Raw genomic sequence first — 72,089 nt, forward strand, 5'->3', positions numbered from 1 at the left:
CTTGACACTGTCACTCGCCCATCCACTCGGACAATAACACGGGTCACGGCACCAGAGCTGGGGACTGCGGAAACACGACAACTGGCTCTCAGCACCGCCATTCATCCAAGTGTTACTGGCCGGAGTGACATATCCTTAAGACATGGAATGAAAAACAAACTTAAAATATATTTTTGCAGGCATTACTTCCTACAATGTTTGGATCCATTAATCATAGCTACGCCTGCGATCCAGTACACGTCAATGCAAAAATGATTAGAGGCAATAGCCAAAACGCATTACTGTCAAATAGATCGTGACAGTGATGAATTGAGGGTAAACAGTACAATATGTCAGAAACTAAACATTTAAACATTAAAAGACCCTGATGACATTCACAAATTCATGAAGAACGTCGTTTGTGCTGTAACATCTTCGGAACACAAATGAAGATCTTTTTAATGAAGTCTGTGTGCTTTCTTTTCCTCCATTGACAGCCTACGCAAATACCACTTTCAAACCCGAGAAAGGTAGTAAAGACATCATTGAAGTAATCCATGTGACTCCAGTGGTTTAACCTCAATTTTATGAAGTGACACACAATTTAGCACTTTATTTATAAAATATTAATTTCCAAAGCGTTTTCACGCAACGTCTGCTCTCGCGTCAACACGTGTCGGAGATTAATATTTTGTAAATAAAGTGTTAAATAGTTTTTTGTGCTAACAAAGCACTCACATCCCTTCATAAAATTGAGGTTAAACCACTGGAGTCACACGTATTACTTCAATGATGTCTTCTGGGGCTTGACAGTGGTAGTTGCATAGACTGTCAATGGTAGGACAGAAAGCTCAGAGATTTCATTAAAAATCTCTTCATTTGTGTTCTGAAGATGAACAAAAGCCCTACGGGTTTGGAATGACATGAGGGTGAGTAATTAATGACAGATTTTTAACTTTTGGGTGAACTAACCCTTTAAGAACCACTGCCGGATTATTTTGACTCCCTGTAAAATATGCAGTTTTAACAGAAAAAGCAGATAGATTAATAGATAAATGCAATTTCACTGTAACATATCGTTAGCCTCATAGCATAATTGCCTAAGTCATTTTTTGGCCAAATTGTGATATCTGCCTAACTTTACTGTCCTACCACTGTCTTGTTTTCCAAAAACATTGAAATATGACTTTTTGCTATGAGGCTAACGATATTTAAAAATGTGATGAAAGTAAAAAGTATGAATTAATATAGCTGACAGGCCTACTTTACAGTGCAAATCTATATCTAACAAGATAATACATGCATATTTAGAGTAGGCTAATATTAAAATGTATTTTTCAGAAACATACAAGATTTACAGTGAAACACGGTGAAAAGCGTATCAATTAAAAAAGGCATTCCCATGAGTCCCTATACATTACATTCGGTTTATCTAAATACTTAAATTTACTTTTTGAAATCAGTTATGCACATTAGGGTGTAACACGTTTGTTGTTTAGTTAATGCTTTTACTGTCATGTGTGTTACCCTGGATGGTATTTTGTGTAACACTGTGCTAACTGTCCATACATTTAATAGTAGCCTCATTGTTCATCACGTGGCATGAGACAGTGCTGTTTGTAAAATTATGGTGGTTATATTTTAAGGTACAAAGCAGATTTTAGTAATCCAAGTCAGCCAGGAATATTAACATTATACCGCAGTAGTAGATGATATAGCTGTATGAAATTGCAAATTAAAAGCTACAGCACAAAACTTCTTCCGTCATGACCGAAACGTCGTCAGGTGAATTTCTGGCGTCAAGAGCTGTCCGTTTCACAGCAGATTTAACAGGATTTTTATGGGGTTTACTTCGATTCATGCACATCCATCTAATGAAAAGTCTACATTCATCTAATGAAAAATGCAATATTTTCAATATAGCTACAGGCTAAAGATCAATGCTCTGTTCCATGACCGTCGAAATGCTACACACTCGCGTCCTCTGAAAGAACCTGTTCTCCCCTCCTCTTGTAAAACAAGCAGAGGGGGAAACATTCAAGGCGTTTCACGTTCTCGGCGCAGTTAAGCTGGAAACTTGAGGGGCGCAGCGCAGAGTTTAGTGCTCTCCACAGCTGGGCAACTGGACAGAGAGAGAGAGAGAGAGAACGAAAGAGAGAGAGAGATAGAGATAGAGAGAGAGACAGGAGACAACGCGAATCTCTTTGATAGTCTGGGGCAGTAGAATGGCGGAGTGGCAGAATGCTTCCCTTTCGAGACGGCAAATGTGAGCTCATTATCGTAACCGGCGTAAAACACTTAATTTGTGCTGTGAAACCAGGAAAAACTTGTAAACAACAGAGGTAACGGAGCTGAGGCAAACGTGAGGTGTCCTGTGCCCTCTCATCTCGAAATGAACTGTCACTCGGGACTACGATGGTTGGTAACTTTATGCGCTTTCTTTCAAGTGGGCTCAACCCGGGACACGCACGAGAGCACGCGGCAATGTGACAAGCCCGTATCGGTGAGTTTGTCTCAAACGCGCTTTCTGCAGTTGCTTCGCGCGCAATGCACGCACCTTTGGAGATCCTCGTAAATGACATGTTAAGATCTATCTTGAATGATATTATAAACAGATTGATTCGCTGTTTGATCTTCTCCGCTGCTGATGTGGGCTATTTTAAAGAGGTGCTTTTATTATCAACAATTGATTTTTTTTCTTTCTTTTTTTCTCCAGATTGTCAAGACACTAGGCTAAATCAAAATTATTAGAATGCGTGTAGGCCTATGTTTAATAGAAGTTCAGTTTGCGTTTTTTTAGTTGAATAAAATGAAAGACAATTGAATGATTTAAAAATAGATGCATTTGTTTTATCTGTACGATCTTTTTCTCAAACTAAAATTATATCTGGGCACTAAAATATGATTTTTTAATTTTATTTATTTTAACATAAAACTTTTGCTACTAGATTAAAGTGATCTTCGTTTCTTATTATTTAATTATTCTGCACGATATTGTTCCTCTTCGTATTATTAACAACATCAAATATAGCATATGCCTATATAATATTTAAAAATAAAATAGTTATCATATAAATCGCAATAGAAACAATTATTTGTATATTATTATTATTATATTTATTGCATTCCAGTTAATAATTGAGCCATAGGAATTTATTGTTTTAAAACAATTATTTTAGTGGCGTCCAGCCAACCGCGTGTCACTTCTTGTCATATACTCGTAGAAATCTGGGCCTGAAAAATGAAATTTTGTGCCAAGTGAAATACCGTTAAACTCTTGCCAGTGCAATGCCAGTTTATGTGTCAAAGGAAAAAGGGGAAGCCCACGGGTGAATAGACTTCAAATGCATTTATATGGGAAAAAATCACTGACCCCCATAAACTGATCAAGTTTCAGTGCGTGAGACGAGAACTGTTAAAGTAGTTATCGAGCATATTTACTTCATTATGATTTGGCAAGTGCGCGAGTCTGTTTAACGCAATTAATGTCTCGCTTTCATCTGAGCCATGCAGTGTGTCGAGGAGAGAATTCCTCATCGGTCGAGATGGAAATCATAAGGAAAGATGATGCATTATATTCCTTTAAACATATTGACTATCCCAAATCTTAATAGATATTCGCACATTCAATAGAGTTTGAGTAGCCTATATTTAGGCTAAAGTGCAACAGACTTTGTTAAATATAGGCTACTAATCCGAAAATGAATGCATTATGCACGCAAACGTTCTGCCAATTTACCTCTCTATTTGTTTTGACAATTAATGTTTATCTTTTCCTGGAGATTTATATCATTAATGGCCCCATTGTCCAGGACATGACCTGTGCATTCTTTATGTAATTCATAATGCGCGAGTACTGCGAGGCCTGTTTTTGGTTAAGAAATTACTCTATAAAACAGAGCAGAGGGTCTGCAAATGTGACCGGCTAATACACAATATATTACTTTAGTATAAGCTTCTCTCCAGTAAAGCTGGTCAGTGTTCGAGTCATTTTCACAGGTGTCCATTAGGCTAATACAAAGACGAGCCGTCGCACGTGGCCATTTACGAACAAGGACTTCAGGCGTGAAGACCTAGAAAAGAAGGAATAAAGGAATAGCTAAATAAATGCTGACAACCAAGGCACATTAGCAACACTAACAACAATAAGGATATCAGATTAAATTTTTTAAAAGATAAGATTAAAACATGAAAGTTCTTAGAAATGCATTCGCATTTATATTGGTTTCATACATTTTTGAAAAAACATTTAGACCATTTTTTTTATATATGTTGATTTCATGACCCTAAAATATCACGTCACCAAGTAAACAGTACTGAAATATTTTATGTAGGCTACACATAGCTTAATCATAATAAAAAATATATAAAAAAATCATTATATATCATATTTTTTCAGCATGGAGAGTTGCTTACATTTACTCTATTTGATTTGATCAATTTTTATAAAAAGGTAAAACAAATGTTATGACATGGGGGTCTTAAGGTGTTTTTGTCACATGACACCAAAATGGCTTTCAGCATAACACCCTCATAAAAATATTAAAATGTCTAATTCAGAAATAATAGAAGAGGTGTATCCAAGTCATTTCTGTATGAATTGCATTTCGTAATGTAGGCCTACTTAATAGATCCAGTCAAAAAGAAAAAAAGAGTTATGTGCAAGTATAAGATACCTGGGGAAGGGGGACCTTCAAAAAATATAGTCAAACATCACTTGCAGTTCTTTCTGCTCTCATTACCATCAGCTCTGACTAGTGGTTAATAAACTCTAAACTGCTCTCTCCTGATCTGAGGTGGATGAACAATTCATTCAAATTAAAGATTGACCGTTTAAGCGTGAGTTGTTCATTGAAGGTTACATTTTACGAGGGCACTGCTATTGACAGCCTCAGAAACTAGTAAATACTTGAGAGTTTCAGAGGGTGCAGAACAGAAGAGGTTTGCAGCTCTGCGGAGTGTAAAGGCCCTTTTTACGAGGAGAGGCACACTGTAAACTAAGAACCCCAGTTAAACATTTCCACCCCAGATTTAATACGCCAGCTCTATCAGTGCACTGGCATGAACCAACTCCTGTGATACAGCTACTATACGGTGCTTTTTTTCTCTCAGTTTGACTGTGAATAAGGAAAAAGTTAATGCATGTTAATGTCTTACTCTGTGGAATCCAGTTAAGATCAGTGTCCAATACTTCATCAGTGTGGTTTACTTTGATTCATGCAGTTAAAAAATGTATTAAGATTTTTAAAAATTATAATCAAATTAAAATATATAGGCTACTTTTCTAAATATATAGCTATTCGAGTTAAAGGAAATAACCTTGATGTGTTTGTGTCAGTCCAATGTTTTAATTACCCTAAAATCTCTTCTCTATTCCTTTTCTCTTTATAAAGCAGAAAGACATGAACTCCTTCCTGTGGACTGTGAAACGGCCTCCTCCTTACCCTCCGTCCTATTTGTTCGGGACAATCCACGTCCCCTACACTCGAGTCTGGGACTACATCCCTGAGAATTCGAAACAGGCCTTCCAGACCAGCACCAATGTATTCTTTGAACTGGACCTCACAAATCCTCTAACCATCTCAAAACTCACCAGCTGCCAGCTTCTGCCCAACGGAGAAAACCTCCAGACGTTACTGCCGCGCGACCTCTACCGTCGCCTCAAGCGCCACCTGGACTACGTCAAACACATGATGCCCTTCTGGATGACGGCAGATCAGCGTGGCCGTGGACTTTATGCTGACTACCTCTTCAATGCCATTGCGGGGAACTGGGAACGCAAGAGGCCTGTATGGGTGATGCTGATGGTGAACTCTCTGACTGAAGCAGATGTGCGGTCGAGGGGAACTCCGGTGCTCGATTTGTTCATGGCGCAGGAGGCAGAGCGTCTCGGGAAGCAGACAGGTGCTGTGGAGAGGGTGGAGGAACAGTGTCATCCCCTGAATGGACTGAACTTCTCACAGGTCAGTGAGCAGGCAACCAGACAGAGAGGCCTGTGTGTGTGTTTTGGCAAGTGTGCATGGGAGATCCGGTGGTAAAAAAAAAAAAAAGGTGTTGTTATGGATTAAGTGATTATGAATGTCCACCGACAGACCAGAGCAGGGAGGAAATGAGATAAAAGTCTGACAAAAAAAAGTCTGAAGCCACTGAAGTTAAATCAGAGGGGGAGGGAGAGCAGCTGTCAGGTTGATAGATTGGTGTGGAAATCAATGCTGAATAATATTTATGAGGTATAGAGGGAGGAAAGAGAATGACTCTGGCTGCCTGTGGGGTCGCGCTGTCATCTGACACGTCTTGATTATCCTATTGCTGCATGTCGAATGTAACATTAGAGTGAAAGATGGAGAAACTTACCTAATTGCTTGATGATATGCAGGTGGAGGGTATCCAGCTTTTATTTCTGCACTGAAGAAGTGGGTCAGAAATATGTATAGAGCGTAGGAGTTATATTAAACAGGCAGACAGTTTTTGCTTGCCACACACACACACACACATTCTTGTACATCTATCTTTATGAGGACATTCATTGACACAATGCAATCTCTAGCCGCTTACCCTAACCTTACCCATCACAACTAAGTGCCTATAACCCGAACCCTTACCCTAAACCTACCCTTAACCTAATTTTAACTTTATCCCTAAAACCAAGTCTTGACCCTCAAACAGGCCTTTAAAGGGGTCTCAGAAAGTGAGGACCGGCCAAAATGTCCTCACTTTACTCTCTTTGTCCTCACTCCAATGGTCTAAAACTCAATCTGGTCCTCACAAAGATAGTTGTACAAGTACACACACACACGCACATAAAAAAATAAAAAAATAAAATATATATATAAAAAATTCACATCCACAAATTCAACACGGCAGAGAGAGTTTTTGTTCCTTGTGTGACACATATATACATAAAAAATATATACATCCGCAACCTCAGCACCACAAAACCTGCATCAGTGGCAGCAACACAGTCATAAACGCTCACACTGCAACTGAATCTGTGAGTCGGGGCCCCCGTGTGACAGGCAACAGGGCTCCTGTGCTAATTTGAGAGGGTACAGGGGCAACGTAGCCTCTCCACTTTCATCAGCACCTCCTAACTATGCTGTCAAAAAAGAACATGCCTTCAGGGCCCGCCATACAGCGCACCCCTGTAAGGAATCGTGGGAAATGTAGACCCAGCTAAGGGTGACGGCACTCTCGTCTTTAATCTGGGAGAGGTCAAAATACCACTCTCATTCCCAGGCTGAGCAAGTCGAAAAATCGTATTTAATGTAGCAGCAAAATAATGCTTTCAGGCTGAACGGCTTTTGGGTTTGGATATTTATTGCATCAAATATTTCTTTGAGTATGAGTTTACTTTTCAGCGAATTGTGTTCGTACACTAAATGTGATCAGAATGGGCAGAGCAGATGGAGTTAGGCACTGCAATGTGAACTGTTACAAAGTGCTCTTAATGACTGTAGAAGTCTCTGCTTTAGATTCTGGCGAAGGCTCAGCCAGCGATCCATTTTAATCACAGGGCTAATCAGCAAGCTTTTGAACATCTGAATTTCCTACAGCTTTCCACCCAAAAATAGTCCCAGAAGAAGTAAAGAGCATGAAATGAAAATGACAGGCAAATGATTATGCTGTATTAGAATCTGAGGGATAATTTGAGCGCTGTGCTCGCCTGGAACGCTCAAGCAGGAGTGAGGTCAGACGGCAAGATCATGCGTGGAGGCAAGAAGGAAGGGGTTGGATGATGTGTAGGCTGTGGTGTCGCTGCGAGGCTTAATCTGAAACATGAGCCACGGGATTGTGGGAGATCAGAGTTGGGAATGCTTCCAAATGCCGCTAGCCGGCGTATTAATCGCTCCCAATAAAAGTAACTGCCTACGATATCCTCAATCTTGCAGTGCGCTCTTTCTTGGGGCTTTGTGGTGTGAGTCATCAGTTGTCACTGACATTAACCTCCTTGGCCTTTACCTTAGGTTAAAGCAGTTAGCCTGACCTTTTACCTCTCTGTTCCCGACGCTGGGAATCGTCGCCAAGAGCTCAGGAAGTGCTTTGAGCTTGAAAGGTGCTACAGAAAAACAGGTCCCATCTCAGTGCTGATGTGGTTCCTTGGGGGATAATGGGGTGTGATGCCTGGAGGATAGAGCGGTTTGCCTGGCCTGGCACAGATCCATGTCTGGCTCTCGGATGGAGTGCAGGGGGGAGTTGAAGAGCATTGGGGAGGGTTTGGCTTTCTCCTTGAAGCAGGAGTGGTGAGTTTCAAAAGCCGCATGGAGCGCATGGTTCATCTCTAGCTTCGCAAACATGGATGAACACAGACAGCTGGGCATGACAGGAAGCAACACACACTTACTTAAAGCTTAAAGCATGCAGAATACACCAGGCAATAGCAGAACAGGGTGTCCATAGGGGTGGAGGACAAGCTGTTTATCTCTGGTTTCGTGAGAAAAGCTCCCATAATGCATCACTGGACTGAATGCCTCATGCCTATGCTAAAGCAATGTATGCATGTGCTTATTTATTCATTTTGAGGTCACTTCTTAGCTAGCATTTGACAATTGTGGTGAAGACAAAAAATGTACAAGAAACGTCATATATATGCCAATCTCGTCAGGGCTGAGGTCAAAAGTCACTGCCTTGCTGACGATGCAGACAACCCCATGTATACTAGAGTCTCTGTGTGATTCTGACCAGCAGAAAGGGAAAGTCACAAGGCTATTTCAGGCTCTGCGTAAGGAGTGAAAACCCCACTGCAAACTTAGACTAACAGTATAAAGTTGTTGGATCTCACACTTTAGCAGAAGCCACATCTGTTTTCAGCTGTGAAGAAGTGCTAAAGTGTTGATGGACCGTGGAGGGATATAGTCTGTTAAAATGGGATTAACAGAAATATATAGGTTGAATACAGCAGAAATGTTTGTACACTCACTGTGAAATTGTCATGATCTTTTCAGCATATTATTATACAGCAATTAATTCCAGTCCACTAATTTGTTTGTATCACTGCTTCTCTGTGTTTGCTACAGAGAATTCCAACTGTATAAGCTAAAGTATTTTTGTTGGCGGCGCAAAAATAAACATGGCCAGCCATATTGTGAATGAAATGTCAGTTACCTTGTATTAATTTGTTCAAAAACTTGTTCTTGTTCAAACGTTTGGTGTTATAGTAAGATTTTTATAAAAAATAATTTAATACTTTTATTCAGCAAGGCGGCATTCTAAAGGATCGTGTGATACTGAAGATTGGAGTAATGGCTGCTGAAAATATATGTTTAATATCATTATTTTATAATACTGTATATATATATTTTTTAAATATATTCAAATAAATATATTCAAATAGCTATTTTAAATTGTAATATTCACAATATCATGTTTTCCCTGCATTTTAATCAAAGAAATACAGCCTTGAATAGACTTCTTTGAAACTAGCAACTTAAAAATGAAGAACATCATAAGCAAGCACCCGAATCACAGCCATTCAGTGTTCAGTGTTCAGCTTGTATTCTTACTGCTTAATTAGAAATGTTATTAGGAATGACACCATGATGGAAAATGTGTGTAAAATTTCCATCATAAATTTTGCAAATGGTCAACTGGCCATTCAAAAGAGTTTATAATCAGCATTGTGCTACAAATATTTACTCAATACTCCATGCTGTCATCATCTGATGGACTTCGGATAAATAATGCATATTTAAATGATAGAATTAAGGAGAATCTGACTTTTGCTGCATTTAAATATTTACATTCCAGGTCTCATGTGTAAGAACTGGGCGCTATGATCTGCTGGCATGAGCAACGGCGTGATGGAAAAAGCAGCCACCTCTCTGCTCCTGCTGGATAACCTCCTAGCCCAAAATATTCTCATTGCCTCTCTCTTTTTTTCCCTCGTCCTCTTCGTGGAGGCATTTTGCACACCTCTGTGACACTCTACCTGCAAAGAGTGGAATTTTAATGTCAGCATAATGGAATTAGAATAAATGGAGAATTAGAATATCAGAATATGGGAATGTGAACACATGAGCTTCAGTCTGGTGGAAGCAAAGATGTTATCATCAAATTCTTTCCTCATTGTTTCAAGATGGTATTGGAGCTTGGTGTTTTCGTGTGGCTGATTGGCTGATGTTTAAGCATGTCTTTAAATATTACCCAAGATTCTGGCACTCTCTATTTCATAAATACTTTTGACTCAGGAATGACCTCTGTTTGTATATCCACGACTTAATTTTCTCAATTACCCATCATGCTCTTAAAGAAATGCAATTTCCATTTGGAGAATGTCCACTAGGGGACTTAAGCTTTCAATGATATCAAGAGCAAATGTGCATAGAAGTGGCACCGAAGCCAAATCAGGCAATCTGCGGGGCCTGTAAGCGTACACGCGGCAGTCAAACCGCTGGCCTAATTACTTAATTGGCCTTTCTAATGACTAAATTGTCCCCTGCTGTCCAGGACCACTTAAACAATTATGTATTGGCCTGAAAAGGAGGCTTGCTGTGGAAATCACTGAAGTGGAAAAGCCAAGCCATGGATACCGTGAATGTTTACTTTCATCAAATAGGAGGTAGTTACCTACATCAAAGTGCCATCTTTCCCCAAAGTGTGACACACACACAGCGAGGAAGCAGTGGTCAGCAAGGCCAACTCTGTGTCTGTGCTGAGGGTGCGCCCTTCCTCGCAGAGGTAATTATCCATGAAGTACACACTGGAGTTTGTGTCCCACAAACATCCTGTCCTGTGGCTTTTTCTGCTTTCTGTCAAGTTGAAAATAGAAGTGGATAATGTTAATGCGTAAAATGAATTTGGACTCAATAGCAAAAGATGTGTGTCTGCGAGTGTATACTACAGTTCATACGTTTCGTTTTGGTAAGATTGCTATTATGTGCTTGATAGAAGTCTATTAAAGTGGTCATGAATTGAGAAATCAAATTTCCTTTCCTCGACATATACGGTCATTGTGCTCTAAAAACATCCTGTAAGTTTTAGAACTCAAAACCTAGTCCAAAAACAGCTTTTATTGAATCCAAGCTTAGAAAATGACTTGTTTGGAATTTTGTCACATTGTGACGTAATAGTGTGACGAAAGACTGCCTCAGCAGAATAAAAACAATGCCTACTTCTACATCATCGTATCTTTTGCCCGGCCCACTGGCGCGTTAGTGAGAAAGAGAGAGAAAAGAGGTACAAAGTGGTTTTATATTTTCAACTATGTGAATGTCTCAGTAGAGCTTTGTTTATTTGTTTAGTACATTTCACTGTGAGGCTTAGGTAAATCAGTTGCAATTTCGGCGCAAACTTTGCAAACAGACTTTCACTGTAAGAAATGGACCTGACAGTAATGTCACAACATATAAGTAACCATGTTCATTCCATTGCCTGATCTGTGATCAGTGATTTCTGATATTTAATGATTCATGCAGTCAGACGTTCTTTGTATCAATGCTGTTAATGCATCAGTAAATCAGTCTATTGTTAGTGATCCATGAAACATCTCAATGACTGAATGAATGGCCTGAATGAAAGTCTGTTGTGCTACAGTATTCCAGCGCTAATGAATTCTGCACATTGGGGATAGATCGTGCTATGAGCTCCCAACAGCTGGGAATGCACAAGACAGAGTGCTATTCCACACAGCTGTGATCCCAGTGCCAAGATCCACCTTTCTTTTCCTTTCTCTTCATCATCTTCACTGCATTCCTCCTTGAGAATGGAACAGTCATTTCATCTTTGCTTTAATGACCTAACGTCACGCAAAAGGTCTCCCACCGGCTGTCTTACCTATCAGTGAGAACAAGGTCTATTTTACAAAAAAAAAAGAAAAACACACACACAAATACAACCAATGGGCGTAACAGAGTTAAATCAGATAACACACTACAAACACCCTTCAAACGGTCAACAGGTTTGGAGAGTGTTCCCTCTTCATAGGAAAGATTTCTGAGGCGACTGACCACAAACATGGCACCCTTTCAGAAATATGAGGAAACTTTCCAGCAGTGCTTTTGTTAGTGGAACAAAGAAGATTGAAATGAGACTGAAACATTTTTGTCATGTACACACACAGACACAAAACTAGAGGAAATCCACTTGTGTGGTCGACTTCATCACATTTGAAAGTACATGAACTGAAAGACACTAAATGAGAAATTGAACATTACTTTATACAAAATTCAGCTCTGCCATCACAAGTATATATTACATTTGAAAATATATTCACATAGAAAACAGCTACTTTTTCTATGCAAATGTTCATCAGGATTGGTGAGCATAGGAGACTTCTTTAAAAAAATTACACTACATTAAATGGTAGTGTGTATGTGTGTGTTATATATATATATATTGTCACATTTCAACCTCATCCAATAAATCTTAATAGATAAAATACATTATTTGAATTTAATATATAATAATTATTGAATATAATAATGTTAAGTTCAGAATATTCAGTTTCAGGAATCTGTCATCACAGAAGGTAAATGTATTTTGAAAACTCTTTAATCCAGAGACCCTCCATGTTTGGTTCTATGGTCTTTTTCTGAATCTTATCAGGTTCACAGCACACATGAGCAGCCTCTTGTTGACCTCTGCTCTAACACGATCCGTACTCTCCCTAAAACACTCCTCTGGGTCCTGCCCGTACATGTCAGCACAAACCCCACGAGATGAGTAAAGATGGGAATAGGGCCACTTCTGTGACCCCTGGACAAGCAGGCACGTGCATGCAGAGTAAGAATCATTGCCCTAATCCAGTGGTTCTCAATTCCAGTCCTCGGGACCCGCTGCTCTGCACATTTTGTATGTCTCCCTTATTTAACACACCTGAACCAGATCATCAGCTCATTAGGAGAAACTCCATGAACTGAACTGAGTGTGTCAGATAAGAGAGACGTACAAAATGTGCAGAGCAAGTGGTCCCGAGGACTGGAATTGAGAACCACTGCCCTAATCACAATATTCATTTTCCTTATGGACAGTTTTGAACCATACAGCTTCTGTCAGGCTGCTATTGTTTGAACAGATGCTGCTAGCCACTGACTAAAACATCTCTCTTCTTCTTTTATCATTTCCACCTCCGCCTCAGACAAAGTTTTCATAGCTCGCCCCCACCGGGTCGGGACTGTTGTGAATAGTGCCCGCTGGATCGCTAGAAATGCGGCTCCTCTCGTAAAGTTTTACAGGCGTGCACATAAATCCTCTGATTCCCTGTCAACCTCTTCCCCTCAAAACCTCACTTTGTCACTGTAACCTCTGCAGGCTCAGAGTCTGAACAACCCCTGATCTTCAGCGCCTGAGGGGTGCAGACAGGCTTCAGTGATATTAACAAGGTCTCATACTCAGATGCAAAGTTATCACCATTCTGCTCTTGAGAGAGGCATGATGGGAAAGATTGTATATCATTCCATCCATTTTTTTAACGAGATCAGAATGAGATCAGGCAAATTCAGTCCCAGTTCATCAATAAAACAGGGATATGATGCAGTGCTCACTGTTCGTGGCTGTTTATATATAGCTACATGGGGAAGAAACTACATCTACAGTACTTGGTTATGGCATTTGGAGGGCTTTATCCCCCCTAGTCCATCTAAGATGACAGCAGATAGGTCCAGATTAGCACAATATTAGGTTTCTGCACTGCGCTAATACTTTAGAGCCAGTGACATCAAAGGGGAAACAGTGACACATATCTGTTACTGACAGATCATCAACCAGTCTCATTTTATCCCCTCTCCTTTATTCTTAAATATTATAAACCCAATCCCTGCTCTCACTCTCACCCCTACATAACCTCATTTAGTGCTTATAATGCTCCCTACAAAGCATTACAAATGTAATTCTGTCTTCATTTAAAGTACCTGTCAAAAGTTTAGAAACATACATTTTTTTTTAAATGTTTTTAAAAGTAGTCTCTTATGCTCAACAAGGCTGCATTAATTTAATCAAAAATACAGTAAAAATAGTAATATTGTAAAATATTATTACAAGTTTTCTATTTGAATATATTTTAAATGCAATTTTTTTAAATTGCATTTTTGGACATTGATAAAGTCATTGACATAGTTTTTAATTTTAAAAGGTAGTAATTTTCCTTTGCCTACATTCCTTACAATGCACAAAATTGTCCAACCTTCAGGCTGTCCTTGAGTTAAATACTTGAGTGTTTTTACAATCTTTTTTTCCAGAAACAATATACTTTTGATTCAGCCTACAGAGAGATTCTGGTTAGCCACTCAATGTTGCATTGTTTAAGTCTCGTTGTAGAGTTGGGACATGGTGTTGTTTTCTATCACGGTTGTCTGCTGGTTGAACTTTCAACATTCGGATGCTCTTGTTTTGCACATGTAATAACAGACTGATTGAAAGAATTGATGTTTTGTCTTTTTCCCTATTTATGGCCAAGAAAAGTGATGTTTTGGCATATCGTTCTTCTCATCTTCTCTGTTTTTCCTCCGCCTCAGATCTCGCTCAATTTCACCTGCCATTTAATGTTCCGATTCCTGTTCTCCACCTCTCTCCTTTCTCAGCTTTCCCTCTGCACCCACTGGAACAGCTTATATGTAATATCAAACACATGGCAACGTTTATAGAAGGCAAATGAGTTGAGAAATCAAATTTGCTTAACGATTCCAGCTTTGGTTCCTCAGGAACCAGTTACCATGGGAGATGATGATGGGCATCTGAAATTACACCCTCCAGACAGAAAAACAGGAAGACAGGAGGAGAGAGAGAACGAGTGAGAGAAATCTCAGGTTTTCTGAGTCACAGTGAGAGAGGACAAGTTTTTTGGGCCTCTTGTGCACTACCGACTACACTGTAAAAAATCCAACTTACGTTTTGTATGACAAACTCAGTTTTTAAAGTTTATTCAACTATTTAACATGAAAAAAGTTGAGAAAAGTTGAGATAACTCAAACACATAAGTTGAGAAAACTCAAAAATATCTTTTCAAAATCTAAATATAAGTTTTCTCAACTTTTTTTTTTTTTACAGTGTATATATATATAATATAATACTATAGGCTATATATAAACTAAGAATAAAAAAAACCTAGAAATGTTACTTCGGCAGTTAACTGAAATCAAATTTTAAGTTGAGGTTCTTAATTTAATACAGTAAAATAAAAACTGAAGTAAATATAAATTAAAGCTAAAATTATGAATTTAATAAAGTAAAAAAAATATATTTAAAAATGCTATTACAAATTAAAAAATGAAAACTGAAACTTTTACAAAATAAAAGCAAATTCCAAATATTAATAAATACTATAACAGTATATAAATGATCCTAAAACAACACTGAAAGAAAGAAAGAAAGAAAGAAAGAAAGAAAGAAAGAAAGAAAGAAAGAAAGAAAGAAAGAAAAGGAAAACACTCATTAATACACCATGATTTTATAAATACAGCTTAATTGTGTTTATAACTTTTAAATGGATATTTGACGCAACGTCAGCGATGAATGAAAATGAGAAAAAAAACATAACGATTGGGAACAGGGGAATAATAAGGTACCATCTCACATTCTTTCTTCTGAGAGCTGGACACCGAGAAAGAGAGAAAGGGGGGTTCGGCTGGGAGTGAACACGCAGGCCTATTCAGATAGCATAGTTTGGTTTGGCAGCGAAAAGCCTGTGTGTAAGCAGTCTGGGTAATTGGTTTCTGATGCCCTTGTCAGTTTTCGGCCAGACCACCTGCCCAAGGGAGGAGGTTGAGTGAGCGAGAGAAAAAGAGACTTGCACTACAGCATCTCTATCCCACCCATCAAGCTCTTAACCCCTCCCTGACTTTCCAAAATGCCCCCAGTTCAGCCCGCACTGCTACACTGGATCATTCACAGGGCCCATGTGCAGTGTATTTGATTATGATGATGGTCAGATGGGCATCGCAGTATGAGAACAGCTCCTGCGAGGCTTGATCGTCCCCCAAGCAGGGTGCCAGCGGATATGTGCACCACAAGGCAACTGTACAGAACCTCTAATATGAAAAATATGGCTTCAGGCACTCGTCCGTGCCAGAGAGCGCTTTTCCGTGGCTTGCCATGATATTCGATCGACATGCATTAGCAAATCCTTTCGCTTTCAAACGCATAAATCACGTTTCTCTGTTCCGGCTCTCACAGGTAACAGTCATAACAGCCATTTCTCTGTGTTTTAAGCAAAAAAAAAAAGCTGCATGAGAGACTATCTGCCGTGTCTGAGCGGCTTTGAGCACCAGTCTAGAGAGACCGAACGCTGTTGGCGTGCCAAAAGCTAAGGGAGATGGAGAAAATAAATGATTGAGAGAATAACGGACACCTTCCAGACGTAGCTCGGCTATTATGCCGGCCAACTCAAGCACATGGCTGCGGTGTGAATGGCTTTTTAATGCCTGCTAACAGGAGAGGCATTTAGCACGATGGAGAACTGGAGATGGGAAGAGAGTGTCGACAGAGCGGGGAAGGGTCTTTCCAACCATCCATGACTGAGCCGAACACGTCATCTTTCCTTGGTGTCCACTAATCCTGAATTTTACCACCATCAACGCTTGTTGGATTCAGTTAGATCTACACATAAAGGCAGCCAAAAATGACTTGAAAGGTTTAAAAAACATCTTGGAGAGGTTCAATTAATGGTATAATGTGTTTTTGCTGGAATAATGCTGAGAGAAATTAGCTGAGAGTTTAAAAACACCAGTGTGGAGAAATATTGGGACATTGTTGTGATTCCTGGGAGTCTGTTATTACAGCACCACGTTCGGCCCACCAGCTGAAGCAATTACAGATATTCAGGCTTTTCAGCCCAAGATTTACATATTTCAGCACCTTTGACTTCAGCCCTGAGATGACCTCTGTGTATCCACAGCTTTGAATGGCAGTTATACCACTCAGCATGCACAAATGTTTCCCGTGTTTGTATATCTGTGTGCTTAAGACACTCTCTGTGTCAGCTGGCCTGCTGTATACAGCCACGACTGCTGTAAATTCCCCAGCAAATTCCTAAAAACAGGTCAGAGGAGGGTGAAACAGGTCACTACGGAGAAGATAAGGTATACGATTGACTACACTTTGGAGAGGAGAAGTTAAAGGAATGTTCTTGGTTCAAAATAAGCGAATCTCTATCAACAGCATTGCTGTCATGCTGTCGAATAACACAAAAAATAACTTGGACCCGTCCCTCAGTAACTAAAAATCATTTTACGGTACTCACAATAGAAGTCTAAGGTGGAAGGCTTTCCGCTAGGATAAATGTTAAAAAATACTCTAAAGTAAAGCCCCAAAACAAACATTATGTGTGTTAATGAGTAAAAATTGTACATTAGGGTACTAAAACTAAGTGTAGTTAAGTTATAAAGGTGGACCTTTTGAGGGTGCTGCCCCAATGGCAAACTGCTGTAGCCTTAAAAGTAAAAGTTTTGCACATGGTTTTTGGATACTACACAAGGAAAGGAATTCCACTGTATATAAATTACTGTAAACATCACTGTTATAAACTAAAATGTTTTTTTCTGTGGTAATTGACAACGTATCACAGGTGCTACTGATAGCTTGTGCTATTGCTTCAGTATTTTGAACACAAAATGTTCGGTTAAATATCACTGGATAAGTTCCAGCTCTAAAATCTGGTTGATTGAGCCATGTGGATGTATATTAGCCAAATAACAAACACTTTTGACCCAACATCAGTTCAAGGTATACACTTTATCAGGTATACCCATGGTGTTTCTAGTTTAGTTGTAGTCTTTAAAGCACAACCTTTTTTCAGTGGGCTCAAGGAACTAAGAAAGGGGTTAAAATGTACGAAAGGGTTAAAAAGAGACCTATATACCAGGGGGTTTCTATGCATGTGTGAGCATTCTCTCCTATAATGTCTTTACCGGCCAAATGCAGACCCCCTCCCACCTTGCGTTCTACAGAAGCCGTGACCCCGCTGTGTAGAGGTCGAGTGTGACAGCGATCCGTATATTGCGAGAAAAGCACACATGAGCTTGTTAACTTACCAAGCCACATGGCCCCCTGCCGCTCACTCTATTTGGAGTGCCATCCGTCTCGGGGGGTGAACGAGCCCCGTTACAGCGTTACAAAGCAGCAACGTTTCCCCCCCACCCTTAGAGCTGTCCAAGGTGAAACAGCCATCCATCAACCTGTAGAATAGAGGCCTGCAGGGGCCCCTCTCGAACCTGCCATGGGCCCTGGCCAAACTCAGGAGGAAACATCCCTCTCCAAACAAGCCCTTCAAGAGGCACCCTGCCCCAAAGGAGAGAGACAAAGAGGGATGAAAGAGATGCAAGGAGTCATTTGAAACACATTATCCATGGAGGAAAAGTAGGAGCTAATGATTTTCCTCTGAGGGTGAACGGGAGATGGTTAGAGCGAGAGAGAAAGAGCACCTTTAGCCGACTGGTCTCTGTAGGACACGTTGCATCCAAGGAAAACGTTCTTGCCTTTTTTGTTTATTATGGTGAAAAAATGTTTAATGTGGTGATAGACATCATCAGGACGATCTGATTCTGCATTGAGGCTCTGTCATTATTGGCTGAGTGTGTGATCTGGGTCAGTTTTAAGGCTGATGTTACTGTGGATTTAATGACTCACAGGGATCTTTTGGTTTAGTCTTAAGTCTCAGAACTCCTAAACACAAATAAATACTCATTATCAGCTCCATTCCCTTAGGATTTAGTTTCAAAGAGTGAAAATTAAAGTAGTGATGCCCTGATATTAAACTTCTGGTTGAAACAATAAGATTAAAATTCTATACTATTTTGTCTAAATAAATTAAACTTGAAACACACAACGTTTTTTAAATGCGAGTTTATGCATCACAACATTGTAATATACAGTATAAAAATAGATATTCTATTGAGATTTGCTAAATAATACATTTAAAAGTGGTATTTAAATATAAGTTTAAAAAAATTAAGTCAGTGTTAGATAATGGCAAAGGTAATCTAAATTTTTAAAATAGGAGAAATGAGCATGCACATTTAAATAACAATAAATAAAACAATCTCTAATATTGTCCGATAACGAATACTGTTGGAACTGCTAAATTATTTTTTAAATTTTTTTTATGAATTGCTCACTTTTTTAAAATCCTCAGAGTTAAAGCAAAAAAAAAAAAAAAAAAAAGTATATCTAAGCCTTTCAGACTTTCCCATAATCCTCCTCTCTCACTCTCTGTCTGTGAATGGGAGAGGAGTGGAGGGGAAAAGGTCTTCTGAAAGTGGATCCAAACCGCCTGTTAATCAGGATGCCAAGCCTAACAGGCACTGACAGCCTTACAGACTGTCTGTATGTGTGTTTTGAAATGGCAGGCTGCCCCGTCAAATCTCCATTTGTTTTTTTTTCCCCACACATTTACTCTGACAAACCACTGTTTGAACTGGTGATCCATGTGTATCTATTGGCTTATTGTCTACAGCAGATAATGTATCGTTGTTTCGTATTATGGGAATAGATAACCTCCACTTGTACATGGGAAAACGGTTTACAGTCCAGCATCGACATACATTACACATGCTCTGATTCCAAACCCCTCGATTCACTTTCACTCACGGATGAGAAGCAGATGAGAGCGGGTGAAAATGGAGAGAGAAAGGAGGAGAGAGAGACAGGGAGAGATAAAGGTAAGGGAGGTCAGAGCGGGGTTTAGGAAACAGACAGTCACCCCCGGATGAAAGGAATCCACAATCCTCTTCAATGATAACCATGTGTCCCGGTCCCCGCTCTGGTCGGAGGAAGAAACACATCAGCGCTGACCAAAACCAAGTGAGCTGCCTAACTAGACAGCATTTGTAGACATCATTGTTGCTCTACAAGCACGTTACAGTCTGCTAGTCTTCTCTTATTAAAAAAATAGGAGATTTATATTTTAATTCTTTATATACTTTTATGTATTACTTTTGTGTAATACTCTGTGTCTTGTTCTGCACAAGTGTTGATCTCATCAGTGTCCTGCAATCTGAACCTCGTAACAAGCATTTTGATACCCTGTGAACCCTATATACGCTGTGAAAATAATAAATGGTGTGCTTCTGATGTGAGGGTTGTTGCAAAAGGCAAGCAGCCTAATTACGTTGCCTACTAAAATATATTCCATGGCATACTCTTAGAAGAAAAAGCAATCCTAGAATGTGTTGCATGCTCAATGCAATAAAATCAATAAAAAAGAAAATCCAATATGGCGGATGAGTTGAGAGGAAAAAACAGTACGGAAAATTTGTTTGTGATACAAATACAGTGTGAATCATGAAATGTCTCATAAATGGGAGAGATACTAAAATCGTATAAGAATTCAAACGTAATGTTATCCTTTCTAAAACCCAAGCCCAAACCTGTCTGCCAAACCAGCATATCTCAGCTTTACTGTATATGCCATTAAGCCGTTTGATCCGGTTCTGTGTTCTAGGTGTGTGGGTTCAGTTACCACACTGTGGAAAGCTGTCTTGAGTTTGTTTAAATGTACAGACAGAGAAGTCTAAATGTTCTCTGAAAATGGTGTTCAAGGCTACCTTTGAAGCTGTGCTTTGACTCACGGGCACTGCTGGACTGCCCACAAACCGGACTTTATTATGTGTGTGTTGTGGTCTGTCTAATTGACACCTATAAATGTCCCCTGCAGCCTTCAGCAGTTTGTGTGTGTGTGTGTGTGTGTGTGTGTGTGTGTGCGCTCTGGGTCTGGTGTGACCTGAAATAACCCAAAGAGCTCATCCTCTCTTCTCAAGGATTCTGGTTTCACACTGTTTGTGGGGTGAACAACTCACTGCCTGTAACCTATGTGGAAAGGCCTTGAAAATGAAGCATTTCCTCACACAGCCAAGAGTATGAGTGTGTCTGTGTTTGCGGTGAACTGAGACTTATTTTTGCTGAAATGGTTCTTCTCGTTCTGCCATTCCCATTTTGAATAAATAAAAGGCACTGATGTATGCGCACACAGCGATAAAAATGTGGTTAGTTTGTGTCTAGGAGGCACAGCACACCACACACATACACGCCAAAAGATACCAAAACCACAACCACTCACCCGAAGCATCTGTTACTAAATGAAACAAGAGCAGTGGCTCGACTGAAAGATGAGAGCTGCTATCGCTCTCTTCTCAAACACAAAAACAAAAAACACATTCCTCGTAACGTAAGTGCTTCTGACAGAGTTTAATCTGAGATGTCTGTCAAGCATTTTGATAGAAATAGGCAGAACACAGGACTCAAGACTTTAACTGCATGAGTCGAAAGTCCAATGTCTATTTCAATTCTAATATTAATTTAAAAAAACAAAAGGTTCATGAGAAATGACTGTGTCCTAAGGTTTGGGTGAAACCGAGCTTTGTGTCAGAGTCATACACACTGACATACTGTAGACACTCAGGTAGAAGCTTTGCCACTGTCAAAGTCATTCATATTCACTCACTCACTAATAAATTGCCTTCAAGTGTTCTTGCTTATTTCAGCAGGAAAGGTTCTCACACAATTTCAACAAGAGTCAGAACATGAAGCAAATGAATTTCACCACAATGTTAAAGATGCATTCTCTGCAGTCATACCATAAATATTGTCATTGACTTAATGTTTATTCAGAGCCTATCCCAGATTAAGCTATATAAAGCATATACTGTACATACATACACAGTATAACCTCAAATTGTAAGATTTCATTTTTTATGAAAGAAGTATTTTATGCTCACCAAAGCTGCCATTATTTGAATAAAAAATACAAAAGTAGTATTCTAAAATATTATTACAATTTTAAATAACTTTTATTTTATTTTAATAGAATAGTTATTTTAGTATATTTTCAAATGTATTTTATTCCTGTGATGGTAAAGCTGAATTTTCAACATACAACAATATATATTTTTTTAAAAGGATACTTTGATGAACAGAAAGTTCAAAAGAACAGCATTTATTTGAAACAGAATTTGTAATATCATAAATATCTTTACCATCACTTTCCAGCCAAATGCATCCTTGCTGAGTAAAAGTATTAATAAAAAATATGAATTACCCCAATATTTTTAATAGTTGTGTGTGCGTGTCTGTGTCTCTCTCTCTGTGTGTGTGTGTATGGTTTGCCTGGACAATTTCAAAAACAGCTTATAAATCATCCTAAACTATGTTTTTTGAAAATGTAAAAATGCAGAAAGTTTTCTGTGATGGGTAGGTTTTGGGGTAGGGTTAGTGTAAGGGGATAGAATATACAGTTTGTACAGTATAAAAATCATTATGTCTATGGAAAGTCTCCATAAAACATGAACACACAACATGGGCTGTTTACTTCATTTTTAATTAGTCTTTCCATTTGCGCCATCATTTTGTTAATTGAGACTGATTCGCGGATGTGGAACACACACGAAAACAAGAGGCGAGATTTATCATGTGAACCAATCATAACCGATCACATCTAATCTTAGCGCAGTGGAGGCATTGCCTCCTCTCACGTAACTTTCCCCCATTCATTCTCAATTACCCCGCACTAAACCCACTGCAAACTTTAGGGGGTCTGTTAAAAGTCAATGGGCTCAGAGGAGGCACGAGAGACGCGGCGTCCCGCAGTAGCCTGTAAAATCTAGTAGCTTTACCTGCTGGTGTTGCTGATGGACAGTGTTACTTTAGAAAAAAAGTAGTGATTTATACACTTTTTAATGTCACATTTTGTAATATTTGCGTTGTTTTATTTTTGTAATAGGGATTATTTACTCATCCTATTTTTTTGAGGAGGCAAAAAACATACACACCCCTGACATACATATACATTTTTGTAAATAAGTTTCTGTTTGAAAATGTTTGCACACAGATTTTATGCTTGCATACATCTGTACACACTGTTAGTGAGTGAATGAAATGAACTGTATTTAAGTACAAGACTGATAGAGATAGAGAAAGAGAAAAGGTTAAATGACCTGGGGCATAGCCAAACCAGACAGTGCCTCGAGTCCCACAGAGAGATCTGAACAACAGATAAATGTAGGGTCACAGAACGGCCAATCTGAGTGTGTCAGTCTCAGATATGGCATTTAAAACTGGACTACAATAAGTCACTTAAAAAATTATTTACTCCAGGCTCATATTGCAAACCGGGAAATTTTATAAACCTTATCATCAGCCAGGCTCATGAATATTAATTACTGTATAGGTGATTTTTCTTTCAGTACTTTTCATAGCATTCATTGCAGCATATCATTAATTGCCCGAAAGATTAGGAACTTTCTCATTTCTATAACCCCCAATGCAGTTATAACGGTTGCTACATCCACTGCATATCCCCTCACACACATGTGCACACCTCACACAGCTGCAAAAGACTCTGCCTGGTCCCCTAAAGACTTAATCAGCAACATCTATTACAGAAACAGGAGACTTTAAACCAGCTTTACCCAGCACAAAGTCCTCGGCTCCCAAACAGAGCGGCCCCATTCAAATTTATGAACAAAAATTAGAGAGGTAAAGTAAGAGAAACTCAGAGTGAGAGGGAAAGAATAGTAGTTGAGAGTCCAATAAAAGAGCTCCATTGTATGCATTCCCATGAGGCCTCAGTACAGCCCTAATGTGATGGGAGGCCGTGTTGTCCAGAGCAGGAAAAGGACGACTCGTTGAATTAAGTCAGCTGAGATCAGCCTGGCGGCACCGCTGGATTTACTGCTCACAGCTGGTCCAGCAGAAGGAACGTTTAGGGCTACCACAAAATTACCCTCTTCCTCACCTGCTCCATCACAACTTATCAAGCTTTATTAACTAGATTGATTCACATTAATGGCACTATGGATGAATCAATCTGTGACTGTTAAAACATTTTCAAGATTAAAAGGCTGTTTAAAAGTCTGATCACGCTTAGAATTAGTGGTGCTTGCTAAGACGATCATCATTAGTACTGTTGCTCATTCTTAAGGTTTGGGATTTGGACAAATCTTTGGCATGTAGTTTGTCCTGAATGATACCTCAAATCATGTGGTTTGTTGAAGAGAGGTGTGCTATTACTTTTCTAAGCAATCAGATTTACGATTTTGCGTGATGGACAATTAAATGGGTGGAAAAATCCCATAGACTTACTTGATGGAAGGACCCGAGCCATATTTAGGGTCTATTATATCATAGAGACTTGGGAGTGAAATCTTTTGACTTAAGCCAGTAACCAATTACCTAGAGGCAACACAGCAATCGCACAGCAACGTCCCAGCAACTCAAACGAAGCAGTAAGCACCACTCATTATTTCAAAAGAAATTCTAAATATATATATTATTTATTTGCAAAAAGTGTCATATATATGTGTTTTTAAAGCACTAGTACTTTTTTGGTGTATCACGCTAGATATATATATACTCTCTCTGGTGAGTTGTGAGTGTGTACGTGTGCTTTTTGTGTTTATTGGTTAAAATATGGTGCAAAACTTTCCCTCTCCCTGCTGTTCCATTAACATCAGCACTTTTTTCCCAGGGTTTTACCATCCAAATTTGCCACATATGTGAGTAAGCACAGGTGTGTGTAGTGTTTTTGTATGCTCTTTGTAGTACAAATGACTATCAGTCAAAGTTAGCTTACATTTATCAGAACACCTTTGTGTTTATGCTCGCAAAATAGGTTTTTGTTTTCCAAGGGTTCAGTTAGCCGAGGCAGAGATTGGTTTGTGATTGGTCGCTGGCAGGAGCTGGAAGACAGGATTGTTTGTGATTGGTTGCTGGCCCATCATGTGCACAAGACAAAAAAACAACCCTTATTTTTAGTTAGTACTACCAGGAAACCAAATCCCAGATCCCTGTTTTTCCTAATGCTGCACATTATTAAAGGATCTAATGAAATAATAAAATGTTTGTTTTTCAAAGCAAAGAGCCACAAAGGAAACACACACACACACACACACACACAAACAGATACAGAATGTAGTAAACCAAATGCTGTTGTAATTTTAGCAAAAGACCAAAGGTTGCCAAATGCATGCTACTACTGGAAGGCAAACAAACAGACATGCACGTACACACAAACCACCATAAAACACACACACAACTACAAACGCACAACAAAACAATAAAACATTCAAGGAAAACAACTACAGCTGTAAATATACAAAAGAAATGAAATCAGCTCTGAGCTGTTGGACTAGAAACTAACTAAATACATCATATGAATGATATGAAAGCTGCTAATTACGCCGGAAAACACATATAAAGTTCAGCTAGAATTACTGGCACGCACGAAACAGTGTGCAATTTACAGGACCACCACAACTAATGCTTTTGTTCAATGTTAGTGTTTTTGAAAGAAGTCACTTATGCTGACCAAGGCTGCATTTAATTGATCAAAAATACAGTAAAATTCTTGTGAAATTCTTGTGATGGCAAACATTTTCAGCATCATTACTCCAGTCTTCAGTTTCACATGATCCTTAATATGTTTCTTCTTCATTTCTTGTTAATATCCCAGTTGAAAGAGTTTGTGCTGCTTAATATTTTTGTAGAAACCATGATAATTTTTTTTTCAGGATTCTTTGATGAATTCTGTGATAGAAAGTTTAAAACAACAGCATTTCTTACATTTGAAATAGATCTTTCTGAATAAAAGTATTAATTTCTTTTAAAAAAATCTACAAAGAGACTTCAAACCTTTGAACGTTAGTGTATGTTACATACATTTACTCATCCTCACGTTGTTGGTCACTGCATACATTCAGCACTTCTTTTGTTCCACAGAAAAAAAAAAAAAGTCATGTGCTTGAAATTACATGAGGGTAATAAAAAACTGAATTTTCACATTTTGATATTCTATTTCTTTAACAAAGTCAGAAACATATAATCTCACAATCTTATCCTCTAACAACACTCTGTACACTGCAAATCCCAATGAGGATCCCCAAGAGGAACAAACCCCTGAATATAATCTAAACGGAGTCCTCCAAAAACCTTGCATCAGACTCAAAGTGATTAAAAAAGAAAAAATTACACATAAATATAAAAATAAATAATGTTATGACAGGCTAATGAAGACTAAAATGAAACAAGACTTAAATGGATGCGAATATAGCTGCGATCTCTGCAGTTTGGCACGTTTCACTTTGCAAGTTGCCCAGTGTCTTATTTACAAATTGGCCTTGCCCTCACCTGTGGAACATTCTTGTAAAGTAATAAACGTCTCTTTGGTTTGGAGACTTGGGCATGGGCTAGAGAAAGTATGAGAGAAAGACACTAAGAAAGGAAAAGGGGATAGAGAGGGAGAAAGAGGTAGAAACTTTGGATCCCACTTTCTAATTAAGACCAGCACATAGTCGAAGAGGCGCTCGCTCTGTTTGTGTGTGTGGGTCTGTCTGCCTGGCTCTCTCTGGCTCTTTTTCCTTGAGTTCATCCTGTCGTCTGTCTGTCTGTGTATGTCGGTCTTATCCCTCTTTCCATTTCCCTCTCTAAGATAAGGATCCAGCCAGCTGTAGAAACGGAAGCACTGTCTGTCTATGTGTGTGTGTCTATTTCTGTATGTGTTCTGGGATGTGGGTCTCTGAGAGAGTAAAAATGCTCTCGTTCCTGGCGAAACACTGGCTGTGACTCCCCGTCTTCATCTGCTTCTAATTCACACCCTCCTCTGCCAAGCTACCCGCTCCCTCGCTCTGTGTAGTGATGGGTGTGGAGGAGAGGGAAAGAGCTGACATGATGTATTCTTTGTCTGAGAAGGCGGCCCGAGCCGGCATGCACCTCACACACAAACCTTTGAAGCTGTTTCAGTGAAGACTTCTCATAGATGCAATGGTTTTCATGTTCAAAAAAATGATTTACTATACACCTAATCCTAAGCCTTACAGTAGAAATCATTAGATTTAAAGCAAAATATGATTTGGCAGATTTATGAACATCTCAAATAGTGAAATCCCAAACCTGTTGTTCTACAGGTTTCAGTATATATCGGTGACAACATATTTGAGTAGTGAGGACTTTTTGGGGCCCTTCTCTTCACGTCTGCATCGTGATCACTCTATTGGGCTTTACATTAAATAAAATAAAATTTTCAGCATAGCGCTGAAACCCTAGCCAGGCAAGCCAGACCTACATCAAGATGTTAGGTCTGGCAACTCACCATAGACACGGCTCAATCCGAGGGGCGGGATAAACGGCTGTCTTTCAAATTCCCTCGGCACGCAATAGGACAGCGCTTCAACCAACCAGAGCGTTTTCCCAACAGCGGAGCTAACGTTAGTTGATAGATTCAACTTTTGAATCTGGCCGGCAAAACTACGACCACATCTTCCTTTTTTAAGAATGACTTAAGTGCCGTTCTTTGCTCTTTTCTCAAAGAAAAACTTAACTCCAAGTCCTCCAGAGTCGCGGCCAAAGCCGATTCGAAAGACTGTTCGCCAGCAGCAGCAGCCATTCTTCAGCCATTTCAAGTAGCAAGGAACCGTCACAACTCTGTCGTCATTATGTTAAGCCCGCCCCGCCTACTCTATACACGATGTGATTGGCCTGACCCAATTTAGGTTTTTACAGCTCCGAAAGTCAACGGAGAGTTGCTAGACTACCCTGGCTGCAAAATAAATTTAGCTGCCGCTAGGGTGCGTCTAGATTTCTAGGCTACTGAAACCCTATTGTTATTGTTAAATTTTCTAAGGATCAGCATTCTCCTCTAAAAGTGATTGGGCAGACCAAACTGTAAGTTGTAGAGACTTGAAACTTTGAGGGCTGGTAGAACTCACACCGCCAACAACGTCACCAAGGCTCGCCCTGATCGGCCTGACGGGGGCGCTACAGCGGTCAAAAGTACGAAATGGCTCAAGTTTATTCTATCGTTGGAATCCTTGGCTCAAGGCGGACAAAATGCATGCCCCAGATTTGCTTGTCGTTTAGCGAAATTTTCGGGTGTTTTGGATTATTTGTGAACTAGTCCTATAGGTTTTTGGCCCGATCGTCGATTCGATTACGATTCAGAGGGCTGCGATGCGATGCTAAAACGATTAACGATGCATCTTTTTTGTGTGTGTGACTACTTGGTACTTTTAAAGCAAAGTATTTATAATGACCCATAAAGAATTTACTTCCAATGTCTTTTATTAATAAAACAAATGGAAGTGATTTGGCAAGTCAACTGTAAGGTTACATTTGCCAGCATATATATGTCCCAACATTGCAAAGAACCAACAGGAAAAGAAATGTGTGCCTGTACTAGCAGCACTTGTAGTCAATGAATACAAACTTCAGCATATTCTGAATCTCTAATATTCTGAATAAAATAACAGGCTTCAAACCAACATCCCCCTGTTATGTGCAATGAGCAATATAATCCTTCAGACAAAAAATAAATAAACATTTTGCTGTAGCAAAATCACAAACAGCTTTCATACAAAAATATAGAATTATGTACCAGCAGCTTTCATTCAAAAATAATGTTTGTGGACTTATGCATATTCTGAATAATTAGTAACATACAAAGCTGCTTTTATACACAAATAAATAATAAAGAGTCTAAGACTTATGACTTGAAATTGTTGCTGTATACCACAATCAAAAACAGCTTATACAAAAAAAGTAAGTGAACATCTGCAGAGAGCACAGTCAAAATGTAACTCTACATTGACCGACATTACATAAATGTAACACCGACATTACATTAATGATGGCTAATGTAATGTAAGCCATCATGCGTCTCTGTTATGCACACGCCACAGACTATCCGGGCACTGCACTTCCGCGCTTCAGAGTTCTGCCTTTTGCATTCCGTCAATATTACTATTAATATTACTAATATTATTATTATTATTATTTTAAAAATCGATTCAGAATCATCCACGTCCGCATCGCGATGCATCTAAGAATCAAAATTTCCCCCCATCCCTATTCACGGTCCCCAAGGGCCGCCAAAACGTTCGAAGTGGGAGGAGCCACTTTGACTAAAATGGCTATTACTCGCGAACCGAATGAGAGATTTTCACCAAACTCAGCGCGTTGAAAAGGACGCGGCGACTGGCCACTTGGTGGCGCTATAACAGGGGAAAACATGAAAACACCTATAACTACTTCCCCACTAGTCCGATTGACTTGAAAATTGGCATGCAGTGTCTTTGTCCGAGCTGCAATGATTGTCTATGCGTACATTGACATTGATCTAAAAAAAACATGTCCGCCATTGGCCAATGAATTACTGTAAAAAAACTTTATATCCATATATTTCCTGTTAAATTTCCTGTATTGGCTGTAAATGGTCATTTCCATCTATGATTGAGATGGTAACAGGCTTGCTAAATAAAACATAATGTATTTTTACGCATGTGCTTTAAGGCCTTAAACCGCTTGAACCCCGATAATTGCTGCTCGCAGCTATATTTTTATTTTATTTCTGGGAAAATTATTTCTTATGTATATATAGGCTATATATACTGTATATATATATACAATGACATATGTATCTGTACGCGTCTGTATAAATACAGATGAGTGTATGTTACACAAAGGGCCTTGAGATGGTGAGAGCCGAAAACAGAGAGCAAAAGCACGAGAAATGTATGACATAAGACTGCTCAAGCACTCTGTACATATTTTCCATCAGGAAAAAAGTGTCATTTCATTCTAGTTTCAGACTCTGACTTCACTAGCCAGCACTGAGAGAACGCTGGCTCCTCCACAGAATCACACGGCACGTCTGTGCGCCAGTCTGTGAAAGCTCCATCAATATCTGCTCAGGCTCAGACAGCTTGTTCTTGTTGCAGTGTGTACGCACATGTTGACAGGAACCTTTCCTGCTGTAATGGAATACATTGAAATTGACGGAGGAGGCTGACCCCTTTGGATGAGTGCAATTGCCTTTGTACACACACACACTCATATGCATTCAACACATGTTAAAGCTCCTGATATGAAAGCACACATGCACACTTCCATGTTTTCTATCATCAGGTCACATGTACAGTACACACAGGACACAGTCAAGACAACATATGCCTGCCATTAGCCAAACACAACACACGCACACATTTTCTCTGTTTCTCCTCTAGTCTGAGAGACATTGGCCTGCAGTGCTGGCACAGTCTATGTGTGAAATCGGACTTTTCTGCAAAGATTTGCCGTGAAATGCTGTGTTTGTTTGGGCTTAGGCTGCATTAGTGCGCATGGTATGACACAAACTACTCAGTCTTACGCTGTGTCCTAAGTGTCAAACCCTCTGTCTTCAATCTCCGAGTTTATCCTTAACAGCTGCATCCATGACATGCAACAAAAGCTTTTGTTGGTCACCTGGTTTCTATTTTTTTTTTTTTTTATGCTGTGGAGCTCCACTCAGAGTAAAATCTCATTGGTCCATAATCCTGCTCCAAATAAATATATAATAAAGATCATATGTTTTGATTGGTTGTGCTTTTCTCAGTATTTATGCAGCATTTAATTTAATTTAATTTTTAAAACAAATTAAGCAAGGAATATTTCTTTTAGCTGGTTTGCTAAAATGCTTGTATTAAAACGCTCTTTGCTTGAAAAAACAAAAAATCTATGCAAATAACAACAAAATGGTACATTTTATTACTTTTATCAATTTAATATTATATTTTATATTATAGTATTAATATTATATAATATTATATAAACATTTAAATAACTATAAGTGATACAATATTACAATATAATATAGTTTTCATCCTTCAGTAAAACAGAATGGGTAACAAGTGGCAAAAAGTGCTATTTTTTTGTTTCCCCTCCATTGAAAGTCCATTCACCCAAATCTTTGACAGTTTAAAAGGTTTATAAAAATACTGTAAAATAAATCCATATGAATTGACTGATAATTGGATTAAACCACTCGGTTATTGTGGATTGATTTACAACGTTTTTATGAATGTTTTGAATGGAGTTTTGGGTGAATGGAGTTCCATTAGAGGGACAGAAATGTCACATACAATATCTTTGTGTTTTAAAGATAAATTAAAGGGTTTAGAACAACATAAGGATGAGTAACTGATGACAAAAGTTTCAATTTTAGGTCTTTAAAGCCTTTAATGATCCTGTTATTGAATAAAGTAATGCTTTCTGTTCAACTATTTGGTCTATTTTCTCTTTCAGCCAAACACAAAAGTGGCATTTTATGGCATTTTTGGGCAAAAAAAAAGTGCATCCTACAGTCATGTAAAAACCACCTGGAGCACATGTTGACTATACAATCACACTCAGATTCGACCAACATTAGTGGACAGACAAATACACACATGAAAGGAAAATGGCACAGGAAGGGCCGAGAGTAGATGAAAGGAGAATAAACATTATGATGAGGATGAATCGTAGAAAGAGAGGGAGAAAGAGGACGTGATGTTGATAAGACTGCAGGTTTGGGTGGAGAGCAGTCCATCTGTGCTCCAGATCTCATCTGTGACTCTGAGCAGGAGAACATGACACACTGTCACTGTCTGCTTCTCATTTAGTCTCTCTCAAACACACACAGGTCTGTCTGTATGAATGAACAGCAGCGGCAGGAGGCTTTTCCCCCCCAGTTTCCTTAGCACATTTATTATCATATTAAAACTTATGGGTTATACTCATGTTTCAGCACACTCTCCAGCAAGAGTTTGTGAAAACTACAAATCACTCAAGGAGAATTACGCTGTCCGAGGGCATTAAACGGACAAAAGCCTATCCTGTAGATAAGAGAGAAGTTGGAAGGACTCTCTCAGTCTTTCTCTTTGTCTTTCTCTCTCGCTCTGCTCTGGAATGAGCATCATATGGTTTAGATGCTATCAGACGCCCCAGGGTCTGATAAAGAGCAGTGGGAGTCAGTTATCTCTTCCAGTGGGAGGGGCCACTATCTTCAGAATGTGAGAGGATCAATGCAAGAGTGCAGGGCGCGCACACACACACACACACACGTTTTTTTATCAATCCTGAGGAATTTTCATTGACTTCTATTGTTTATATACTGAGCGAATTATATTTTTTGACTCCTGTTGCTCACAATTTTTTTAATTTTATTTTAAATATTTACATTAAACATGCTTAGTATTTAAAGCTGCAATCTGTACATTTTGGCGCTCTAGCGGTTAATAAACAGAACTGCATGCGTCTTGCGGAAGAACATTGTAGCCGGAGCTACTTCTCTCTGTATATGTCTATGACGAGTCACGCAGGTACTGGGCTACTCCCCAGTGGTATGACCCGAACCAGTCTAAAATAGTCTGAATATAAACACTTATTTTAGGTGTACCATAGTGGTTCAGAATAAGACAAAAACACAGTTTGGAAAATGGATTCATGATGTACTCGCTTATTATATAAATTTTGAACACAAAAAAAGTTACGGACTGCAGCTTTAATGTGGTTTTTAGTCCTATTCTGACAAGAGACTAATTTTTACTGATAAGGTTAAGCAAATTTGAAGGATCATGTGACACTGAAGACTAGAGTAATGTCTTGGAAAATTCAGATTTGCCATCACAGGAATAAATTACATTTTAAAATATATTCAAAATAGAAAATATGTATTTGAAATAGTAATAATATTTCACAATATTCCTGTTTCACTGCATTTTTTTATCAAGTAAATGCAGCCTTGGTGAGACATTCAAATTTTTTGAATGGTAGTGTGTTCTATCATACATCGGTCACATCTATATACGTCTCTTTTTATTTCAAAGGGTTTCATGATGCATGTACATCCATAGCACTTGACCTTCCATAACACCCACCTCCAGAGATACACAGATCCCAATCTCGTCAGAATCAGTATGAAAACACAAGAGCTGTATGTTAAACTGTAATGTCGTTTAGAAAACCAATCATGTCCTAACAGTACTCCCCCCTCTACAAGACAAAAAAAACTTGACTCCCTCTCTCTCTCTCTCTCACACACACACACACACACACACACACACACACACACACACACACACACACACACACACACACACACACACACACACACACACACACACACACACACACACACACACACACACACACACACAGGGGTTAATAAGTGTCCTAAAGCCCCATGCAGCTCAGCTCATCTCTACTGGCATGTTTATTCAGAGCGGAGGGCTTTCAGGAGGCTGAGTTTTATTTGACCTCTGACCCCTCTCAACAATGCTCCTCTCCTTCTCTGTTTATTCATCCCTCCATTCCATCTTTCCCTTAGCTCCTAGAGACCGGCCTGAGCGTTTTCCTGTTTCTCAGTGGTGTACCCTTTCACTTCCTCTATACGTTTCATACTCTTTTGTAATTTCCCACTTTCTGCTCCTCACAGCACAGAAGCAGCTGGAGCGCTGAGAAACAGTTGATTATTTTCCTGCTCTTTCGTCTTGTTTTCTTTTTTTTGTTTGAAGGGAAAGAATGGCTGAAGACTCCGCTACCGGTGCTGCCAAGTCAAATGGCAGAGTTTGTTTTTGGACAAGTGCAAAAAGTGAGAGAGAGGGTGTGAGAGAGAAAATAAAAGAGAAACTCTCTCCATGATCTTATTAAACAGACACAGATGGTCACTGCAGGCTGACAGCGGGTTCAAGACACAGACTGACAGGATGGAGACGAGTGCATGGATAGATTAGACAGAGAGATGAAGAGATTTGTCTGGCGAGACAGGAAGGAGAGGAAAACCAAAATGCACCAATGTGCTACCAAACTTCTCTTGGCAGTAACTAATATGACTCCTGGACTAAAAGAAAATACAAGACAAGGAAAGCATGTAAAATTAGTATGCAAGGTAGTGAAAGAGAAAGAAAGCTCGTCACTGGGGCAGTACCCTTAAAATGACATACTTGTACCTTTTCTATCACAAAAAGTTTAATAATAGTACCTTAAGGTACGTATTTGTACTCTAAAGTACTAATATGCAACTTTTAGGAGTAAAAAAAGTACAAAGATGTCCTTTTAAGGGTACTGCAAGAAAAAAAATGCAGAATTTACAGAAAATGGTTTAGAAGAATGTCAAAACAACATTAAAATCACACCTGCTTTGATTCAGGATTGTGTGTCGTTGGGAACTGAATTGAAAATGCCTTTTAAACTTCAAATTAAAATGGAAGCAGAATTTAAATTCTAATTGAATTCAAATTTGAATTTTAGGAAGTACAATTAATATAGAACATAAATAAATGCAAAGAACTAATTAATACTATAACTATAATTGTTCATTAAATATTACAAAATAAATAGATCACAATTGTGACATTTTTATAAAATTACCTGAAACAATGTGGTGGAAATTTTGTCTGTGTGAGTATTATTGTTTTGACAATACTAAACTTTAAATTCAAATTCACATTCAAGCATTAAAAGCGGCCAATTCTTACATTCTAATTTTGTCCAACCTTGCTGTGAAAAACGTTCTGCTGAAAGATTAGAAACTAAAAACCATATATGAAACCTCATGCCACAAAGTGCACAATATCTCTGTGACATGTAGGGGGCAGTCAAGAGTGAGAACAAAAGTGCAGGGATAAATTTGGCAAGAAAGAGAGAACCTCTAATTAATGACCAATAAAGAGCAAGTGTCATCCACAAGATGTTGGTTTGAAGTGGTCAGCTGCGCTCGACTGCTGTTTTTCTTTTTATGTTTGGATACGCTGAGCTGATTTTGGCTCGCACTGCCTACCAACTGCACCTGTGCCCATCTGCACTTTTCCCATAATGCCTCTGACCACTCCAAAAGAGATGAAATCACTTCCAGCTGTGGTGCACATGCGTTTGCAGCCAGCTATTATTTATTTTGCCATCCTCTCTCCCTCCATCCCTCTGTTCTACCTCAGAACTTTCCATAAACAACAATGAAGACAAGCGAGTCAAAGAACTGAATGAAGAAAGAGACCCAAAGAAATGAAGGTGTGAGAGTGATAATGTAATTAGCTGTGTGTTGGTCGTGTAGATCTGCGTCAGCTGAACTAAAAAAGAAGTCCGCTGGACCACTAACGTGAACGAACAAGAAGTCAACTACTTCCATACTTACACGTGTCAATGAAATAGCATGCTTCTTTTTCCTCCTCTCATTTTGGATCATTACATGGGAATTAACATTCTCTTCTTTTGTTTTTCCCTCCCTCACTTGGTATTTTTCTCTATTTATTTTCTCCAAACCGCTAATGAAATTTTGGAATGCAATGCTTCGGAGAAGGTAAGACGTTCCAGAAGCAGGCTGGGTTCTCCAAACTTTTTTTTGTTTGCAAAGGGGTTTCTGTGTTTAATCAGTCCATGAGACTCAAGCCCCGTTTACACCCATTATCCGTCTCGAGTGATCCGATCACAAAAAGGAAATTCTCACCACTGTTTTTCCTAAACATACCTTTTAGGTTTATTTGATATCTAAATCTTAACACTTGTATTCAACATCATCCTGTTTTAAACTGACCACCAAAACGGATGTTATTATCAGATGTAAACGGGGCCTCTCACATGTCAAGAAACACAGAAGAGTCCATCTGGGTAAATCGCACACCTACCACCCTGTGAAATCTCCATTACCAGAGAGAAAGCGCTGTGAAAATATGCTTTTGTTTAGCACAATGGATGCTAAAGGGTGTTCACACTTCAACAAATGGAACATTCTCACACACTTTAGCCATCTTTCATCCCACATACTCACACACACACACAAAACACCAGGCCTTAATGTCTGCGCTCTCTTGCACTCTGTCCATCAAATGAACAGCAGAGAAGCACAGAATGATCCAATTCTCTTTCCTGGCTTGCTTTCGTCCTCGCCGTCCCATCCTTTAATCCTTCTATCTATCACATCCCAGTCGTCCTTTCATCTTTCTATTTCTCACATGGAATGCGCTTAAGGTTAAGGGAAACTCCTCATTTTTGGCACCAGCACAGAAGCGAGGCAGATGGGTCAGACACCCGTCTCCTAATCTGAGCGTGCCATGGCCGCTGTAGCAGCTGGCATCACTATAAAGCTCCCATGTGTGGGCAAAAACCGTGGCACACAGAGCCAGAGCACATCTGCACAGGAGGGCAACACCCGACATGACATGGCAACGTAAAAAATGAAGACAATAAAACAACACACGCAATATCGAAATAAACGGCCGGCGATTACAAGGCCGGCAGGGGGTCGGCTTAGAGCACAGAGAGCTGGCTGGATGTGAAGTGCGATAGATGGAGTGCATTCGTGCTCTTCTGGTGCTGGTTTGATCGCGGTCCATTTTGGGATTACCGCACTGGCAGCGTGACAAAGATCTGCACAGCACTAGGCTGAAAATAGAATTGTTTAAAAATTGTTTAATAGATGAAATAGAATCACTAACCCCACACTGACATCATACCCAGGTATAGTGTTGGGAAAGCTACTCAAACAACAGTGTTGTTAGAATTATAAAATAATTTTCTTTATTTGAAATAAAGCTTAAATGAAATAAAAATATATATTAGATGAAAAATGAAAAAAAAAAAATTTTTAGACAAAAACTAATACAAATGACAAAAGCACAGTAATTTGTTAAATTATAAAACTTAAACTAAAATCTAAATGAAAAACTGAAAATCTAAAAATAAAAGATAATTTAAAATTGTAATACAGTGCTATGCATAAGTTTAGACACCCATGCTAAAGTTGACTAAAAAGAGGAATAAAAAATCATCTTTTGGAAACTGAACTTAATGCCTTAATTTAAAAAATTAGGAAAAATCCAACCTTTAAGGACACCAATTTTCTTTGTGAATGAATAATGTATCGTAAATAAATAAATGTTTTTCCTTAAAATACAGGGTGCATAAGTTTGGACACCCCTATGTTAAATTCCCATAGAGGCAGGCAGATTTTTATTTTTAAGTATTTAAAAAAAAAAAAATTGTAGGATACTATGCATCCTGATAAAGTTCCCTTGGCCTTTGGAATTAAAATAGCCCCACATCATCACATAGCCTTCACCATACCTAGAGATTGGCATGGGGTACTTTCCATAAGATTATCTCTCAATGCAAATCAAACTAGCTATTAGGCTAACTGAAATAAAACCATGCCAATCTCTAGGTATGGTGAAGGCTATGTGATGATGTGGGGCTATTTTAATTCCAAAGGCCAAGGGAACTTTATCAGGATGCATGGTATCCTACAATTTTTTTTTTTTAAATACTTAAAAATAAAAATCTGCCTGCCTCTATGGGAATTTAACATAGGGGTGTCCAAACTTATGCACCCTGTATTTTAAGGAAGAACATTTATTTAATTACGATACATTATTCATTCACAAAGAAAATTGGTGTCCTTAAAGGTTGGATTTTTCCTAATTTTTTAAATTAAGGCATTAAGTTCAGTTTCCAAAAGATGATTTTTTATTCCTCTTTTTAGTCAACTTTAGTATGGGTGTCTAAACTTATGCATAGCACTGTAAATACTATAATAGCATAATAGTATATAAACTACAAAAGCATATAAATAATAATGCTAAAATAACAATGCTCAAAGAAAGGTAGCCTGTAGCTAGCTAACATAAAAATTACATTATACCAAAAATATTTACTGTAAGTTGAGAAAGTACATAGTTACACTATAAACTACAGGGGGGAAAGTAGCTTAATACATTGATGCTTATAAATGACAGACAGTAGATAGATAGATAGATGATAGATAGATAGATAGATAGATAGATAGATAGATAGATAGATAGATAGATAGATAGATAGATAGATAGATAGATAGATAGATAGATAGATAGATAGATATTAGTCAATGATTCTCAAACTTTTAAACAAAAACAAAGTGATGTCAAGTTTGGTTTGCTTGCTATTGGCAATGCTTACAGTGTAGACAAAGCACATCGGACTAGTGAGCAAAACAGCATTCTGTATTTCATTCCCAGTGCTAAATAGAACAGCACAGACTCTCATTTCCAACCTTTCTGCATGAGGCAGGAACTAAATCTTCTCTAGCCTTTAAGCTAGTACATAAATCAATCAGCATCACTGCTTTCATTGACCATTTTCATTACTGTATTTCTGTCACACACGCTCCCAAATACACCCTCCCTGTAAACCTCCAAGGCAATTTATGTGACGGGATCCAGCCAGAATAGAGAGGTGTAATCAAGTACACAAATCAACTGACCACACATGATCGGGTATGAACGTGTTAGCCAGCAGAGTGCACGACAGTGTGAAATTCGATCTACCTTTCCACGCAAAATAACAGAAAAAACGACCCCCTCCCATCTCTAATGGGCTGTGCTGTCAAAACGCTTAACTTTGATTGACAGCCAGAGTCGGGCGAGTCAGCCAATCAGGCGTGGTGTGGGAGCGAAGTGGGCGGGAGTGTGAACTGTGAAGTTTAACCCCAGGAGTCTGGGACAGCTGCAGTGTCACTGTGGTCTGTGGCTGTTGCACACCATAAATTCTCTCTAAAGAGAGTTTACTTTTTATTTTAATGGGGGCTGTAAATTTACAACCCTTGGACCCTGGAGATAGAGCCGTTTTTAAAGGAGCACTCCCTGTCTTTTTTGTTTCTCTCTTATAACGTTTTCTCTAGAAATTGCCTGCTTTACACAACATATTTGTACCTGGCAGTATGCTGGTGTAATTTTTGGGCGCCTCCAAAAGGAAAAATGTTCATATGGAGTATGTTTATAGTGTGTGAATAAATGAAGAGTGCGTTTGTGACTTTATATTGTGTGTGTGGGAGTGAAAATGACTAAACTTGTGTATTTTATGTGTTCAAAATGTCAAACTGACCCCCGCACCCCCCCTTTCTCTCTCTGTGTGTGTGTGTGTGTGTGTGTGTGTGTATGTCTGCAGGTGTTGTTTGCTCTGAACCAGACTCTACTGCAGCATGAAAGTTTGCGTGCAGGCATTTTGCAGGGCGCCTTCACTACTGAGGACCTCATCACACACTACAACTGTGGAGACCTCAACTCCATCATCTTCAATCATGACACATCACAGGTACACACACACAAAACACACACTCCTATGCATCATGCGAGTATGTGTGTAGTGTAACTGCATGTATGTGATGTATTGAAGTCATTATGAGCTTAAAGTTTGAGCAGCAACAGGTTCCTTCTGATGGATGGCCTATAATTCTCCACTTCACCCTGCACGCTAAGAGATTAAAGCAACGCCACACACACATAGTGCAAGAGAGAATGAACATTTTAGGAAAAATGTGAGGGAGCAGTAAGGAGAAGGAGGGAGGGAATTTCTCTCTGTTGTTCCATATTTCCTGCAAAGATCAGACACTGGGCAGCTAATGGCTTTGCTGTCTGATAAGGTATCTGACTGCTCCCCCTTTCACTGCTTTATGCCTCTTAACTTCATTCTCTTTCTCTATTTCGGTTTCTATATTCTACGCGGAAATTATGTAATACTTGACTTAGAGCTAGAGTCTCTTCATTACAGACAGAAATCCAAACCGCATTCAAGGATAATGTATACATACAGACCATTTCCAAAAAATTTGAATTTATTTCCATAATTCCATTCAAAACGTTAAACTTCCATAGATTATAGATTATGGGCCCACAACTTAAACGATTTCAAGTATTTAGTTGTTTATTTGTACATAATTTGGGCTTCCAGCTCATAAAACCCACGAAAACAGGATTTCAAAATATTACATGAAATCACACAGTAATTACACAGTGATATCATGGTCATTGAACCAGGTTTTGGTTATTTTGGCAGTGTGGGCAGGTGCAAATCCTGCTGGAAAATGAAGGAAGCATGAAGTGCTCTGAAAACGTCCTGGTAGACGGCTGCGTTGACTCTGGATTTAATAAAGCACAGTGGACCAAAGTCCTCTTTTCTGATGAGAGCAAATTCTGGGATCCAATCTCATTTGGAAACCAAGGTCCCAGAGTCTGGAGGAAGAATGGAGAGGCACACAATCCAAGATGCTTGAAGTCCAGTGTGAAGTTTCCACAGTCTGTGTTGGTTTGGGGAGCCATGTCATCGGCTGGTGTTGGTCCACTGTGCTGTCCACTCAACGCGGCCGTCTACCAGGCCATTTTCAGAGCACTTCATGCTTCCTTCAGCAGACAAGCTTTATGGAGATGCTGACTTCATTTTCCAGCAGGATTTGCACCTGCCCACACTGCCAAAAGAACCAAAACCTGGTTCAATGACCATGGTATCACTGTGTAATTACTGTGTGATTTCATGTAATATTCTAATTTTTTGAAATCCTGTTTTCGTGGGTTTTATGAGCTGGAAGCCCAAATTATGTACAAATAAACACCTAAATACTTGAAATCGTTTAAGTTGTGGGCCCTGAATCTATAATCTATGGAAGTTTAACGTTTTGAATGGAATTATGGAAATAAATAAACTTTTCCATGATATTCTAATTTTTTGGAAAGGGTCTGTATATAAACTCATTAAATGTCAGGTTCCCTCTTTTTACTGAATTTCCATGACTTTTAGATCTTTTAGCACACTAAAGTTTCTCTATACTGTGTCTTATAGGAGAGGAGGAGGAGGAGAGAGAGAGAGAGTATAAGAGGGCATTATGGGAAAGCCTTCTCTAAAAGTGGTTTGGATGCTTGCAGGGGTACAGCAGTTCATCTATCAGTGTCTGAATACAAACACACACACACACAGTGGAGTCAAACGAATGGCTTTCTGCATCGCCGCACTTCACCTTCAGTTCTTTAGTGCACAACTCCAGCAGGAATCTCTCAGATAAACACACGTGCACAGCCATATTTACCCTCTCTGCCTCCCAATTTCCAAACTGTTCTCTCATTAGAGGGGTGAATGGATAAACACACACACACATACATAGTATTTAGACGTTCCAAAGCTCTGGATTCTAACAAGAGGCCACCTCACAGTTTCCCTTTTAAGTCTCTCTCGCTTCCTCCGGTACCATTATCCATTACCCCCCCCCCCCCCCCATTTCTGGTGTATGTATAGCCAGTCAAGACATGGGAAGCGTTGTGTTTCTGACCATCTATTAGAGCCATAATCATATATATGTCCCTAATGCCCTGCTCTCTTCCAAAGCTCTATACTCACTTTTCCAATTCTAAAGATGGATTCCATACATTTAGAAGCTCAAGTAAAAAAATAAAAAGGTAATTACAACTTAAATGTATAAGTAAAATTGTGACTTTATGTATGAGATTTGTGACTTTCTCATAATTGTGACTTAACATCTTGTAATTGCAGCCTTATATCTCACAATTGCAACTTTCTAACTCATATGATGCATAAAAGTATAACATTTATTTTAAACTGTCTTAAATGTCTTTCTCGATTATAAACAACATTGAAGAGGAAAATATGAGACAACTTTGTGCCATAAAAGCAAAGCTTTTCAAACTATATCTCTATTGCATAATTTATCCTATTATGATTATGATTTACTGTAGTTTATGACAGAAATGTTATAGTTTCATTTTAAATCTAAAAGTGGGCATCCATTAGACTTTTATTCCATAAAAAAAAATGGACAAGCTCAATCATTTCGATCAGAAAAACTTCACCTCATTGTGGAAAACCAGTTCACAGGGACTTTGGCGTCTTTATTGTCTTTCCCCAATCTTCCTTTTCTTTTTCTCTTCTATTCCATCTTTGAAGTCTACTTTCCCTTTTCTCCTTCCATCTATTCAGTCCATCCCTATGTATTAATAGCAGACTGTATAGAGAGACGCGGCCAGCTGTAGAAAGCTTTCTATCCACTTTACCCTGCAGCAAATCAATGGAGTCCAAGACAGTGAAACAGCATTTGTAAGTGTGTGTGGATGTCACGTTCCACAAAGCGTCATAAACTTCTCAGCTGCCCAATTTCTCACATACACAGACTAAGATTCATGCCAGGCCTTTAGTAATACCTCTCTCTCTCTTTTTCCTCTCTCAGCTTCCACATTTCATCAACAGTTCCCTGCCAGCTCACGAGCGCTTGACAGCGCAGCAGATTGACAGTTACCTGCGGCAGGAGCTCATTTACAAACGCAACGAGCGAATGGCCCGCCGTGTCTCTGCCCTCCTTCAGCGAAGCCCCACCCAAAGATTCTTTTTTGCTTTCGGAGCTGGTGAGTCACACAAAACTTATAACCATCACACACATACACTCTCTTAACAACGTGAAGATGAGGTCAGTTGACATTGACTAGGAATAGGTCCAGCTCCACATACAAAACAAACGCACACACACACACAAACTCCCCCAGATGGCAGTAAAACCAAATGGCCCTCAGAACTTTTCCCACGACTGAGAACACATCACCTACATTCCTATTCTGTGTGCACCTGTGTGCGATTCTCTGTCTGTTTGACAAATGCATACCTCACAAAATGCATTATTTTCCTGAAATTTTTAATCACCAAAAGGGTTGCATAAAGTGAGAGTTTGGGTGTGTATTATGCTAATTACTAACTCTGGCTACACACTTTAGACTAATCAGGATTCATTAGAATGAGAATAGAAATGCATGCGTGTACACACCTGTTCTAAATTTAGTGAAAACGTTTTGTACACACGTAATTAAGAACACTTGAATGCATGTAATAGTGAATGAGACCCAGTGAGAGGACTGACAGCTACTCTCATCTGTAAGAGTGTGAGTGGTTTGTTTTTAATTTGCATTCCAAGCTAATGATGCTTCAAGTCATCAGGGAAAACTGTGGTGTGTGTATGAGCACATGTTTATGTTTGTGAAGTTTATTAGCACTGATGGGGTGAATCTGAGGTTTTCTACTGGACAAGTGTGTGTGTGTGTGAGAACCTGTCTGTCAATTTGTAAGTGTTAATGAAATAGAAGTAGAATTTAACATGATAATGCCCTGTTTTTTTTTTGTTTTGTTTTTTTACATTTAGCTCAAAATCAGTAAAAGATCAAGACTGTGACAAATATAACACACTAATAGTTCGGCAACTGCAGTGATAGTTTGTCTGTCCCTGGTGTGGTAGTCCTTTCTCTAACTGTGTTTACTCAGAGCTCTTGTTTGAGTTGCTCAGTTTAATTTGGACCATTTCACACAGAACCTAGTCAGAACTATTGACAGAAAGCAAAATTGGCAGCTGTAAACCTGGGCTCAGAGGGTTCTACAGTTACCAGAGTGCTCCACAAGTTTCTGTAGGGGTGATTAAAGTACACATTGTGCTGGTAAAGTGGTTAAACAAGCCATCCATCTTTCCTCCACAGCAAACCTGCCACCTTTGCTTTGTAGACTTTCCAAAAGCATGTTTTGATTCAACAGGAAGCCCTTATGGCACAGGCTAGAAGACTCTTTTGGAAAAATCATACTCGTATGCACTCACACATACCCCCAAACCCTGACGCCAAAGCACCTTTTTGTAAAAAGTTCCCTAAAAGTCATCCATACAATTTATGCTGATTAAAAATCTGATCAGCCTTAGCTCTACCTGACATTCACTTTCATGAATTAATCATTCTTTTGAATTTGAAATATTCAATGAATCAACAGATACACAGTTTCCAAAACTAAATGATTTGTTTATGAATAAGACTTGATTCAGTTTGGCTCAACGGCTGTCCGAATTCGTTCACTCGTTTTCATTCACTCCTTTAAGTGAACTATATTAGTGGACTAATGTAGGGAATAGTGATTGAGGGTTTAGGGGGCGATTTCGGATTTAGCCCTATTCTTTTAAATTCCTGTGGTAGAAGCACAAGTGGAAGTTACTGCTCCCTACTAGTTTGGAGTAGTAAATCACATATATTAAAACCAAGGCTTCATGTAGACCAGGGGTGTCCAAACTCTGTCCTGGAGAGCAATTTAGCTCCAAATTGCCTTAACACTCCTGCCTGGATTGGAAGTTTCTATGCCTAGTGAGACCTTGATCAGCTTGTTTAGGTGTGTTTAATTGGGATTGGAGCTATACTTTGCAGGGCAGGACATTGGCCCTCCAGGAGCAAGACTGGACACACCCCTGATGTATACAATTTTGCGAAAATTCAGTTTTTCATATGAAAAGCAATTCTTATTCTCTTTCATCTGTTTTGCTTTGTTTTTTTGTGAGTATGAGAAGGACTGCAAAGTTACATAACAGGTCAGATGATAAGCAGGAACACACCACCATGGCACATCTGTTTATGGTACAGATCACAGACACAAACTTCAGTATATATTAGTATTTCACATCCACTAGAAATCTATTAACAAACCTCCGACAAACACATATATTTTACATAAAAAGCCTTATGTCAAGGCAATGCTGTACGATGGTAAACGTTGTTTGTGTAATAAAAATCATTTTGCTTTCCTCAAACATATTCACTCACATCCTAATTAGCCATTTGCTGAGCAAGGAGAGAGTGTGTGTGTGGCGTTTCAGCAGGTTCTCATTTGCCTGGTTCCTCAGTGCTGCGTGGAGTTTCGTGCTCTTATTGAAAACATCCCTAGGAATTTCCTGCAATGGCCACAACCCAGGCCAACCACTTTCTTCTTTAATACACACGCTACATGTGATAGGGAGCATTTGTCTTCGCATTAATGGCCTCAGATTTGTTTTTCTATTGATTTGACATGCATATGACACTAATAAACGACAAAGCTAATATCACAGGTTTTAAAGCACTATTACAGTCAATTCCAGTAAGAGCAAGGGACACTGTTTATGTCTTACTGTGTTTGTATGAATGTGATCACTCATCCGTGTGTTTGTGTGTGGTGAGGAACTCTCAGCACATGTGTTTTGCAGTTGTTTGTGGTGGTCACTGTATTGTCATTCATAACAGAAGTGCTCAAAAAGAATTGCTTCAAAGGGCCCTTTGACATGAACATTTTCTTGGTGTCCAACCAAGGGACACTTCACTCGCAAGGTTCTTTGCACTGCATTAGAAGCGTCAGTCATTGAAAAACCGTAACAAAAGCTCCAGAGGTTTGGGAAGATGATGTCAAAGTACCTTATGTTACCTTCGCAGAGTGAATGGAATAGGACATAGGCATGGTCACAATTGTTTGATAAAGCAGTATGAAGCATTGGGACCATTTGCATTGGGTCCAATTCATTTTAGTAAAAGTTCATTCTGATGGACTGTTTAAATGAAGAACTTTTGTGGATTCTTTTGAGCTAAACTGGGATGCAAAAAGCAGCCTGACTGTAACTAAACTGCTTTAAATTGAGTCGCTTGTAGCTTGTCAAGCGATTTAAAAGATGACTCCACCAGATGGCATCACAATAACCACTGCAATTGGTCCTTTTATTGGCTAGGAATATTATATACTAGAAAGTGAATATCATGCAGGCTCAAAAGGCAAGCAGGAAGGGTTTTTATCTGAGTCATTAAATGGTCCCTCCAAATACACAATAAAAAAGCTCAACTATTAAATGCAAATCAAATGGAATGGCTTTCGGGACCCTGGAGAAAACAGTCTGTTTGTCTTGAGCTGTGGTGTTGTGTTGGTCTACATCTCTGAGTACATTGTGCAAAAGTGACTCTCAGTGCTAATTAGACCAGCAGAGCTCATTATCAGACTCTGCCATTACACGCCTCATTAGCTACTAAAACAACTGATCTGGGTGCTAATGGAATTTTAGCTCACATTACACACATAACACATGATCTCTCTTCTCCCACACACTGTTTTACTGTGATGCACTTACACAGATGCTTCTACCTGCAAGTGATTTTATCCAACACACACACACACACACACACACACACACACACACACACACACACACACAAAGAATATGTGGATGCACTCCAAGACAAAGTCTGTGATTTATTATGCAAACTATTTAAGCAGCCTTGTGTCCCTTTACAACAGAAAAAAAAACTGTGAGAATAATTGCAGAGTCAACAAAGTCAGAGTCTTGGGAGTGACAACCACATTAAAATGCAGGAGTGAAATCATACAGTGTGTGAACGATACAGTTTATTGACTCACCATGATAACCATCAGTTATGGTGTTTATATATAGAATAATAGGATATATAATTAATATTATATATATATATACATATACATATATACATATATATATATATATATATATATATATATATATATATATATATATATATTTTCTTATTGGTTGATAGGTTGATTGGTTTCTTGTTAGTCATTATTCTTGGTGTATAAATAGCCCTCATGTTTCCATTGTATCTTGTCTAGTTTTGTTTGTGTAACCGCTGTTGGTGAGTGTGATGTAAACAAGTCAAATTCACCTTTTTTGTCGCGTTGGTGTGTCCGTGCCGGTGTCGTGTGTCCGTGCCGGTGTCGTGTCCGTGCCGGTGTCATGTGTCCGTGTCCATGCCAGTGTCCGGTGTGTCCGTGCCGGTGTCTGGTGTGTCCATGCTGCATCCGTGCTGGTGTCCGTGTCCGATGTGTCCGTGCCGGTGTCCGTGTCTCTGTGTCCGTGCCGGTGTCTGGTGTGTCCGTGCCGTGTCCGTGCCATTCGTTTGGCTGATATGTCACTTGCAAAATAGTAAAACCAACATGAAAAAACAATCGTGAATCGTGATTTTCCTGAAAAAAATCTTAATATGATATTTTTGCCATAATCCCCACCCCTAATATATATTAGATATAGATTATACAGGTGCAACCGGAGGTCCTCACTAAGCTCCTTGGTTTTAACCATGACTTGCAATCGACCAGAAACTTTTTAGCAAACAGGTATATCAGATGTTCTGAATTTACAGTTGATTACAATGCTCTAGAACATGCTAGAAGTTACCAGGAACATTTAGAATGGTGCAGAAGATTGCATTTCCTGACAATTTTGCGATAAGATCTGGGATATAAGTAATTTTGGACATGGAACTTTTTGTCAAAATGTAAATAAAATAAAAAACTAATATTTTTCATTAATATCTCTGACACAATGTCTTAAAGTCTTTGCCCACGTTCTTGTGTCATTGACAGTCAGTAGATACCCATTCACCAGGTAAAAATTCACTTAAATTTTACTAAAAATTTGGTCTGGGTATGAATAATTTTGGGCTTAACTGTATAATAAATAATATTATTATAGTCTTTTTCCAAAAATTGTGTATGTATGCAAATTGTATAATATCCAAGGTACACATTTCTAGTAATTGTGCAGTTAATTATCATATTGTATTTTCAGAAAGTTTTGGAATATATTTCCTATCCCCAAATTTGTCACTACCAAAACACAATAATAAATAATTTAATTAGAAGGCTTATATTGATCTATTAATATTTTGTTTACATCTACCTTGTAAATATATATTTTTGCTATTTTTAAAAAGTTTTCACAGGTAAATCAATAACAATTTTAACAATATTTCAAGTGTAATTTATAAGAATTGTTGTATTTTTAACCCAATCTTTCTTTATAAAAGGCATTAAGTTAATCATACTGATTTCAAAGTTAAGGATTCATTAGTTTGAATATACATCGAACCAAACACTATAATAACATCTTAGTTGATAATTCAGTATACTTTATTTGAGACAAAACATCCACATCACGTTACAGAATTTTAACTCGCATACTAAAACACTACTAAAACATACTAAGATACTAATGATTTGCATAACTGTACAACATTTTTGTTTATTTCCCCCAGTTCTGAGCAGTTGTACACACACAAAAACTAAATTTGATCTAATAACACAAAAAAAAACATGATGTAACAACCGAAACTTCACCACACGGTAGTGACAATTTAAGATACTTTTGAGCCTAGTTCAAAGATGATAGCCGCACTTGGTTACCTAGCACAGTTCTGAACAGTTGTACAAACATAAAAACTCAATTTTATGGTATTACACCCAAAAAAGTTTGCTTAATTGCAGAAAAAAAAAGGTGTTTGGTAGTAATGTCCCTTAAAGTTACACACAGATTTTCTGACTTTTGAACACATTTCCCTCAACATGATGGTACCTTTCTATAATGAAAGAGAGGGTATGAGAGAGAGGCACACAATAATATTTCCTGATCAATAATGTAGGGGTGTGGTTAAAATCAGTCTCAGCCAATGGACTAAAACACACACTGTTTTGGTAGTGACATGAAAATGCAGGACACATTTTTTTACATAAAGTTTCATGATTTAAAAATAAAATATTAAATAAATGTTTATTTTTTTTAAACTTTTTAAAATAAATCAAAACATTTTTTTTTTTAAACAACAATGGAAAAAAAATGAAAAAAATATTTCGATATCATTTTCACAAGTTGAAATTTAGGGGTTAGGGTTCGAGACAGCCACCTCCCAATTGAAAGTACAGATAAATTATGGTTTTATATATATTAAACTTACTTATTTTTTAAGTATTATTATGGGATTCAATAGATAATAGAAGGATCTTAGAAAAAATCGAAAATCAGAATACTTAAATGCTTTTTAAATTGTGTTTTTGAGTTGTCGGACAGCAGTTTGCACCAATTCTGTAGAATGGCCCATATATGCAGTTATATATGCTACATTGGCTGTATACATTTGACATTTGATTTGCACACACACACTTACTTTTTGTGCACTGCCCCGTCAATAAATGTAGTTTTTGCTCTTCGAGTATGTGTGCACATACCATTACATATATTTATGAGCAAGAAAGGCTTCTTTCTGTTTACTGCTTCAAAGCCACTTCAACATTCCAAGAAAAAAAGTAGAGACCCCAGCTGTCAGAAACTAAAACAAACTGTAGGGGCAATTTCCCCTAAATGCTTTAACCCCTGTGAGTTTTGACTGTTAATGCGCTCCTGCTCTGCCTGTTTTTGTCTCTTTCCTCCATTTTCACATTTCCCCAACTGTGAAAATTTCCCCATCCATTGTACTGACTTTCTCTCCCTGTCTTTGGTAAATCTGCTTGCCCGCCACCCAACAGTCACTGTAAGAGAAATGTAAATATTTAAAGCCATAAAGGAAACAGTTTCAATGTTTCTGCATCAAACCCTTGAACCCCAAACAGACCTTAAAGTAGTTCACTCCAGTTCCCCTACGGCAGCGCCACAGAGAGAGAGTCCCCTCATTATGGAGTCTGCTGAACTACAACCAGAGGAGTCCCTTTGGACAGGTAAAAGAGAGAAGCACCCCCTTAATTCTCACTAATCTCTGGGTTCAGCTCAGATCCCTGGGATGGCCTGAAGGCTGGAATTTCCTGATCTTTAGAGATTTATAGGAGGTGTGAGAGCTGATCATTTACTCTCGCTCACACTCAGGGCGGCGCGGAGGTTTTGTTGACTCAGAGACCATGTCGAGATTTATAGATTTCCTGCTGCTGTAAAAACTTGCAGAGGGTAGCATGTGTGTGTGGATTAGATGGAGCTGTGCTGCTTTGCAGGTCAGTAGTTTGTAGGGTTATCATGGGGGACTGAGCGCTGAAGACAAATGAAGAACTCTGAGGTGGAGGCTTCCCTTGAGCATCATCTGACACACACCCACAGACTCACACATGCTTATAATAATGGACAGCAAGCAGAGAACAAACAAGACAAAAGTAGTACTATGATCAAAGACAACAGCAGCCTGGTGGACCACAATGCATTTCAATTTCATATTACAGATCTCAATATGTGCTTTCTCCTCTCTTTCAAATGTTCCCTCTCTCCAATGAATATTTTGTTTGTTGTCTGTCTATCCATAGGGGCCACCGTGATTTTGCAAAGTAAGACATGTTCCTGGATCAACATATTTTGATATAACAACATTCCTTCTCGAAAATAGTCCTATCCCTACCCCTACCCCTAAACCTAACCCTACCCATAACTTATCCCTAAAATCAGAGAGAAATGATAGGTGAATAACACTGATGTAGAAACACCTAACCCTTGTTGTAAGCCTAAACTTGGCATAAACTGTAAAGTTGTACCTCAATTTTGATTGGTTGATTGGAATGTTGTTCCAGGACAGTTGACAGTTGACTGTTGTTTGATCTAGGAACATATTATACTTGGTGAAATCACATTCACATAAGTGTTAAGCAGACAAACATATACCAATAGGGTTAGGGTTACCCTAACACAGCAATGTATGTATTAATGCAGTAACAATGCTTTTAGTAGATAAAAGGTTTATGTAAATAGTTCAAAGTATGTACAATCATAGATTTGAATACCTAAATTGTAACTGAACTAGTTTGCTTTAACTTTTGCTCATTCACTTTGGTTAATGTTTGGTCTGTTTTGCATATAAAAATATAAATATAATATGGAATATAAAATTATTTGCTATCTTATAGCGAGTTTAATAAATTATAATAAAATTGACAAATATGACAAAAAATATATTAACTAGATTTAAGCTGACAATAACTATGACAAACAAAACCTGCTGTGTAAAACACTGCTCACAAGTCTAAAATATTGGCTGAATGGCTGTGTGTGTGTGTGTGTGTGTGTGTGTGTGGTTTGTCATGTATAATGTATCATAAAGGTGCTGACATACCTGGACACAAACCAAAACACTCAAACCAACCCCTGAAACGTTCACAGTACATCTTCTGAGTACGAAGATTGGGCGAGAGGCGAGGGGATTCATAAAATGTATAAATGCACCAAAGAATTTTTGCTAAAAAGTGATTGAGAACCCTAAATACCCCGAGAGTGAAAACGAGAACAAGTCTGATGAAAGTCAGAGAGAGAGAAAGCTCAGAGCTTAAGCGTTACAGCAAAAGCCAGGCCGTAAGGACATTAGTTAAACATTTACATTTATTAATATGCCAGACACTGTTATTTAAAGCCACTTACAGTGAATTCAATGTATTCATACTCCCAGTGAATCGAACCATTAGCCAGGGAATTGCCCCCGGCATGCTTTGCCGACTGAGCTACAGGTTGAAAAACAAACTATGGAAACACCACATGTGCTCTACTTTGACTGAATCAGAAGGAATGAACTGACAGTCACTGCACCTGCACCTGTAAACAGGATGATTTGGACGAGGGCTTTAGGTGTAACTGTAGTGAAAAGCCAGGAGCTTTTGCTAAGCCTCAAATGGATTTGTTTAAGACCTGTGCGTGCTTTCAGGATTTCTTAACAGCAGTTTTCTCTTGGTAATCAGAATATACTAACTGCGGTCACAAAATAAACACCACAAATATACATAATGAATCGTATCAGCCTTTGGAGAGCTGAAGCTCCTGTAGTGAAACGAGTCTGTGTGTATGGCGCACAGGTTTGTTTGTTTGTTTCTGGGTGTGTATATTTATTTATCGTGTGCCAGTGTTTTGGGTGTGGGTGCCTACGGAGAAAGAGCAAGAGATTAGTTCAGGCTGATTTGTTTTGTAGCATGCATCTGCCTCCTTGCATTAATTAAAGGAGAGCTTTTCAGAAAGACCTCCGAATGCGCCCTAAATAAGTCCCAACAAAGAAAAACCTCACCAATTTGGTGACCACCCGCACCTCACTTAATCCAACTACTTCCTCTAGTAACCAAACACTTCTCCAGTAACTACTTCCTCCAGTAGCCAAATGTCTGTGAGAACGCTCTGTCCAGCTGGGTTATTTATGTGGCTCAAACCTCCAAATAAATACAGCACATGAAATGAACTGCTCGACTTTACATGCAGAATACAGAGGCATGGCTGTTTTACTCGAAATTTCCATAAAAGATCATTTCTAACCGAGTTTAATATGAACATTAATCAGAGTACGTGGGTGTGATAGCTTGCCGACCATGCTGCAGTGTCATTGAACCTGAGTCAGCACTGGGATGGGAGACGAGGTGAGGAACACAACAGGACCGGCCTCAATGGGCCGCCTGTTCCTTCCCACCGGGCCGAAGGGCGTAGCGGCATAATCTGTCCGTCTGATCTGACCGCCGCTCAGCGGTAGCCTCTTCACGCTCCGTGCCAGTCGCCCCAGCAGCCTTTGAACTCGGCGGCCAAGAAAGCACCGCGGGCCCCATCTCTCCCCCTCCCCTTCCCTGTCTTCACGAGTGATCAGCAAAATAATGATGATAAAGAAGCATGAAAAGAGACAGCCTTGAAGATTTTCAGCGTGCCGTTAATAAGCTCACAGAGCATGCTGAGGCGATGAGGTCAGGCTGTATTAGCGCTTATTGCTGGGTTGAGTGACACACAGGATTATCGGCTACGCAGACAAGTGAAACAGCTTTCATCAGCGTGGCGCTGGAGCGCGTGCGTTTGATGTCTCAAGAGTGAAGGAATTATGAGCGTATTATATGTGAGAGCTGAGGCGGAGAGACAGTAGCACGGGGGCATTTTATATGGCCTTATTCTTGAAGGAACAAGTGCAGCACCTCAAGATCAAGAACAAGAGAAACTGAGGGTTCTTGAGACAGCGTCCGCCCATAACTATATACACTTATCTACTTTCTCTTAATATTTGCACACGCCCGCCTTAAACTTATCCTCATTAACATGGCTGCTACTTGTTTCCTGTGTGCTACAGGTCATTTCCTGGGGAATCATAGTGTACTGGACATTCTGAGGCAGGAGGGCTATGAGGTGGAGCACACACCAGCGCAAGAGCCCATCACACAGTGAGTACACACACATACAAACACTTTACACCAGGGTTGTGCAAAATTCAGAATTAATTCAGAATTTGAATCAGAATGCAGTGGAATTTACTGAACTGCAATGCAAAGAAATTCAACACAGGCAATGCATTCTGGGAAATTAAGTGTTCTTCCACCCAGGGCCACAAAAGTTAATCAATCCATCAATCCATCCATCCATCCATCCAAGGCCTATAAACTTTGAAACTTCAAGGCTTTATAAAAAAAAACTTTCAAACATGGTATTGTCAAGCCAAACTTTAATGTTAGCTTGACAAAGCCATGTTTGAAAACTTCAAAATTACAGTTATATGAATTTCTTCAGAATTCATTGTAATTCTACTTCCTTGCATTCCAATTGGAACTGAACTTCTGCATCCTGTTTGCTACCTCAAGTCAACTTCAGGAACTGCATTTTGAACACAACTCTGCTTCACACCCTTGGCTTTATGGTTCTCTCACTAAGGACTGTGCTCCTCTTCACCTTTTCCTCCCCGTTAAGATTCAGTCTCCGCTAATTCCTTTTCCTCCCATGCCAATACCGTGCACACACACAATAATTATGAAGTTATTTATACAACAAGCTTTCCTGAATATTCTGTGGCGCAGAATATAATGACGCATACTACATACACAGACTCAGTAGTGCATCGTATTTCACCACATAGAAACCCCAAGCACTTTGTAAATCACCAGGAGGATATTCCACTTACTGTGCTAAACTGCAAACAGTGCTAAACTATGCCTTTTATCTCCCCCTGCTAACCATGACAAGGTGGGCTACACCAGCACTCTTCCAAACTCAGTCCTCACCCAGTTATCTTTTAGAGAGAGGTGCAATGCCTGCTCAAACAAAGGAAACCCACCTCCATTGTTGGCATACTCGTACCATGACTCAACAGGCCTTTGGGGGAGCTGGAAGGAGGTGATCCAAAGGCTTTGTAGGTTGTACTCATTAAATAGCTGTTGTAATGACTCCAACACCCAACAAAGACGCAAATGGAAAAATGAGAGCGACGAGCAAGCCAACAGTCTCAGAAAGGCAGTTAGAACTCAAATGCATCCAACCGCCGCCACAACATATAGCCGGTATCATTTGAAAAATCTCCTGTTGCAAATTGCAGTGCAAACGTTTTCCTTTGGCACATTGCGGCACTGGAAGTGGGAGAGGCAGAGAGTGCATGAGGGGGGGTTCTCAGATTGCTGGAGATGATGACAGTGGCTGTGGTAACAAGCTGACAGCTGGGTGGACTGGCTGAATGACGGACTGACTGTGGTTTAGAAACATGAACCCTTCCAGCTTTCTCAGGCCTGCTCCCTCTAGCTCACTTTTCTCTCCTCTGTAAAGCGAAAAAAAAAATGAGGTGATATGATGGGTAAGTAAAACAACATGCAATGGCAGCTGGACATGTGTTTACTAAAAACTCATGAACCACAAACTGGAGAACCGAAACCAGTCCTGTAGTGTGTTTGTGGTTTACATATGGGTGATTATGAGATTCAAACCAAACAAAACACTTCATGGACATACTAAACACAGTGGGTTGGCCTAACCACAATGAGGCAGTTTGGAATAAAGTACGGTTTACCAAATGTCGTCATGGTTACTCGATGAAATGCCCTATAGGGCACTCACCAGCAGGAGGTGAGAAGTATAGAGTGGCATAATCTTGAGCAATGCTACGCCCTACTGGTTCACTATGGTAAACTCTATGTCCCTATGTCTATAATGAAAGAAGAGTCATGACTCTATAACACTAGCATTTAATAGCTGAATGGATTGGTATGCAAGTGTGAATGTGGATATCAGTAAGGGAGCGCAAGACTTTGAGGTTATAGTTTTGACCTCACTGGCTCTTTGTAAATTCTTAGCAAGCCGAAAGGTTGATATGAAGCTGTTTGAAGTCCAAGGTATCTCCAAAACACATGCACACACACCATAAGCCAGAGCTTTTTTAAAACACTACTAGGATTTTATCTCCAGTACTTCAAAGGTGTCTCCTGACACTACCCAGTTCTCAAATAACCTTCAAATGTATTAATCCACTATTTTAAGTAGGGAATAGGGATGCATCGATACTAAAATTCTGACCTATGTCGATAACCAGAAAATTGCAAAAATTATATTTAAATACATTTTTAAAAATAACAGTAAAAGCTAAAAAAAATACTAATTTTAAATGCTACAACTAAATTTCTATTAAAATCCTGACCTAAACTGATAGCCTGATTATAATTTTTTTATGATATAGATGGCTGATTTTCAAATAGTTATTATAAGTCAATTTTAATTTAAATAAATGTTAAGTAAATTGAAAACTAAAACTAAAAATTAATCATTTTAAACACTGCAACTGAATTTAAACATCACAAAGTTATAATTTAGTATTAAAAAAATGGATATTCATTTTGAGATTTTCTAAATTATTTACATTATTAAATTAATAATGTTTTAAAAGATATTAGTGAGCATTGGATGACAGTAAAAATAATCTCAATTTAAAATGTGGTGAAATGATCTAATATATAATTAAATATCAGCTAATATATCCAATATTGACAAACACAATAAAAAAAAAAAAAGAATAAATGATATGGTACTGATATATCATGCACTCCTAATTTTAAGCATATATACAGGGTTCCCACACCTTGGTTAACTTCAAATTCAAGGACTTTTCAAGGACTTTCCAGGTCCAATACCCTCAAATTCTAGGACTTAATGTGGGGACACATTTCAAGTGAGAGCAAGGTTACATTGTGTTACCTTGTAAGATACATTGTTACAGTTTTGCGCGTGTGAACGTCATGGCAACGTACAACACAAAGTACCTCACGCGGGAAACACTTAACGTAACGCGTAAATGTGTGTAACTTACGTAAATCAAGCAAGTATGCATAGGTCACAAAGTGTTGACGAAATAGGCCTAACACATTATATATACAGTGATGAACTTGTTGTGTTTCGACAATTTCCCATTAAAATTCTGCATCCCATAAGTTTTGTAACTTCCACATGTTCTCACAGAAGGAGCTGGTCTGAGGTTGAGGGGACTACTGTGAATCCCTCTGAAGACAGCTCTGAGTCAGTGACTGAATGGACATCAGAACCTCCAGAGCTAGAGGAGATCAGCCAGGAAGAACTCACACACATGCTGCTGCCAGACAGTCTCAGCCAGCTAGAGGAGTTTGGCCGCTACAAACGCCCTCGTAAAACCCATCATTCACACAGTCGACCACGGCTGTTCAGTGACCTGTGGGTGCGCATAGGAGACAGGTGAGGACACGACACATGCCAGAAACCGCAGGAAATTCAAAGCTGCTCTTTACTAATAAAACCCACATTTTTGTTTTCATGTTGACCGTAGCACAACTCCACACCTGAATATGAGGATAACCAATGGCTATGTGACGGTGGAACCTCCTCAAACACGGCACGAACAACAGCAAAGACGAACGCTGCTCAGAGACAGACTGAAGCCCACTAGCCTGCCCACAAACCCCAGCGTTCTTGACTCCGCTGCTCCAAACCCAACATGTGCGCTGACGTACCTTTTGGCCTGTCTCATTTCACAACTGCTTTTCACTTCCTGAAGAGGGAATGGGTCTCTTGGAAGCTCACAAACCAACTCGATCAGAATTGTATCTGAGTGACTTTGCCTGTGGTAAAAATAAATGGCAGTAAAGTACATTTAGGTACTGCTTAGATCAATTTTGAAAGTCTGCCTTAGTGCCTACAGTAAATTAGTTGCTGTAGTATGTAACAGCAGACATATGTGATTGTTACTTCTGGCAGAATGGTAGTCTGTAAGAATAACAGTAAAAGAAAAACAAGAACATTTTGTTATACTTATGCAATGACTCTGACCAGACTTCATAAGTATCAGCTAAGATTGTACCTTGATGTGAATACCCACATGACTGTTCCCTCCTGCCCCATTAGAGCAGACAGCTAAACATGAATGTGCTTTTTTTTTTCTTCTAATAAGTGAAATGGGGCAAAAGAAAGCCTATACCAAATTATCATTATCATATAAAGGTTAAAAACCTAAATTATGTAATATAGACTGTTATTATGTGATATGGTCACTGACAGATAACTGAATAACTTAAATAGTTCACAGAGATGACACTTATATTTTGTAAATTGTGCATTTGTTCATACAGAAATTTTATATTTATTATTTCATGAAGAGTATATTTTCATGCATTTCTCAAGTATTAAAGTTAACAGAGTTATGTAAAGAATCTCGACTCCTGTCCCTTAATTTAGGTTCCCTTTCGAAAGGGAACTCTACACTACGTCAGAATGACGCTATGGGGAACGCCTCAGGCGTGACAGGTGTCTGAAATAAATATCAACTCACGTCAATCATGTTGACCGGCGACAGCCCGTGAATCATCAGCTTGATTGATTAACGCGCGACCTGGATGTATAAAGGGGAGCCTTGCACACATGACAACATCTTTTCGTCTTCAGGGACTGTTTGTCTGTATTGAGAATATCGCTGAAGCGCGCGGGAGGCTCTCGAGAGAGCCTCTTGTGCAAACTGTGAGCGTTTTTTATTTAAAAATGCTCCGCTTTCGCGGACCCTTTTCTCGAGGGAGGAGGGTTCAGCATCTGAGCTGTGGTGCGTGCGATCTGTGAAACAATACTGTTTGGGTACGAGGCGTTCACAGTCAGTTCCTGAGGGTGCTGGCAGTGTTCATTAAGAAATATCTCGGCGCGCGTGAGAAAGAAAAAATCCGTGCGCTGTCGGATGTTTCAACCTCGCAACTGTTGACTTTCTTCTCGAGGGATGAAAGCCAAATATTTTTTAACGGCTCTTTTCTCGCGCTTGCCGAGGCAGTGTGTAGATTACGAGAACGTATAAATGTTAAAACAGTATTGTCTGGTGAGTATGGCTGCATTTAATTCTATGAATTAAAATGATGGAATATTATCTGACTTTTAAGAAGTTAGATATTTAGTAATTCAGCCCATCATCCAGATCGCGTTACCCAGTGTTTTTGGCTGCATTTTAATTGAAAAATGAGCAGTGAACAAAAAGAGCAGGTGTAATTCTGGTCTTTTTGTAAAATGTGAAATTAACATATTTCTGTTTCTTTTCAGACCACATCTCCTGTTTTAGAGTCTGGGGCAAAATGTTATGGGAGTAAATCTAAAGATTTTTTCGATGGTCAGGTAGTAGGTCTTAACAGGCCTCCTTGACCAGACAGTCCCCATTTTGCAACCGGACAGTGCTTGGGCCTCCCTGAGGTGAGCTCCCAGGAATTGACTGTCAAGGAGTAATGTGGTTATCAGGTTATAGGCCTCACTAGGCCTTCTTGAATATGAGCTCCCACATTCTGTGGTTATCAAGTTATAGGCCTCACCAGGCCTTCTTGAATATGAGCTCCCACATACTGTGATATGAGCTCCCACATTCTGTGGTTATCAAGTTATAGGCTTCACCAAGCCTTCTTGAATATGAGCTCCCACATACTGTGGTTATCAGGTCATAGGCCTCACCAGGCCTTCCTGAGTATGAGCTCCCACATACTGTGGTTGAATATGAGCTCCCACATACTGTGGTTATCAGGTCAGAGGCCTCACCAGGCCTTCTTAAAAATGAGCTCCCACATACTGTAGTTGCCAGGTTATAGGCCTCACCAGGCCTTCCTGGTTATGAGCTTCCACATGTCAGGTTACAGGCCTCACCGGCCTTCCTGAATGTGAGCTCCCACATACTGTGGTAATCAGGTTACAGGCCTCATCCGGCCTTCCTGGTTATGAGCTCCCACATACTGGGATATCAGGTTACAGGCCTTTCTAGGCCTTCCTGAATATGAGCTCCCATACACGGTGGTCGCCACGTTACAGGCCTCGCCAGGCCTTCCTGGTTATGAGCTCCCACATACTGTGGCGCCAGGTTACAGGCCTCACCGGCCTTCCTGGTGATGGGCTTCTACATGTCAGGTTGCAGGCCTCACCCGGCCTTCCTGAATGTGAGCTCCCACATACTGTGGTCATCAGGTTACAGGCCTCATCCGGCCTTCCTGGTTATGAGCTCCCACATACTGTAGTCGCCAGGTTATAGGCCTCACCAGGCCTTCTTGGTTAGGAGTTTTCACATGTCAGGTTTCAGGCCTCACCGGCCTTCCTGAATGTGAGCTCCTACATACTGTGAGCTTCCACTTACTGTGGTTATCAAGTTATAGGCCTTACCAGGCCTTCTTGATTATGAGCTCCCACATACTGTGGTTTAATATGAGCTCCCACATTCTGTGGTTATCAAGTTTTAGGCCTCACCAGGCCTTCTTGAATATGAGCTCCCACATACTGTGGTTATCAGGTCATAGGCCTCACTAGGCCTTCCTGAGTATAGCTCTCACATACTGTGGTTGAATATGAGCTCCCACATTCTGTGGTTATCAAGTTTTAGGCCTCAACAGGCCTTCTTGAATATGAGCCCCCACATTCTGTGGTTATCAGGTCAGAGGCCTCACCAGGCCTTCCTGAATGAGAGCTTCCACATATTTTGGTTGAATATGAGCTCCCACTTACTGTGGGTATCAAGTTATAGGCCTCACCAGGCCTTCTTGAATATGAGCTCCCACATATTGTGGTTATCAGGTCATAGGCCTCACTAGGCCTTCCTGAGTATAGCTCTCACATACTGTGGTTGAATATGAGCTCCCACATTCTGTGGTTATCAAGTTTTAGGCCTCACCAGGCCTTCTTGAATATGAGCCTCCACATTCTATGGTTATCAGGTCAGAGGCCTCACCAGGCCTTCCTGAATGAGAGCTTCCACATATTTTGGTTGAATATGAGCTCCCACATGCTGTGGTTGTCAGGTCACAGGCCTCACTAGGCCTTCCTGAGTATGCGCTCCCACATACTGTGGTTGAATATGAGCTCCCACATACTGTAGTTGCCAGGTTATTGGCCTCACCAGGCCTTCCTGGTTACGAGCCTCCACATGTTAGGTTACAGGCCTCACTGGCCTTCCTGAATGTGAGCTCCCACATACTGTGGTGAATATGAGCTCCCATGTTATATGGTTATCAGGTCAGAGGCCTCACTAGGCCTTCCTGATTTGAGCTCCCACATGCTGTGGTCGCCAGGTTAGAGGCCTCACCGGCCTTCCTGAGTATGAGTTCCCCCCATGCTGTGGTTGTATATGAGCTCCCACATACTATAGTCGCCAGGTTATAGGCCTTACCAGGCCTTCTTGGTCAAGAGCCTCCACATGTCAGGTTTCAGGCCTCACCGGCCTTCCTGAATGTGAGCTCCTACATACTGTGGTCATCAGGTTACAGGCCTCATCTGGCCTTCCTGGTTATGAGCTCCCACATTCTGTGGTTATCAGGTCAGAGGCCTCACCAGGCCTTTCTGAGTATGAGCTCCCACATACTGTGGTTGTATATGAGCTCCCACATACTGTAGTCGCCAGGTTATAGGCCTCACCAGGCCTTCTTGGTTAGGAGTCTTCACATGTCAGGTTACAGGCCTCGCCGGCCTTCCTGAATGTGAGCTCCTACATGCTGTGAGCTTCCACTTACTGTGATTATCAAGTTATAGGCCTCACCAGGCCTTCTTGAATTTGAGCTCCCACGTGCGGTGGTCGTTAGGTCACAGGCCTCACCGGCCTTCCTGAGTTTTAACCTTCCACAATTAGTGGTCACCAGGCTTTAGGCCTCTGCGGCCTTCCTGGTTATGAGTTCTTTCATGTCAGGTGGCAGGCCTCACCAGGCCGTACTGAATGAGAACTCCCACGTATTGTGTCTATCAGGTTGCAGGCTTCTTCTGGCTTTCCTGATTATAGGTTCCCACGTAAGGTGGTTCCCTGGTTACAGGCCTCACCAGGCCTTCCTGGTTTTGAGCTTTTACATGTCAGGTTACAGGCCTCATCCGGCCTTCCCGAATGTGGGCTCACACATACTGTGTTTTTAGAGTGATGAAGTACGAGCAAACCTTTACTTCATTCCTTTTTGGTACATACGTTCCGTACCTTTTTTATACCATGCTTATGGTAAGTCACACGACTTATGTCTTGTGTATTTTCTAAAATCCATTTTCTATGGTAAGGGTCATGCGCGTATCGCTTCTGTCCCTTCCTATGTGGCTCAGACCCTGGTCTTTCTCTTCGGGTCCCATTCTAGATACTTCCTGTCGTCACTTTATTACGACAGATGTTTTTCTCTAGCTAACTTCCACATTCTGATGAGCTCCCACACACTGTGGTCACCGTGTTACAGGCCTCACCGGCCTTCCCGAGTATGAGCTCCCACATGTTGTGGTCGCCAGGTTAGAGGCCTCATCAGGCCTTCTTGGGTTCAGAATGGCTAAGTACATGCACTTTCTTTCATGTACTTTCTATTTCCATTTTTTATGGTAAGGGTTGTGCGCTGTACGCTTTATTCCCTTTCTTTTTTTTTTTTTTTTTTTTTTAATATTTTATTTACACATTTTCAATTACACAAACAGTGAAAATATAGACAGAAAAAATACAAATAAAGACACATAAACTCAAATATAAATGAAATAAGTGTAAGTGTAATACACATTCCCTCCCTTAGAAAGAAACAGAATAGTATAGATAATATAAAAGTAAAATCAACTACAGAAAAAAAAAAAAAAAAAAAAAAAAAAACCTGCTCAGAAGTAATACAAAGCACTGTTAGTAAAGGAGCAGTCAGTACCAGTAAGAACATGTTTGTTATCTCAACAAAGTGAAATACATATACATGGTGAGAACCTAAATACCCACAGGGTTATAGTCTCGACAAGTACAACATAAAAGGCCGCCACATTTTATCAAAGGTCGCAGAGGTCAAACAGACGCTATGTCGAACCCTCTCTAGATGCAATAGATGAGTGATTTCTAATAACCAGGTCTTAAAAGATGGCACATTTTCATTTTTCCATAAAGTTAAAATATTTCTTTTTGCAATGACCATACTATATTGTACCGTTTTTTGTTGAAGATGGGTTAGAGTAGTAAGGTGTCGGGCCCCTCCCAGTATCGCAGTGTAAGGGTCTGGGGTGATATCACAACCATGAATCGTGGAGAGGCAATTGAAAATATCAGACCAGAATTCGTGTAGTTTGGGGCATAACCAGAAGAGATGCCCAAGAGTGCCCTCTTCTGCTTTACATTTTGGACAGATTGGGGAAACAGAGGGATAAAAAGAGTGTAGTTTAGTGCAGGAATAATGGAGTCTATGGATTACTTTGAATTGGATGAGTTGATGTCGAGAGTTTATCGAGCAGCAGTGGATGGAGGAAAGGCAAGTATCCCAGTCATCAACACTGATTGTAATACCAAGATCTTTCTCCCAGGCTTCCTTTAGGTGTTGAGTAGGAGCAGGCTCATAAACTGTAAAAATGTTGATAAAACGAGAGACAAATCTCCTCGAATCAGGGGCCTGGTTTAGTAAAGCGTACAAATCTGTGGAGACAGGGAGTGACTCAAAGTTTGTTATGTTTTTGCGTGTGTAATCCCTAATCTGGAGGAAACGGAAGAAATGTGAAGGTGGGAGTGCATATTTTTCCTTCAGTTGCGTGAAGGTAGCGAAAGCTTTTTCGATGTAAAGGTCTGCTAAAGTGGCAAGACCTTTGTTCTTCCAGATCACAAAAGTGTTATCACTTAAAGAGGGGGGGAAAGTGGGGTTGTGGCAAATAGGGGTGTAAGCTGAAAAGTCGGGTAGATTGTATGTTTTTTTTATTTGTTGCCAAATTCTTAGGGAGCTGGCAACTATGAACCTATAACCAGCGCTAGCTGTCGAAAGTTTGTTTGCTGAAAAGAGAAGAGCGGGAAGAGAGCCTACAGGAAGGTCCTGTTCAATTGCAAGCCATGCCGGGGTAGAATCTGTAACATTACCTGGGTGTGCATTTTGCCAGTACGTCAAGGCTCTACAATTTGCGGCCCAGTAGTAGTGCTGGAAATTAGGCAGGCTAAGGCCTCCTGTCGATTTGGGTTTGGTGATGTGTTTTTTAGAAATGCGGTGTACCTTAAATCCCCAAATGAAAGAAAAAATTATGGAGTTCAAAAGCTTGAAAAATGTTTTCGGTATGAATATAGGCAAAGATTGAAAAAGATAGAGGAACCTGGGGAGAGCTATCATTTTAATTGCGTTCACGCGCCCTATCATAGATAAGGGTAACAGCCTCCAGGTTTCAATATTAGATTTAAGTTTTTCTAACATATTTAAATAATTCAATTTATAAATTTGTTTGGGGTCTTTGGGGATAACCAATCCTAAATATTTTATTTTGTCTGTGACAACATGGAAGGGCAAGCTGTTAATAAAATTTGGGCTCAAGTTATTTTTGAGAGATAAGAATTCGCTTTTGTCCCAATTTATAGTGTAGCCAGACAGTTCACCAAATTTATTAATAAGTTCGAGTAAAAGAGGAACCGATTCTTCAGGATGGGAGAGGAACAGGACTACATCGTCCGCGTAAAGCGAAATACGGTGGTCAACTTTGCCTAGGATTAAAGGAGCAATGGAGGGGTGATTCCTTATACTGGTGGCGAGAGGTTCCATTGCCAGTGCAAAAAGTAGTGGGCTAAGCGGGCAGCCTTGACGACAGGAACGTTGCAGTGAAAAAATGGGTGATTTGTCACAATTGGTAACAACCGAGGCTGTCGGGTGGGCATATAGCATTTCGACCCAGGAGGCAAAATTATCACCCAGACCAAACTCCTTTATCACCGCCAGGATGTACTTCCATTCGACCTGGTCGAAAGCTTTTTTAGCATCAAGGGCTAGAACAGAGATTTTGGAGCTTCTATCATATCTGGCATACATTATATTCATCAGCCGTCTAACGTTGAAAAAGGAAAATCTCCCTGGAATAAATCCAGTTTGGTCATGGTGGATTATGGTTGTTATACACTTATTTAGTCTGTTGGCAAGCACTTTAGTGAACACCTTAAGGTCAGAGTTAAGGAGGGCAATAGGGCGATATGAAGCGGGGTCTAACTCATCCTTATCTTTTTTCAATATCAAGGAGATGTTGGCTGAATACAAGGTGTCAGGAAGCAGGCCAGTAGCGATGGAGTGGTTGAACATCCGTAGCATGAGAGGAGCTATTTTGTCTGAGTATGCTTTGTAAAACTCTATGTTAAAACCGTCCGGACCAGCCGCTTTTCCGTTCGGGAAGGAGCGTATTGCCCTCTCAACTTCCTCTGGAGTTATATTTGCGTTTAGGTCCGCTTGTGCTGAGGTGTTCAATTTAGGTAGATGGAGGGTATGAAGGAAGTCAGAGATTTGTGCGGCATCTGCTGTAGTTTTGGATGTGTAAAGGTCTTCATAAAATTGGCGGAAACATTTATTAATCTCTTTTGGATCTGTGGTGATAGTACCTGTTTTTGTCTTGATTTTATGGATTGTTCGTTTAGCCTGTATGCTTTTAAGCTGACGGGCTAATAATTTATCTGGTTTGTCGGCCAGTTCAAAATGTTTTTGTTTGACCTTTAACAGCATAGTACTCACTTGGTTAGAAAGAATAGTGTTATATTTGAATTTAAGTTTCACAATCTCATTAAGTGTAGAAGGTGAGGCAGATCGTTGAAAGTCGCTTTCAAGGACTGACAACTGAGCTGTGATTTCTAACATTTCCTTCTGTCTGTCTTTTTTCAATTTAGCCTCGTAGGCTATGATGTGGCCCCGCATAACAGCTTTGAAAGCTTCCCATAGAGTGGAATCTGTAACGTCAGATGTGTCATTATGTGATAGATAGTCTGTTATGAGGTTGGCTGTTTGTTGGCGAAAATAGATATCGTTGAGTAGTAGCGGGTTGAATCGCCAGTCAAATGTGGGTTTTGTCCTGCCTAAGTCTATCTTTAGTTCTATAGGGCAGTGGTCGGAGATTAAAATGTTGTGGTATTTGGTGTAGATAATATCAGAAGTCAATTTAGCATCTGTTAGAAAATAATCAATTCTTGTGTATGATTTGTGTACATGTGAAAAAAAAGAGTAATCTCTAGCAGCGGGGTGTTGAAGCCTCCAGATATCAACAAGGTTCATAGATCTAATTAGGTTATTTATGGTAATGGTGGACTTGGAAGGAGTAATCGGGCGTGTAGAAAGCCTATCAGTAAAACAATCCAATATATTATTGAAGTCTCCTCCTGTAATTAAGTGAGTGGTGGAAGAGTCCGGAATGAGATTAAAAACTTTTCTAAAGAAGCCAGGGTCGTCAAAATTGGGCGCGTAGATATTAAGAAATGTTACATGCCGTGACAAAATATGACCCGTTACAATGATATAGCGACCGTTTGGATCAGAAATGGTTGAAATATGTTGAAATGGGACATTTCGGCGAAATAATATAGCTACTCCTCTTGCTTTAGAAGAAAATGTTGACTGATAAATTTGTGACACCCAACTGCATTTTAGCCTCCATTGGTCTGAATGTTTAATGTGCGTTTCCTGTAAAAAAATAATGTCCCCAGACAGAGATTTCAAGTGGGAGAAAACCTTGCCTCTCTTTAAATTGGTTCTTAAACCTCTGACATTCCAGCTTAATAAGGTTAGACTGCCGCCTTGTGGCGAGGACGAAAAAGTGCTAGTAGCCATGAGGAGATAATGTCAGAATAATGTGGTGTGATAACAGTAATAATGGTATCGGCACTGAATGCACGAGCAGAATAAAAGAACGAGAAAACAAAAAACAAAAACATAACAGAGGAAAAAATGCCAACAAGACGGTAACATTAATCCCACCCCACTGTCTACTTCCCCAAACGAAGCAGAACATGAATACCCCCATAAACATTGGGAAACGATTTAACACTACAAGGAAATGTCCAGTCGGACTAATTGTACGGTTCAATGAAATAATCATAGCATACAATTACCTTAACAGTGGGCCCTCTGAGTGGCCCCATCTACCCTCATGTCTATTTGCTTACATATAAGCTAGGGAGGGCAAGGAACAGAACTTGCTCAACGTGAGAAGACGGAAGACAGCTGGCTAGTCCGGCATCGCGCGCGCCTCTGGAAACAGCTGTGAGTGACCGGGAGCGTCTCAGGTCGGCTGCGCGGTAGCAGCAGGTGTAACAAACTTGTCTATGAATGCCTCGACATCAGCAGCCTTAAGGAATGTTTTCTGTTCGGTCCCAAGCGTGAGAATCAGACGCGCAGGAAAAAGGAGACCGTGTTTTATTCCTCCCTCCCTCAGTTTCTTCTTTACACCATCAAAGGCCCGGCGCTGCTCGGAAACTTCAGGTGGAAAATCTGGATAAATGCTGATCCGGGCTCCGTTGAATGTCAGTGGAGATTGCAGGCGGGCGAGGTTGAGTATTTTCTCCTTCTCTGGGAAGTGGTGTATTTTGACGATCATCGTGCGCGACCGCGCCGATGAGGATTGTGCGCCTATCCGATGGGCTCGGTCCACTTTCAGGCCAGCGGGGAAGTTGTCGGATCCGAGAAGTTTTGGCAGGAGGTCGGCTATGAAATGAGTCGGATTTCCCTTCTCAACTTTCTCTGGTAAGCCCACGATTTTAATGTTTGACCGTCTTGAGCGGCTTTCGAGGTCTATTAATTTGCGCTTCATGGCTGTGTTGGATTCAATCATTTCCTCACAGCGGCGCTCGAGATTTGTTATGCGGGTGTCATGGTCGGTCATTGCTCCCTCAAGATCAGTAATACGTGTTGCATGGTTGGTAAGGGAGGTTTGAACGAGGTTTAGTTTTGAGTCCAGGCCATTAAATCTGGCTGTTATGTCCTCTTCCAGCTTTCCAATAGCCGCTAGGATGTTAGCCAGAGTAGGTTGTGAACTTGGGGTCTCGCTGGTGCTGGTGGTTGCGTCTGTAGTTAGCTCGGTTTGGTTGCTAGCGTCGTCGTCTTCTTCAACGAATAAAGTTGTCTTACTGTCTTCTTTGGCAGGAGAATCAGGGTTCATAGTTCTCCCTTTAGCTTTAGGTTTGCCCATGGTTGTAGTTAAAAGATGCAAGCGTGGATTTTTAGTACAATTTTTGTGAGGGTTTGACGGAGCTCCACGTGAAAGCGTCTAATCCATGCGGTGCTCACTAGCGCCCCCTTATTCCCTTTCTGAAAGTGAGCTCCCACATCCTGTGGTCGCCAGGTTAGAGGCCTCACCGGCCTTCCTGATATGAGCTCCCACATGACGTGGTCGCCAGGTTAGAGGCCTCACCGGCCTTCCTGATAGGAGCTCCCACATGCTGTGGTCACCAGGTTAGAGGCCTCACCGGCCTTCCTGATATGAGCTCCCACATGTTGTGGTCGCCAGGTTAGAGGCCTCACCGGCCTTCCTGATATGAGCTCCCACATGTTGTGGTCGCCAGGTTAGAGGCCTCACCGGCCTTCCTGATAGGAGCTCCCACATGCTGTGGTCACCAGGTTAGAGGCCTCACCGGCCTTCCTAATATGAGCTCCCACATGTTGTGGTTGCCAGGTCAGAGGCCTCACCGGCCTTCCTGAAGGTAAGCTCCCACATATTGTGGTTGAATACAAGCTCCCCCATGTTGTGGTCGCCAAGTTAGAGGTCCTACCAGGCCTTCCTGGAGGTAGCTCCCTTTAGGCCCTCACAGGCCTCCTCAGTGTTTTGAAACACAAACACTGGGTAGATCCATGGATCGAGTAGAGAGACTCCCCTCGCTGGCAAGGGTTGTAAAGCACTATGCTGAGTCATACTCTCCAGGGTTTCCCGTCTCTGAGATCCGGGCTGAGTGGTTCACTGCCTGTTTTGCAGTCCCTCGGGTTGGATGCCTTCTTAAGGCAAGTGTCCAGAGGCTCTGTCTTCAGACAGACAGGAAGTGGCCAGACTCTAGTGTCTTATGTAGTGACACCAGGTCAGGCCTGCCTGGTGGTATTTCAGGTGGCACGCTCCCCTGAATAGTGACTGGCTGGGAGTCCCTTGGGCCCCCTAGCCACACTCCCTAGAAGGGACCCCTTCTTTTGGAAGCTGTGGTCCTAAGCCTTGGAGCTGGCCCAGATATACCCCCCATTAACTATGTTCTGGCGGTTTCTTGGTTCATTAGCTTGGGTGATGACCGGTAGGGAGTGCTGTCACTGACAGCCCGATGTGACCTAAGGGTGAGTGGTTCCAGTGTTTTCTGAATTACTGGTTCGGACAGTTGTCACTGCCTTTGGGCATGCACTCCCCTCAGCATGGTGGCGTTGGTATATCGTTCCCCATAGCGTCATTCTGACGTAGTGTAGAGTTCCCTTTCGAAAGGGAACGTCTCAGGTTACGACTGTAACCTATGTTCCCTGAGAACAGGGAACGAGACACTACGTCTTCCTGCCATGCCTCGGGGCCTGCCTGCAACAGTCCCTTCAGACGATAGGATGTTGTCATGTGTGCAAGGCTCCCCTTTATACATCCAGGTCGCGCGTTAATCAATCAAGCTGATGATTCACGGGCTGTCGCCGGTCAACATGATTGACGTGAGTTGATATTTATTTCAGACACCTGTCACGCCTGAGGCGTTCCCCATAGCGTCATTCTGACGTAGTGTCTCGTTCCCTGTTCTCAGGGAACATAGGTTACAGTCGTAACCTGAGACGTTTTCAACGTTGCTAAAACTTGAACGCATACTGCCCTCTACTGGCATTCAAAGCATTTCTTTTTTAATTATTATTTTTTATTTATTGTATAGTAGGCCTGCCTAAAATTGTACAAACAATTACGAGTTGATTTATTAAATGGAGGGAGAAAATATGGTCGACACTTTATTATTATCCACATTTTCAATTATGTCGAGCTTTGTTCTGTTAAAGAAACAGTCCACCCAAAATAAAAACGTTATCATTTTGTCATCATCACTTACCCTCATGCAGTTCCAAAGCAAATATTTTTTCTTCTGTGAAACATGAGAAGGCAGGTTTCCCATAATATAAAATCGGATGGTTATGTTTAATGCCAAGTTTTGATTATCATAAAAAAAACTATCATTAATGTATTCCTTATGAGTCATGACAGGTGAGTGAGTAATCATTCGCGGTCTTGTTCAACTCAAAAATGGCGCCGCTCTGACGTAAATGACGCAAACCCCTTTTGTTCTGGCATGTCATGACCGCGAGCCCGTGCACAAGGGAAAAAGCCAGTCAATAAATACTTAATTTTAGTATTTAGTAAAGTTCCTCACACAAAACATCCGTATGAATTCATAAGACTTGGAATACTGACCACCATTCGTTTGGACTACTTTTATGGTAGCCTACTTTTTGTAACTTGGCATTTAAAATTGTAATTAGCTTTCACTGTATTGAAAATCTGTATCTGTATAGGAAAAAATAAGCACTGTGTTGGAATAAAATTAGTCTAAATGATTTAATGCAACCAACCCATCCTGTTTGATCCACTAGGTGGCAGACAACACCTTTGTAACTGATTTTACCTTAAGAAATGTTGCATTCTAATCTCCAACCTCTAGAAATACGTTGCAAAAGATGGTTTGTCTCCGTTCAATAATCTTGATTTAAATTTTTATTTTTGTATAACAATATTATTTTAAGTTTTTATATTGAATAATTTTGATATCAAACCCATAATAGGTCTACTTACTGTATTTTAATTTTATTTAATTTTAAGTATTTATAAAGAAATAATAACATTGACCATTTGCCCATTGCCTTTATCTTCATCAGGATATTCTTTCTCAATTACACTTTAAAGAAACTGAGCACTGACCAAATGCAATGGCTAATATTAAATGGTCAAATGAAATATAATTGGGAACCAAAAAAAAAAAAAAGAAGTTTCCTACCAAATCAATACAGTCCACTGTCTTATCTTATCTTATATCTTGCTCAGTTGTATAGGCCTATATGTTTGCCCCTCTTATAACCAAAGGTGATTAAACTGAATTAATACTGCAACTGAGTGAAGTTTAAACACTTCACATCTCAAGTAATAAATTAAATCTAAAAGCAAAACTGGATAGGCCTATCAATTTTATGCATGTCTTTTCGGCACCTCCTTTTGTAGTACCTACAGAAGTACCTCACTTATCCAGGCAGAGAGATACAAGTTTTAAAATAAACAGCTATTTCGCCCCTTAAGCCAAGACAGGACAATGTTTGCCTTTGCTAAAATACCATTTTGCCTTGGCTTTGGGGTGTTATTTGAGGGAGTAGGGGTCCTGACAGGCTGTGACCCCTCCCTGGGCTTGGGGACAGAACACCCACTGCATATTAATAAAAGATTACTGGGGAAAATCAATGTCTGAGCAAACTCATTAAAATTGCCTCTTCATCGTAAATGATTTTTGTTCTTTACCTCCACTCTGTCTCTCTCTCTCCCCCTGTTGCTTTTCCCCAGCGGTAATTACTTTCACAAGTCGTTTTCTGCCCTTTGAGTTGCACCGTTTCACAAATGAAGGTTAAGTTTGTTTAACCGTGCTGGATTTGCCATCCATGTTAAAGCATATAATGTGGAAGGCATGACTTGGCCCACACACCTCCAGGACCCCCTCCGCTTTAAAGCCTCCCTTTGCACGGTCATATGGTCCAAGGTTAAGGCCCACCAGGGCTAGACAAAGATGGCGTGGTTTCAGCATCTTGTACGCACTGGGGAGATGCTGAGGGTAGTCAAAATAAATGTAATACTATATTTATAGATTGTATTTACAGTATATATATAACTTATCTTTTGTCTGTGTGTAGTTTTGTTTTGTGGCCCTCAAATGCTTTCTGCCAATATGAGTAGTTCTAATTGAGTGAAAGATAAAGCATGCACACAATCAACTCAAGGTCTTTTTCAAATATAACATTCAGACTACATAGTAATGTTTCATTTAGTCAATAAACATTTCAGGGACACGGTTTTAAAACACACAAAACAAGAGGGTGTCTTTGTTCCTCACACAGGGGATTGCCATTGGAAGGACTCCTTAAGAGATCAATGGAAATAAAGGACAATTTATTATTTCAAATAAAAGCTATTTCAGTTCCTTCAAAAGGAACGTCTGGATAAACACATTAGTGCATTAATATTTACCTTGAAAAAAATACAGCTCTCATCATATCACATCAACATCTTTTATTACAAAATATATTATTGTTCTATAATATGAATAAGCTACGTCATACATAGTGTTTTCGTTGAGGTGTGGATGTCAAACAATAAAGCAAAAGCCATGCACTGTCCAGTTTCAAAGCTTTAAAAAGCCCTCTGGAGTAATATCTTATGATAAACAATATACTGCATAATCTATCATATATTATAGTAGCAGCTATGCAAATTCTAGCTATATTTACAGAAATAAAAAAAAACTATATTTACAAACAGTATACAGTTTGTTACTTTTAAAGATATTGTCATTATATTTACATATAATAAAGAAATTTAACCAAATACAGAAGTCAGTATGACCTCCCCCCCTCCTGAGGTGACAGACATACCATATAAAAATATTAAAGATATACTGGACAACACACACACACATATATATATATATATATATATATATATATATATATATATACACTGTTATTTCATTTTAATAGTAGATGACAAAAAAAAATCTGTCATTTAAATCGGCACGTTCAATTATTTAATTTGACATATAACACCCACAAAGAAAGGTTGCACAAAATTGTAGGCTAGGTCTGCTTTTATACAATGTTTTTCGCATTGTTAGCATATGTTTTATTCTATAAATATTTGTTTATTTAAATTTAATTTGCTTTTGTTTCGAATTAAACATTTACAATCTTCGATAAAAAATAATAAAAAATCATGAAATTTAGATGGTGATGAGAGACAGCATCTTTTGAACAATTTGATAACCACGGTAAATTAGTGCACAGAATTTAAAGTGTCCATGTTTTCTGTCCAGCCCAATTTAGTAAAAAGTATTTTAATTCCTAGCAAACAAATATTGGCATATCAAAGTAGCCTACATAGCCCTACAAAAAAAGTTAAACGTTTAAACGAAATGTTACGCCATTACGAGCCATGTGCTTAAAGACACTGCAATACAAGAACAGTTTGTATTAAATGTGCAAAGAACAAATTTATCGTAGGCATCATATCACATTTAATGTCGCGCTATGGAATAAATATTTTGCCACCTAGGGAGAAAGTTTCAATAGGCAAACAGACTGAGAGTGAGGTAAGAAAAGATTGAGTATAGTGGTTCACAGCTTTTCTCGACGTCGCACCGATTTATTTATTCGTGAACAAGGGGCACTTCACTTCACGCGCTCTCTTTGAAACGGACTGAAGCTAGTGCTCTCAAAAACAGACGCTAACAAATTTATTCTAAATAAATAAATAAATAAATAAATAATTGGAACTATCGAGAGAGAGAGAGAGAGAGAGAGAGAGAGAGAGAGAGAGAGAGAGAGAAGAGGGGGGAAAGTAGTGGTAAGCTTCACTGACACGCACGCGAGGATCCCAAGCTTTGATGCTCCAGTGATGACAATCACCACATAATGATGTCTGATAATTACATACACATGAAAGCTTGTCTGAGGCAGCGAGAGAGTAAAAAAGAGAGAAACAAATATGATTTTATCCAAAGATACTTTCCCCATAATGAATACAAATTCAAAAAATGTTTTTCAATTTTTATTCACTAAAGCAAAATGTTGCATCATTTGACCCCAAAATGGTTCAGAGTGTCAGGGTTTACAGATCAACAAGCATTGTTCACATCAAATAATGTTCCAGAACCGTTTGTAAAAAAAAAAAAAAACTTCCACTTTTACAGATTATCACCGTTCACATTTAGGCTCCATCAAATAAAAACCATAATGAATCTGAATTGTATTTATATTTTTAGGAGATTTATGCCTCTCTTTGCCTTTATTTCGAGCAGACTTGGGAAAAGCTGTTTAAAGGAGCAGTGCATCATCAATCTAGAGTAATTATATCTGTGTAATTTTCAAGCTCATAAATTCACACT

The 72,089-nt window shown here is 39.7% G+C and overlaps 1 protein-coding gene across 2 annotated transcripts; it reads left to right on the forward strand.

Moving 5' to 3' along the window:
• The first annotated feature begins 1,980 nt into the window (after positions 1-1,980).
• trabd2b (TraB domain containing 2B) lies at positions 1,981-56,457 on the forward strand. 2 transcript variants are annotated; one of them, XM_084390219.1, is made up of 7 exons: positions 1,981-2,482; positions 5,376-5,942; positions 38,599-38,745; positions 41,663-41,837; positions 52,107-52,197; positions 55,244-55,492; positions 55,584-56,457. In XM_084390219.1, the coding sequence occupies exons 1-7, from the start codon at positions 2,372-2,374 to the stop codon at positions 55,807-55,809; spliced, it is 1,566 nt and encodes a 521-aa protein (XP_084246345.1). In that variant the 5' UTR covers positions 1,981-2,371; the 3' UTR covers positions 55,810-56,457. The 2 variants fall into 2 exon arrangements, with proteins under 2 accessions (XP_084246345.1, XP_084246344.1); XM_084390218.1 differs by having other exon boundaries at positions 2,003-2,482; positions 5,373-5,942.
• The last annotated feature ends 15,632 nt before the right edge of the window (positions 56,458-72,089 follow it).

Source organism: Rutilus rutilus (assembly GCF_951802725.1).
Source record: "Rutilus rutilus genome assembly, chromosome: 19".
In the NCBI taxonomy this organism is placed as follows: domain Eukaryota; kingdom Metazoa; phylum Chordata; class Actinopteri; order Cypriniformes; family Leuciscidae; genus Rutilus; species Rutilus rutilus.

Coding starts and splice junctions, on each gene's coding strand:
- trabd2b (XM_084390218.1), top strand. CDS start 2,372: ATGAACTGTCACTCGGGACTACGATGGTTGGTAACTTTATGCGCTTTC. Junction 2,483..5,372: donor AATGTGACAAGCCCGTATCG/GTGAGTTTGTCT, acceptor CTCTTTATAAAG/CAGAAAGACATGAACTCCTT. Junction 5,943..38,598: donor ATGGACTGAACTTCTCACAG/GTCAGTGAGCAG, acceptor GTATGTCTGCAG/GTGTTGTTTGCTCTGAACCA.